Genomic DNA, 72089 nt, shown 5'->3' with positions numbered 1-72089 from the left:
ATAACTAGACCACACATCTTATCATCAGGAGGGATAGCAGCCAGCTGAATTGCATCAAATATCCTCTGTGCTCCTTCAGCCTTGCCAGTCATAGAGTAGGCTCTAAGCAATGCTTTGTAAATCTCGCTGCCTGCAGTTATTTCCTGAGCATCCATTTCTTGAAGTAATATCTCTCCCTGTTCAGGCATTCCAGCTCTGATATATGCCATGATCATCGAGCCATATGATCTTTTATCCACAGGTTCCCCGAGCAATTTGATCTCCTCAAAATATTCTTTAGACTTGTCAAGATGTCCAGCCTTGCTGTACATGTCAAGCATAGCAGTCAAGATCACTTGATCACAGATGAAGCCTCTTTCCTTGATTATTGTGAGAACATTTTCAGCATCTTCAAGTCGATTATCCTTGCCGTAGCCATGGATTATCTTTGTGTAGTCACGAAGGTTGGCTTCAAAGGATTCTTCTAGAAGAGCATATTCCGCCACCTACAAATTCATACATAGATGAAGCTTCGTTTCAAAATATAGAGAAATAGATATTTTTCATAATGGCAAAGCTATCACTACTTATATATAAAAAAAAAAATGAATAACTATTATGATGCTTAAATTAATTTATGTTGTTATTGAAAATAAAAAAGATCCCTTGCTTCAAAAAACTTATTAAACACATATATTGTCAGTTTGCCATAATGCTCAGATTGCTAAAGGCCATGGCAAAGTAATTAATAAATAACAATGGTAATGAAATTGACATTTAAACCAAAATATTCAATTTAAGAACCAGAAATGTTCAGACTCTTAAAGCAAGTAGATGTGGTCATCTGGATCAGATGTCCACAGCGCTGAATGACATTTTATGTTTTCATTTTTCAGAAAAATATCCGTGAGATCAAAGATACTAACTTGATATGTAAGTAATGTCACAGCTCAGAGAGAAAGAAAACATGTAAAATTTATGATAAACATAAATAGTAACTCTCTTTGAATGAAATTAGAAGTTGTGAGAATACCTCAAGGTACAGAGGATGGTCCAGAGTTTTCAATTCTTTGATAACTGCAAGCCAGTCTGCTCTGCAAGGCTTCATGATCTTCACCCAAGCCCCTAACAGCTCATATATGTTCCCCTTTTCGGCAGAAAAACATATAATCTGTCTCATCAGCGCTTTACAGCGTTTAGCCATCCTGAAAGGAAGGTTAGATATGGCCTGTTTTTGTTCATTTGTCATATTCTGATGGCATATCTCATTCCACCTAAACTTTCTGTGATTTTCTTCTTTCACCTCTTCTTTTACAGTTTCTTCCATACCAATAGCAACTAATACTGCACCAAAACGGTGTTTACGGAAATCATAATAACTGGGTTTTTGATATAATGAGTTTGCTCTAGTCCTAGCACGACATAATTTGGTAACATCATTGGTAGTGGAGTAAAATGGGTTGTAACAGTTGCATATTAGGTTATAGCAAGAGGCTGCCATCAATAGAGATCACAAGAGTGTGGTATGTCCCAAGAGGTTCATGCAAACCAAGTAAACTTAGCCATAGCAATATAAGTAGTTCAAGTTATGTAACCCATGAATAAGATCAACAAGATGACAATAAGCAACCACAAGCTAGCTGAAAATTAGCCATAGGAGCATATCTCCTTTGCTACACTTCATTATGAAACATCCCGCGTCAAAGACAATGTAAATAGTCTCTCAAATACAGGCCTCTGTTGTATCTCAATGCCTTAATGCACAAGCCTTAGAGATAGATACAGAATAGGCTCCCTACAATTAATATTGAAGCAAATGTTACTACTTCAGTACTTCATATAAAAGAAAAAGAAATAAATGGTAATTATTTTTGCGGATTGGAGATGCAACTTTTTGCCCAAGCAAGATCATTTTTAAAAAAAAATTAACAGACATAACAAAATAATTTAACAACTATAAACGCTAAGTCTTTATAGTCTATCATCTACAACATATATAACAGAATTCTCCTTTATTGGTGTCCAGTTTCTTTTTCTTCTAGAATACCCTTTTCATATATTAAAAACAACCATGCCAAGTGGACACAAAAAATAAACCACCAAATTAAACACTTATATAAAATACATGTTGAAATATAAAATGCAAAATACACATTAAAAATAAGTTAAACAACATATGTATTTATAGTTTTATACACAAATATATGATAACTGATTTGGTAACTGGTGTGCACATGCCATTTTTTATTAAAAAAATATAATAAATATATGTAGTTATCACAGTTGTTAGTTGTTACTATTGGGAATGAAAGAAAATCGTGAATTACTATGTACTCCACTAGTGTGGAAAAAATATTGGCTAGTGTTGACTTAAATAAATAAATAATTGTTGACGTATGCGGTGACTAGGAAGCACTCTGCTACAAAATGCAAATAAGTCAGAAAAACTAAGCTAGATGACCAATAAAAAAGTGCGACATTTCCTCAAACAGTTGGAGTGCACAAGAAAATGCTCCTAATTAACAATTAATGAAAAAAGAAAAAAAAAAAAAAGAAAGAGAGAGCAGAGAAAACGTCCGTCTTGCATGGCCACTGAAGCAACAAGGAAGCAACGCCGAAGCAAAATTTTGCCATTGAATTGCAAGAGTAGAAAGTTTTGAGAATAGAAGCTAAGAATTCATGTATGTAAATAGCACCGGAACTGCAAAGTGTGTCCTTATCAGTTTACACAGTTGTCACTTACCAATATCAGTCTGAATTGAAACTTGAATAAGAGACGACCAGAGGAGCTAACCGCAGAGGAGGATATATCAGGAATTAGGAAGGTTTTGAAAACAGGACCCATCATCGAACCGTTTTAGTTACTGGTTCACTGGTTTATTGGTCCAACCAGTTCAACCGTGATTCAACCGGAATAACCGTTTTATAATAACATAATAAATAAAATATAGATAAATACACTAAAACATACCTATAGTCTAATAGAAATCTTAAATTATCATCAAAATTTAAAACACTTCATTTCCACCATCTTCACTTACAAATCCTAATAAGTAATGAATTAACTATTTAGCGCTCGTTATATCACTATTGAAGTATTTAAATTCTTCCCTCATTAAATAATCAAGACAACATTTGATCCTTCATGCAGTCTAGTTCTAAAGTACTAAAATTGTGTCTTTGTAATAATAATAGAACCTCAATGAGAAGAAAGTATTATCTTTTATTAGAAGAGGGAATAAAATTAAAAAAGAAAAAAAATGAGATAGTCTCCTATGACAGAAATGGTATTGCTACAGCCGCATCTATAGTTCCAAAACTTTTAATAAGCTCAAAAATGGAGTGTGACAAAACAAATATTCTTGTAATGACGACAAAATGATGTGAAGATATAAGAGAAAAAATGTATCTTCTACAATAATCTATGCTGCTCTCTAATTATAACATGTCTCAGCTAGTACAGTTTGAGTGTAAACAAAGTTTATGCACCTTTCAGATCATGATCTTGAACTTGTTGGAGGCGATCAGCTTCTGCTTTTATTACAGCGTCATCTATCTTAAACAAAACTGCTTCATCACTGCATAACAATTAAGAATTAACTTTATCATGTTAGATGATGTTATATGTGTATCAACTAGAAACAGATCGAACATGGATAAATAGTAGTCATAAATCAATCATAATACATATTTGATTATTTCAGCTTTGTTGTTGGAATTAATATTGCCATTTACATATATCCCGTAAATTCCTAATCATGCCTTGGATGCATGCAACACTTTCTTAAGATCACAACAACAATAATTTGTAACTCAGCAACAACAACAACAATAATAGCCAATCTCAATATCAAAGATCACATCAACAACAATTTAGCAAATTAATAGTTTGAGAAGAACACAGCAACCCAATAATCTCAAAGACAACATTAGGTACACAACAACAATTTAGCAAATAAACAAGAAATGGACCTGAATAGAAAATCCAGCAAATTAAATCGCAACGACCTAACAATTTAGCAAATTAAAACAACAAATAATTTAACAAAGTATCAACTTAACAAATTCAAGAACAGAAAATCACAATAAAAACAAAAAGAATTAAAGGCAACAGAATAACATCATATCATAATCAAGAACATGATCAACAATCCTAAACCAAAGTAATAAATACAATAATTGAAGAAAAATCACAGATTAACAATCCTACACCAATTAAAACAACAATTACAGTTACGGAGGTGAGGGAGAACAGAGGGATGGACGCAGCAGAACTGGAGAAGAAGTGGCCTAGACCGCCACGGAACTGGAGAAGGGGTGGCTTGGGCCGCCGTAGAACTGGAGTTTCAGAGGGTAGAGCGCGGCGGAACTAGAGCAGAGGAAGGATGGAGCGCGGTGGAACAGAGCCAACGCGGTGGAACAGCGGCTGCGCAGCGGAGGAACGACGCGAGACAAGCTGCAGTGGTAACGGCGGCTTCGAGGGAGTGAGGGATGAGAAGTGGAGAGCTCGAGAAGAAGGAGATGCGACTCAGGGGAAATTTGGTTTAACGTAAACGAAAGAGACGGAGTGGGAGAAGCGCGACGGAGATGGAGGCGAGGAGACGAGCACGACGGTGGTGTGTTGGAAGAATCTGTGGCTGAGCAAACGAAGAGCAGACTCCACTCCTTGCGGCGGCGCTGCTGTAACCTAGGGTTATGTTTTGAGGAGTGAGAGTTGAAGAGTTGGAGAGTTGAAGAGTTGAAGAGTTGAAGAGAGACTGAGGAGTGAGGAATCAGGAATGGGAATGGCTCGAGGGAGAACTGAAGAACATGTTGTGAGAGTTGAAAGGAAGCACAGGATTGATGGTCCAAAATGTTTGGACCAATGTTCTGAAAACCGGACCAGTCATCAAACCGCTTTAGTCACTGGTTCACTGGTTTATTGGTTCAACCAGTCCAACCGATGGTTCAACCAAAAAAACCGTTTTAGAATAAAATAATAAATAAATTACAAAGGACCAAAGATGAGGGTACTCCAAGAACTCCTATTAGATGCAACAGCATTCAACATTATCACATGTTCTCACACACACATACAAAGCCTTAACTCAAAGAACAACCATAGCAAGTGACTCGGAAAGAAAATGTAAACACCGAAACAATCACAAGCATACACAACATGTGAATATTTTTATAGCAAACATAATAATAAAATAACTCTTATAATGCGTCTCCGAAAATATCCCAAATCAAGAAAACTACATAATCTGATCCACTTGATTCAGAAAGCTACATATATTAGAAAAATTAAGAATCAACTAAAAGAAAAAGAAAAGGAAGGCCTGGTTGATTCAATTCAATTGCCTGAGAAGAAGAATCAAACAGGGCTGAGAAGCTGAGAGTTTAAATGTTAAACCTCAATATTCAAATAACATGACTCTATTATTGTTATTATTACACCCTTCTAATGTCACAAACTCAATATATATTATAATCCGTTGACACTTGTGCATTCACAACTTGGCCTCATCATTCTGATTCATACCTTAAGTAGAAGAAAAAGTCCCAGTCAGCAAATTTAACAAATCCTAGTAAAGTCCCGATTTACAGCAAAAAGGTAAATTTATTGATTACCAATTCAGCAACACGCAGCAACACGCAAAAATACAGGAAGAAGGGAAATCTGAAAAAGAGAGAACACTAAACCAAAACATTAACCAATAATCACAAAACACTAAACCTTCACCCAGCAATTACAAACATTAGCACATTATAAAACATTCCAAAACACGAAACCTTCACCCAGCAAAACCAGCAACTACAACAAAGCCATCAGTAAATTTGAACAAAAAAATTAAGAGCCATCAGCAACTAACAGAGCCATCAGTAACAGCGCAAAGAATTGAAAGCAACAGACTAACAGAGCCAACAAGCCATCAATAAATTTGAAAAAAAAATTTTACAGTCATCAGCAACCAGCAAATACAAGACAGATCCATCAGCAGCAGGCAATTACAATTTACAAAACATTACAAGAAAAATGGAACAAAAAGTGAACAACAATTTCAGAACTTCAAACGAAGAAGAAGACCGAACATTCAGAAATTAAAAGGAAGAAGCGGAGGCGAAGAATGAAAGAAGGGCCACTAACCTGTGTTCCGTGCCGAGAAGCCAGCGAAGATGAAAACAACGTGCCGAGCTACCTGGGGAAGAGGAAGATGAAAACGACGTGCCAGCGAAGATGGAAACGACACGGGGAAGAGGAAGAGCGGCAGCGCTGAGGACCTGGGGACGGCAGCGGCGATGAAGGGCTAGGGTTTTGCCTTGCTTCAGAAGTCTCCAGGAATGATTTTGGGGGGGGGGGGTGGATATGTTCATGAATGGTTCTGCTTGTTTTGTTTCTTTTTTTTTTTCAGATAAACAAAACGACGTCGTTTTATTCGAACTGGTGGGCTTTCGATCCGGTCCGATCCTAAATTCTAAATCTTAAATCCTAGGTCTAACCGGTTTGACGGTTTTTAAGCGGTTTTTTCTCCTGCGATTATAAATAGCGGACCGGACTGTTTTTATTATTGGATCCCGGTCGAACTAGTTCGACCGGCCGGTCCGATTCAGTTTTCAGAACTATAGTTTGAACTATCCAATGGTTCTATAATAAAATGTTTTTTAATTTTTTTAATAACATGTAAATAGTTTTTGTTTAATTTTAATTATAAATTATTTTTTTATATATTATTTAATTATAAAATTTATTTTTTATTTTATAAATTATTATTTTAATATTTATCTTCATGTTTATTAATAATAAAAATAAAAATATTAACAAATTAGATCTTCTATTAATTATAATAAATATTTTAGCAATTCTAATCAATTAGAATTTTATCTTTGATTCGTTACATTCGTATAGGTTTGTGAAATTGTGTTTGTTAGAACAAATATCATCACTACCAGGCTCAAGATAAGAGAAAGAAGCAAAGAAAAAATATGAATTTAACCCCGATAAGTCTGAAAGGTATCACAACTACACCCTATACGAATTTTCCTTGTGGATATCTACAAAGTGATCTGCCATACCGAGACACTCTCACCTCCTCAGTCTATTGAAAACAAAAAAGGTAGAAGTCGAACAGAATACTGTGAATACCACAAGATATATGGACATTCCACCAATGATTTCTATGATTTAAAAAATGTAATTAGAAAAATTGGCTAGGAAAGGTCAGTTGGATAGATATTTGGCAACAAGATTGGATGATCAAGGGAAAAAAAAGAGAAGAAGAAGACAGGAGTCGACGAGATCGGCCACCCCGAACTTTTGATAGACACGTTCACATGGTAGTCAGAGGATTTGCAGGAGGTGGAATAACCAAGTCCTCCCGCAAAAGGCATTTAAAAGAATTCTATCAAGTCGTGGAAGAGGCTCAAGCTCCGGATCTACCTACCATTGTTTTGACCAAAGAAGATGCATAAGGAAAAACATCAAGACATGACGATCCCGTTGTGATTACAATGATACTTGCTAATACAGATCTCTACTGAACTTTGGTATATCAAGGAAGTTCAGCCGATATTCTATTCAAACTTGCTTTTGATAAACTGGGGTTATAAGAGAAAGAACTGAGGGCATATCCTAACATTCTTTTTGGAAAGGGAGATACACCAATCCGACCTCTACGCTTCATTCTATTACACACCATTTTTGGTAAAGGTACAAAATCAAGAACTTTTAAGTATAGACTACATAGTAGTCGATGTGGCATCGGCCTACAATACCCTGATAGATCGGACAACTCTAAACCGACTTGCTGTGGTAGTTTCCACCCCTCACTTATGCATGAAATTCCCAACCTCTAAGGGAATAGCTATTGTGAGAGGAGATATAAAGATTGGAAAGAAGGTACTATAATGAAAACTTGAACCTACGTGGATGCACAAAGGGAAAAGAAGTCAACACCATCGAGCTCGGTGGTGTTCGAATTCGAGAAAAGTTGAGACCACAACCTGATGGAAAGACTGAGAAGATTCAGATCATAGATCAAGTCGGAGAAACAACAAACATAGGAGCTAACTTGGACAAAGAGTTAAAAGCAGATCTCATCAAACTCCTACGAGAAAATTTTGACATCTTCACATGGAAGGCCTCTGACATGCTTGGAATACATTCTGATCTCATAAGTTACAAGCTTGTTGTCTACCCGGGCTCATGACCTGTCCAACAGAAATGGCAGAAGTTCGGTCCTGAAAGAGGACAAGTCATTGAAGAACAGGTCCAAGCCTTGTTAGAAGCCGGATTCATAAGGAAAGTAAAGTACCCTTTGTGGCTAGCCAATGTAGTACTTATGAAAAAATAGAACGGAAAATGGAGAATATGTATTAACTGCACCGACCTCAATAAAAGCTTGTCCAAAGAATCCATATCCTCTCTCCAGCATAGACGCTCTGGTAGATCTGGCTTCAGGCTACAAGTACTTATCCTTTATGGACGCATATTCGGGATATAATCAAATCTCGATGTATAAGCTGGATCAGAAAAAACCTCTTTTATTACTCTGAGAGCAAATTATTGTTATGTGGTAATATCTTTTGGATTAAAGAATGCTGGTGCCACATATCAACAACTAATGAACAAGGTATTTTCATCACATCTCAAAAGGTTGATGGAAGTCTACGTGGATGACATTCTTGTCAAAATAAAAGAATAAACCAATCTATTGTCCAACTTAGCAGATGTGTTCAAAACAATAAGGCAGCACAGGATGAGACTAAATCCCTCAAAGTGTACCTTTGCAGTAGAAGCCGGAAAGTTCTTGGAATTTATGCTTACCCAAAGAGGTATTAAAGCCAAATTGGATAAATGCAAGGTAATACTTGAGATGAAAAGTCCGACTTGTCTAAAGGAAGTTCAGCAACTAAATGGGAGGTTGGCAGCCTTATCCAGATTCCTAGCAAGATCAACTTTAAAATCTTTACCTCTATTTTCAATACTTATAAAGGGATGCCAATTTGAGTGGACTCAGGAACGTGAACAAGCTTTTCAAAACTTCAAAAAAAATTTGAGTTAGCCACCGATCCTTACCTAGCCTGAAAAAAGAGTGGAGCTTATATTATACTTGGCAGTATCAAGCAAGGCCATAGCCTCTGCTCTCATCCGAGAAGACAAGAACGAACAATAACATGTCTACTTCACCAGCAAGACCTTACAGGGGACAGAACCAAACTAACTAACCCATGAAGCGTATCCCCTAAAAGATGGATATCACAGGTCGGATGCTACAATGGGCCATGGAGTTGTTTGAGTTCGATCTGAAATACAAAACTCGTACAACAATCAAATCACAATACCTGGCCGATTTTTTGGCCGAGTACACAGGAGCCCAAAGAGATGCTACAGCCTGGCATCTATATGTAGACAGATCATCAAACAAAGCTGAAAGTAGAGCAGGAATCATTCTAGAGAATGAAGAAGAAACTCGAATAGAGCTCTCGCTAAAATTCGAGTTTTCAGCCTCTAGCAATCAAGCAAAATATGAGGCCATGCTTGTTGGTTTGTTGCTAGCCAAAGAAGTCAGAGCAGCAAAATTAATAGTATTTAATGACTCTCAAGTAGTAACTTCTCAAATAAATGGGACCTACCAAGTCAAAGATCCCAACATGAAGAAGTAGTTGCAGGAAACACTTGAATAATTAGCTCAATTTCAGGAAATAGAGGTCAGACATATAACTCGAGAATTGAACTACCGGGCTAATGTCCTTTCTAAATTGACCACCACCAAGCCAGGGGACAACAACAAAAGTCTAATTCAGGAAACTCTCCATACCCCATCAGTGATCAAAGAAGTCAACCGGTCGGACGTACGGACAGTCACAAACCTGAATTTGGGGTGGATGACTCCCATCATCGAATACCTGAAATTTGACGTCCTACCTAAAAAGGAAAAAGAGGCGAGGAGACTCATAAGGGATGCACAAAACTATACTTTGGTGCATAATGTACTTTATAAAAGAGAAATCTCTACACCCTTATTGAAGTGTGTCACGACCTCGTTGATAGAAGAAGTCTTAGAAGAAGTCCATAGTGCCATTTGTGAAAATCACTTAGGAGTTAGATCACTAGCTAAAAAAGTCTTGCGAGTAGGTTTCTATTGGCCGACCTTATAAAAGGAAATAGCCAACTTTGTTAAGAGATGACAGTTCTACCAAAAACATGCCAATTTCCGTGTGGCACCACCAGAAGAACTTATTAGTATCATCTCACCTTGACCATTTGTAAAATGGGGCATGGATCTACTTGAACCATTTCCTCAAGCGCCTAGATAGGTGACGGAAGAAAAATGTCGGTAAAGATTTCATAAAAATTCGTGTTGCAAGTATAGTTCTAAACTAACAAATTATCCTCAATCAAAATTTAATTTGTTTGTCACTAAAGCAAACCTAATAAAATTAACCGAAGTATTAAACCTCGGGTCGTCTCTCAAAGAATTGCAGGAAAGTATGTTACTATTGGTTACGGGAAAGTATTTTTGGAGTTTTGGAATAAGAGACAAAAAAAGTAAATAACAAGGAAGTAAACTAACAATTAAGAAAAGTCCTACCAAGGATTGATAATTGGAATTCCTATTGCCATTATCATAGTCACTTGTGATGGTAATTGCCTTTTGCTTTCACTTAGTCAACCTCTAACAATTGAAGGTAAGTCAAGTGAGCAATTCAACTAGAGTTCACAAGTTCTAATCAAAGACTAGAGTTAGTGAAGCTCAAGCCAACTAGAAAGTCTCAATCACCAATCAACAAATGAATTTTGGTAATTCAAGAGTCTCTAATTGATCAATCAAAATTAAGAATGCCAAAAATCTAATTTAAAATCCTACCAAGCATTTTATCGAACACTTAGAAGGCATAACATAAAAACATAAAAAATTAATAAGAGATAATAAAATCTAAACAACCAATTGCAAGGGATGAATAACAACAAACGAAGAAAGAAGCCATAAACATGAAACATAAAATTGCATTAAAAGGGAATTGAAAGTAACATAAGAGTTCATAAACTAAATGGGCAAAATAAAGGAATCAATAAGATAAGTAGATAACTAAAGTGCTAAAACAAGTAAGAGTAGAAGAAAACTAATTAAACTAAGATAGAAATTTGAAATCGAGAAGAACTAAAAGAAACCCTAAAACCTAGAGAGAGGAGAGAGCATCTCTCTCTAGAAAACTACATCTAAAACCTAAAGTTGTGTCAATGAAGTGTGAATGAATGATTCCCTTTTCAGCTCCACTCTGCAACCTCTAATCAATATTTTCGGGCCTGAAACTGGGTCCAAAGTAGCTCAAAAATCACCCCTAGCGTTTTCTGCAAATTGCAGCACGTGATGCTCTGTCACGCATATGTGTCGCTTGACAAAATCCTGGTCACTCGTACGCGTCGTCCACACGTGCGCGTCGCTGTCAGCTTCTCCAAACTTCAATTTCTTGTGTTCCTTCCACTTTTGCATGCTTCCTTTCCATCATCTAAGCCATTCCTGCCCTGGAAAATCTCAAAACACTGAACACACATATCACGACATTGAATGGTAATAAGAGAGGATTAAAAATTAGTAATTTAAGGCCAAAGAAGTATGTTTTCAATGATAGTACAAAATTGGGAAGGAAAATGTAAAACATGCAATTTGTATGCATAAGTGTGAGAATGATGGATAAAATCTACTCAATTTAGCATAAAATGTACCACGAAATAATGGTGCATCAAATCTTTCCACACTTAAACATTAACATGTCCTCATTCTAAACTCAAGAGAAGCTATAAAGGAGTGAAGAGGAATGGTATAACTTATGAAATGCAACATATCTATATGAATGCAACTAAATGCAAAATGCTTTTACCTACTTGGTTAAAAGTAAACAAATTCTCCAAGAACAAATATGAACTGGATTCCACTAATTCAAATAATAAAATATAGTACAAATAGACCTGCAAGAAGAAAGCTCGTGAAAGCCGAGAACAAAGAATCGAGCATCGAACCCTTACCGGAAGTGTATACACTTTAATCACTCACGTGTTTAAGGTTCGATTCTCTCAATTCTCTACTAACCTTGCTTTCTAAGGCTTGCTCTTCTTCTACCAATCAACAAACATTTAATACACAAATACACATATCAAGAGGTCTTTTAAGGTTTATAATGGGGTTAGGGTCAAGGTAGGATTGTATTTGGTCAAGTGGACTAACATCTGAATCCTTAATTAACCTAAACTTCCCACCTAACCTAAGACAATCCATGTAATCAAAATATAAAACCTAACTACCCATTAACTATGTTTTGCCACATATTCATGCATTTCAATTTTGAGTACAACTCAATGCATTGCTACCCACTATTTACTTTGGGGCATTTTGTCCCCTTATTATTATTTTTTTTTCTTTTTCTCTCCTTTTTTTTCTTATTTTTTCTTATTTTTCTTTTCTTTTGTTTTTTTTTCTTCTCAATGCATATAATTAAGGTATTGAATGTATAAACATATCCTCAACATTTTTTCACATTTTCATAAAAATACACAACACCCAATTCTCAAACCAAATGTTTCCAAACCCAATTTTTCTACACTTAAATCATGAGCACTTTCACTAGTCTAAGCTAACCAAGGATTCAAATTAAGGACATTATTATTTTCTGCTTAGAGTTAATGATGTGCTAAAGTAAATAACAAAATGGGTGAAATAGGCTCAACATTGGTTTGCAAAGGATGATGAAAGGGTAAGGCGATATGGGTATGTGAGCTATTGTGAAACAAAGGCCTCAATCACATAAGTGCATGCATACATCAAACAATGAAAATATAGAATCAAGCAAGACAAAGATTATAATTTTAGAGAGAACAACACACATCAAAACAAAGTATATTGGTTGATAAAATGCAACAATCAAATAGGCTCAAAATCTCACTAGTTTTGTGTGTTCGAGCTCTAAACCATGATAAAATCCTTCAAGCAAGTTTAATAAAAGTTTCAATTCAAATTAGTAAAATGCTATAAAATAGTTTCTTAGAAAAGAATTCATCACTTCAACCAAGTAGTGGTAAAATATGCACAAAATCGAACAAACATGCAATCAATCATGCAAATGCAACAATGAACTAACAAAGAAAATTAAACATTGGTGTTGAGAAGAAAATAACTAACCCACAGAAGTCGGTATCGACCTCCCACACTTAAAGATTGCACCATCCTCGGTGCATGCTAAGATATGCAAGTGGATGGGTGGTTACAATTGATGCTTTTCTCTAAAGGTTATGCAGATGGACTTATCTGTTGTCCCATTGAGAAGCTTTTCCTTTTCCTTCTCGGTGGCCATCCTGAAAGAAGAGAAAAAGGAAGAAAAGTAACCCAGGAACAAAGATAAGAAAACAAATAAAATATGGGTGGGTTAATGCCAAATAATGAGGGTCTCAACTACATGGTAGCTACAACATGCAAGTGAGAAAATAGTAGAAGCAAATGGCATATCAATAGTGCAAAAATTGCAACAATGAGGGAGAGAGTGGGTCATGAAAGACAATATAAGTTCATATCAATGCACAAGGAATACAAGTGTCAGACAAAATTAGCATTGACCTATAAATAATAGCACCCAACAATATAAAACAAGTAACTAAGCACCAAAACAATGCAAGAATATGCAACATGTGAGTAAGAAAATTTAACACCAATGGAAAAATAGCAAACATAGGAAAGGAAATAAATACATGTACAAAATTAAAATGCAATGAATGAAAGTATGCAAATGCAATAAGTAAAAGAAATTGAAAGAAAATAAAGATGAGAATTTAAAGAAATGAAGAAGAAGAAAGTAAGAAAGGAAGAAGAAAAGGAAGAAGAAAGGAAAGAGGAAAGAATAAGAGAGGAGAGAAGAAAGGGAAAAAATGGAAAACAGGAAGCGACGCGTACGCGTGGGTTGCAGTATGAAGAAGTGACGCGTAAGCGTCGTCCATGCGTGCGCGTGGATGCCCCAAAAATAAAAAATGACGCGTGAGCCTCGGTCACGTGTACGCGTCGTCCACGGGTGCACGTCGCTGCCAGGTTCTCCAAACTTTAATTCCTTCTGTTCCTTCCACTTTTGCATGCTTCCTTTCCATTCTCTAAGCCATTCCTGCCCTGGAAAACTTCAAAACACTGAACACACATATCACGGCATCGAATTGTAATAAGAGAGGATTAAAAATTAGTAATTTAAGGCAAAAGAAGCATGTTTTCAATCATAGTACAAAATTGGGAAGGAAAATGTAAAACATGCAATTTGTATGCATAAGTGTGAGAATGATGGATAAAATCTACTCAATTTAGCGTAAAATGTACTATGAAATAGTGGTGTATCAACAGGTAAAATATCTTATAGTCAGGATCGATTATTTTACTAAGTGAATTGAGGCAAAACATCTGGCAACTATCACGGCCCAAAGAAGTCGAAAATTCCTCTACAAGAACATTGTTATCCAGTTTGAAGTCCCATACTCCATCACTACTGACAATGGTACTCAATTTACCAACTCGGCCTTTCAAAGCTTGGTGGTAAGCCTCAAGATTAAGCATCAACTCATGTCGGTAGAGCACCCTCAGGCCAATAGGCAAGTAGAAGCTGCGAAAAAAATAAAGTCATATTGGCCGGGCTCAAGTGAAGATCATAGGATGCAAAAGGAGCATGGGCTGGAGAGCTCCCCCAAGTCCTGTGGACATACCCAACAACTTCGTATACTACAACCGGGGAATCTCCTTTCCGACTTGCTTATGGCATAGAAGCCATGATTCCCATAGAGGTTAACAAAGAAAGTCCAAGAGTTAGATTCTACAATTAAGTTGGAAATATCTGTGATCAAAAGGAAGAACTCGACCTCCTTCTAGAAGTCTAAGATCAAGCTCAGATAAGGGAAGAAGCCTTGAAACAAAGGCTGTCGGCAAGATACAAGAAAAAAGTCATCAGAAGAAACTTTGCCATGTACAAATTCACATTAATCAGGAATGATATCGGGATTCAAAGGTCGGGCAATAGGAAGTTGACTGCAAACTAGAAAATACCTTACATGACCATTGAAATTTTGGAAAAGGGTTACTACAAAGTGTCTGATCTACAAGAGAACAAGCTCCCAAGGTCGTGGCACGCATGCAGCATGAAGAGATACTATAGCTAGGAAGCGAACCTTATTCCCTGATGTACTCTTTTTCCCAACTTCACAGTTTTTTTTTTTCGAAAAGGATTTTTTTCTAAGGGGGATTTTAACAAGGCATTACAACGAGGACTATGAGCTACATGTAGAAAAGCTCTTAGTAGCAAATAGTATTTGTAAATGATTCCTTCAGTAAATTCATCATTTATTCCTTTGATTACTCTACTAAAACACACTAATTTAAGCTCGAAAAAGTGTGAAAATCATTGCTTGACCTAATATAATCGGCAAGATAAAGCGACGTGGTCAAAATTAGTGTAAAAAGTTATATACGCAGATCGTGGCCAAAACTCGATAAACCACTCGTACCAAACAAGTCGGTAAAAGAAATGGTCGCAAAACAAATTGCAAAAGTAACTTAATAACAAATACGATCAACCTTAAAAGGTCGGCACCAAGTCTTCAGGAATGGAAAAAAGAATTATCATAACCTCATGAAAAGGGGATTCTAGAAGTTATTTGATCTTAAAAAAACTCACTTGACATGAGTTAAGGAAAGAGTCGATAACTTAGAAAAATATTCACAAATTTGAAGATGAATGTTATTTCATAAAACATTTGCCACATGCAAGTCAAGCATAAGCTATGAATGATAATAAGTATAGCAAAAGCTAAGACGTTTCAAAAAACCCTCAAAAGAGCAAAATCCATCAGCAAGAGTATTTCAAAACTCAAAGTATTTAAACTAAACTATTATAAAACAAAGTATTCATAAAGTCCACAAACCAGGCCATCAAATATCAAGAAATAAAATTAAGAGGGAGGATCCTGTTAACCAGAATCCATGTTGGAAGCTTCTTCGGGGTGAGCTGAGGAAGGGAGAGTCTCTTCAGTTCGGGTTGGAGAGAAGGAGGGTTCTTCATCTATCCAAGTTGGAAAGCTTTGAGAAGCTCCCTCAATCCGGGAATCTGATGTCTTAAGGTCTTTAGAAGGAATGTCATCATTAGGGAGAGGAATGATTTTCCCATCAATCATGACCATGTCAGGATCAATAAGAGAAAGGTCCACCTTGGGAGCAATAACCCGAACTTGAGCTTTCAGGTTCTCGGTTATTTCATCCATACCACGGGCAATCGACTCCTTCATATTTGTATACTCTTCCTTTAATATGGTGACCTCATCTTGCAAATCTAGCTTTTCCCCAAAAACCCGAGTATAACTTTCCTCAGCCTTCTTTTTTAGACCTTTCGCCATTACACACGTAGCTTCAGCTTGCTTCGCCTTCTTTCGGAACTTCGCAAGGTCAAAAATGAAAGCCTCCTTCTCCTTCTCCAGCTCCTGCTTGGCCTCTCTCAAAGATTCCAATCAGCTTTTAGGCCAGTCAAAGTTCATTAAGTAGCACCAAGGGGAGTCTCCTCAAGTTGTTTCAGTAAAGCAGAGCAAACCCTGGCTATCCTAATCCCACATTGAGCCAATACTTGAAGATGATTTTTTATGAAAATGTTATGTATACTTATAAAGCTATGAGGGAGGATGTGTTTTTCACAAAAGGCCACATCATCAAAGCCTTAGTCATTTACACTGCCAGACTTGAAAGTCTTACGCTTTTTCAAACTCGGCTCAAGAAAAGAGCGCACAGGAGGAGTAGTCTAAACGTTGGACCCAGCAAGGGGAGTAAGACGAGGAAGAGGGTCAGAAAGAACCTTAATTGATTAAGAAGGTCCCGATTCTGACTTGGAAGAGGAGCAGAAGTCACTCGACTTTATTGGCCTTCTTTAATTGAATAGCTCGAGCAGAAACATTCTTTTTTTCTTGGCGAAGACCTTTCAAAGCATCCAACCCACTAGTCATCCTTGCTACAAAATAAAAAATGAAATACAGGTTAGACAAACTTAATAAATACAAGAAGATATCTACAGGATGCAAAGGATTACTATCTAGCTCGATACGAACGTGTTCGACTTTTCTAGCAGAAATTTCTTGGTGTCAAGGTTAGGAGCTCGACCCCAACACTCTTGGAATAGGGCAACTACACACTCATCTACCTCATATAAGTCTTCAAGATTGTACTTAATGATATTAGGGAACTCCTCCCAGTACAGACTAAAAACTGATTCATCTTTTTCACTCAGAAAGAAAAGCCAGAGACCCTCTACAGATTGGATCTTGAAAAAATTTTTGAAATCATGAAAATAATCCTGAAAAATGGAGAAAACTTTCCTTCCCTAAACAGCTCGAAAAGAAATCCAGCCTTGTTTTTTGGAACTAAAAGGCTTGGTGAGTTGAAATAGGTAAAAGAAGACCTTGGAAAATAAAAGAAGATCAAGCTCCTGACTTATTAGCTGATAATTTTCATAAAACCCCAAGAATTGGGATGAAGTTAAGAAGGGAAAACTTTGCAGAAATGGAGAATTTCATATTCAAAATCAGAAAAAGGGAGACTTACCCCAGCTTAGTAAAAAAACACTCATACACACATACATGAAATGACGCTCCGACTTGTTAGGTCGGGAAAAACAAACTGTTGAGTTAAGAAATTAACTAAATTAATTAATGATGACAAACATTAATTTATTGGGCAAATTAACTAATTAGTTTTGATTATTTTGGTTAAAGTGATGCAGGCAAAAAATTCAATATTCAGCTGCAGCCCAAACTAAATGAAAACAAAAACAAAGCTGGTAGGCTACAAACCAATAAAAGCCCAAAAGAAACAAAGAATACAAGGCAACGGGATGAATAAAAAAGATCAAATCCAAGCCCGGTTGCCTCTCTCATTCAAACCTTTCCAATTTGCTCTCACCCAAAAGCAACGTTCATCTCTGTGTTTTGGTCAAAAAATCAGAAAAGTAAGAGAGAGCTTCTTCCCTAAGCTATTCACCAAAGACGCAAGAAAGAGAAGGTTAAGCAAATGGTAGAGGTCTAATCACCCACATCAATCTGTATCAAGAAGAGGTAGAAGCTAAAGGTGATTTTTATTTCCTTCTACATGCATCTCATTTTTCTTCTCTTCATCTTCAACTCTCTGCTACTCCATATTGGGATAAATGGGAAAGATAAAGTCTGTTCTTCCCTGCTGTGCATCTACGGTCACAAATATAACTTGGGGACCTGATAAATAATCTCAATTTTGTGGTTTGTCTTGTACTTAATTTAGGAAATTTTATCACCTCTTTCTCATATTTATTCAATGAAATAGCATGGTTTTGCAATTCTCCCTGAATTTGTGCTTAAGTGTGAAAACATACTTTTTAGGCCTTAAAATAGCTAAATTTAACTCACTTTAATTCAATTCGATGCCTTGATATATTTGTTGAGTGATTTCAGGTTCATAAGGCAAGTATTGGATGGAAGAAGTAAGGAGAAAAGCATGCAAAGTGAGAGAACTCATGAAGAAATGAAGGAACTGCAAAGCTGTCAAGCCTGACCTCTTCGCACTCAATCCATCATAACATGAGCTACAAAGGTCCAAATGAGGCGGTTCTAGTTGCGTTGGAAAGCTAACATCTGGAGCTTCAAAATGATATAAAATTTGCTATAATTGCTTCGCGTTTAGAGGTGCGCACGCGTACTGTACGTGTGCACACTGGTGGATCAGCGTGATTCACTAAAGTGAAATCGTGGCCAGCGATTTGTAGCTCATTTTGGGCCCAATCTAACTCATTTCTGATGCTATTGAACCTAAGGATTGAAGGGAGAATGAACCAAGTAGTCATAGTTTAGTTTTCATCATGTTTTAGATTAAAATTCTAGAGAGAGAAGCTATCCCTTCTCTCTAGAATTTAGGGTAGTTTAGGTTAATCTCTCTCAATTTTCTCTTTCAATTCTTGTTTTGATTTCAATTCTCTTTATGTTTTAGTGTTCTATTGTCTTAACCTTCTTAGTTTCTCTTGTTAATTTCTTATTTTACTCTCTTTTATGTTGATGAACATTGTTGGATCTTGATTTCTTTGAATGCAATCTTATGTTTCCATGCTCTTTTATGTTTATCTTAGTTGTTATTGTTGATTTCTTGCTTGTGGTAGTCATGGGTTTCACTAATTCTAGCATTTTGTGATGTTTACTTTCATTGCACTCTAGGTATTTGGTAAAATGTTTACACTAGTTTTTGAGTAGTTTTCTTGACTCTTGGCCTAGGCTAAAGGAATTGAGTGACCTTGAGTCATTGGGTCTCATTGAATTGGTGATTTGAGAACTCTTGGTGATCAATTTGATACCCATTGACACTAACCCACTACTAATCTAATTAGTAGATAGGTTGGGACTTATGGGTTGATGTTGATTCAGCCATTTGATATACTTCAAGTATAGAAGTACACTTAATGAGCTTAGTTCCTCATAACTATCAATATTTGGTTTGTAGACAAGGATGGTGATCTCAATTTTCTATGTCTAGCCAAGAGTACTTTTTCTTTATTTTATTAGTTCTTATCATTTTACTTTCTTGCCATTTAATTTTTCTTGCCATTTATTTTCTTGCAAAAATATAAAATCAAACCCCCTTGCATCTTCATAGCCAATAATTAAACACTTCATTGCAATTTCTTATGAGACGACCCGAGGTTTAAATACTTCGGTTAATTCTTATTTGGGGTTTGTACTTGTGACAACTCAAATTTTTGATGTGGAAATTGTTTGTTGGTTTAGAACTATACTTGCAATGAGAATTCATTTGAGGAATTTCTATACCATCAAAGAATTCACTCATCAAAATGGCGCCATTGCCGGGGAGTTACAATGGTGTTATGTTATTGGCTATTGTATATATGTGAATATGCTTCTTTGCTAGTTTTTGCTTGCTTTAGGAGTTAGTTTTTATTAGTTCTTATTAGTATTAGTTTTTATTCTCTTTTGCTATTATGAATTCTCACCGTTTTGGCTATGAGTTTGGCTCAAATTATGTTGTAGAAAATGGGAACTACAATGGTAACATGCATCAAGGATGGAACAATCAAAGGTGGAGGGAGCCTCAAAGGATTGGTTACCCTTCTTGGCAACAACCTCCTCCAGTCTCTAATAGGTATAATTCCACTCCTAATGCATACCAATCTAATGGATGTGATGACCCTTATTGTGATTGTCAACAACCACCACCATATGCCTATGAGCCACCCCCTCAACATGACTTTGAACCACCTTACTCACAAGCCCTTTACCACCAAACACCTCATTATGACCCTAATCCTTATCCACCATACCAACCACCTTATGAACCATATGAACCATACATGGAACCACCACCATTCCAACACAATTACTCTCAAGAACCACCTCAATATACGCCATCTTCATACTCTAGCCAAGAGTACTTTTCCTTTATTTTATTAGTTCTTATCATTTTACTTTCTTGCCATTTAATTTTTTTTTTGCCATTTATTTTCTTGCAAAAATATAAAATCAAACCCCCTTGCATCTTCATAGCCAATAACTAAACACTTCATTGCAATTCCTTGTGAGACGACCCGAGGTTTAAATACTTCGATTAATTCTTATTTGGGGTTTGTACTTGTGACAACTCAAATTTTTGATGTGGAAATTGTTTGTTGGTTTAGAACTATACTTGCAACGAGAATTTATTTGAGGAATTTCTATACCATCAAAGAATTCACTCATCAGGACCAAGCTATTTTTCAAGGGCCAAGATCTGGCTAACCATTGAAGGATTTGTTGTGTTTACTGTCTTGAGGCTTTCGGTCAACCAAGGAGGTCAGAATCAAAGTCCCTAATTTGAGTAAAAATGGAAGAAAGGGAATGGCAGAGTTGGTAAAGTACAAAGCTCAATGTTTGACCTAGGAAAGAGCAACATGCAAGGAGATAAAAGAAGATTTTTCTTCATTCAGAAAACAAGGAGAGATAACTAGTGTTCTTGAGGTGTATATTCTGAGAAGAATTTTCTGAAGAAGTTCATCTAGCTACTTGGATAGTGCTTCCTAGTCAAAGGAGCATTCCACCAAAATGAAGAACTGAATCAGAGGCTAGCAAATCTTGTTTATCACATAGCAAACAGGCTGTTGTAGAGTCAATCTCCTTCATGTTTTACAGATTGTAATTTACTTTTCAATATTTATCTTTCTGTAATTTCTTGAATGAAAATGCATATTGAGAGAGCTCAAGTAAAAGCCAAAGAGTGGAAAGAGGCTGAGTGATACACTTGAGAGAAAAGCCTAGAGTTATTTTCAGATTTCTTTAGGTAAGTTTGTGTCTTGTATCTAGTACCAGTGAGGTACCCCTTTCTTAGTTAGGTGAGCACTAAGAGTGAAGAGTTAGGTATTAGCATAGCCAATGTCAAGTTAGGTTAGAATTTGAGTGTGAAAGGATTGTGTCAATCCTGTGGAATTGGTGTATGTAATACTTTAACTATAGTGGAACTTCCACCACTGTTGTGGTGGAGACTGGACGTAGGTTGCATAGCACAAGGCAACCGAACCAGGATACATGATGGTGTTAGCTTTTCTCTTCTCTGCTCTATCATGTTTTTTGATATTCATGAGACAAAATGAAATTGTCTCATAAATCTTCCGTTGCTGAGTTCAAACAGACTTAAAGTGCAAATCAGTATTAAAGAGTTAAGTTTATTAACACAAAAGAAGGTCATAGATTCAAACCCCCTTCTCTAAGCCTTCTACAACCTTCACAAACTCTTTCCTCAGGATCAACAATCACAATCTCATATCCTCATCCCCCCGATCTTTACACAACCTATGTTGTCTATGATGTCTCAACATATTCGTTATCAAATACAGGGACATCAGAAAGAACAATAATATCTATCTAGTCTAAGTCAGATGGAATCTTAGAAGACATGTTGAGTATTATTGAATGAGACATAGAAAGCTATATCTACAAAACAGTAAAAGAAAATTGTCACTACAAGCTAGAACACTGGGCCAGGAAATACAAACATTCAAATAAATTCACAAGAAATCGGGTCATTTTCAACAAAAATAATTCCATAGTTCCTAAACCTTTTGCGAACACATCAATCAAACCACATTACTAGAGCTTGAAATGGCACCAATTTCAGAAGAAAAAATGTCACCATTTGGGGACATAAATCAAATGCCCACATTCAACACACAAATTTAGGACATACGAATGACTTTTCAAAAACAGAAAGGATACCACTAACAGAACAACTAGGAAATATTACTATAAGAAAATATTCTCATATACTACCAAGAAATCATTTTTCAACTAGCATCAGAGGCACAAACACATCATCTAGTAAGAAACATAGTTGCAGAAAATAAAATAAAAAAGGAAGAACCAACCTTGATTGGAGGAGGAACGAAGGAATGCATGTAACAGCAAGAATACGAATGTTCCAAGCTTCTCAAAGAAAGTATGAGTGAAGATTCAAAACAGAGCTCCAAGATAGAGAAATCTTCAAAGAGAAATGGGGTTACAATGAGAAAAACAAAAAATCTTGAAAAGCAAAAATTCCAGAAAGAAGAAACAAAAAGGTGAAAGAGAAAAAGGATTTGAGTTTATATAAGACTCTAGGGGTAAAATAGTACATTTATCCCTTATTTAATGACATGCACAGCTACCAAGGTAACTGAAAAGACACGCGAACGGTTACAAAAAGACATAACATTCAGGTTCGAAACAACACGTTGAGTACTCGACCTAGCTCCAAAAAGGAGGTATACCCGACGTGGTAGGATAAAGACAGCTCGAGATCACGACCGACTTAAGAATGCTTGAGTCCTATCTAATGAAGTTCAGTCTCAAGCAGGGGGCGTTGTTCATACCCTGACCTACTGCTTAGCCAGGCTCAAAATGAATAAAGCCCAACCTACGAACATTGATCAGATCAATACATACCTGACCTCATATAAGTCAGACACAGCGGTATGAGTTCGGTCCTGCTTATCCAAATAAGTAACCAACTCCTACTATCTCTCATGTTTATCTAGAAAGGAGATCTCAATAAACTCCCTACCAAAAGGGAGTAACCAACCCACCACTAAAGGTGGAACAACCAAAAAGGTGGTTATTGTCTCTACATCTACTCCTATAAAATATCTTGACACTCTCAGATATACTTCAAACCAAATCTACCAAAAATCTACTTAAAATCGTTGCTAACTTAAGCATCGGAGTCTCTTATAGGTACCACCCCCACCTCCTTATGAGGAATTTGGACGGCGGCACCTCGATACCAGTAGACGGCGAACATTACCCCAAAAGGAGTTTGGACCTCGTGTTTAGGTTCAAAGCAACCCAGTTTCAATTAACATTCAGAATACTAACTATACTTAAGTAAATCATAGTAGAATTAATTTGTAATTAAGTTATTGTTTAAAATAGATCATTGTATAATTCTTAAAAATATTAATAAATAAAACTCTTCTTTTCTCGCATCTTCTTTCCTTAACACTAAGAGAAGAAAAATTTATGTGATCTTCTTTCTAATCTAATGGTTAAAGTATACTAATTTTCTTTTCAATGGCTTTCACTCCATTGTAAGAGTAATGTCAAATAATCATCCATTTAAATAATAACTTAAATAATAACAAAAGATTTTAGAAGTCTAACTCATTATTATAAATAAAGCCATTGATAAATAAGATCCAGGTCACTCATTTATTTGTTTATCCCACATTTTAAATAATAACATTGTAAAAAATAGGAAATTATGAAAATGACAGAGGAGTTTTTCTTTTAAAAAGAATGATTTGGAAAAAAAAAGAAATTTGTTATTAATATTTTTAAAAAATAATTTTATTATGCTTAAGATATTAACTTAATTAAATTATTGAAGTAACTCAAGTTACTAGTATAGTTAATAATCAAATTAAGATATTATTTAATTAGAAGTTAACACATCATCGAGGATAAGTTACATGTTATTTTAGAGAGAGTGAGATAAAATTTACTTTTTAAAAAAATTATCATTGAGTTGAATTTGTTCTTGAATGATGGAGCGATAGTACAATGGTATAGAAGATATAAATGCAAATCAAAATGAAAAAAATGTTGGTCAAACTTTAAATTTGTCCTATACAAATATAAATGTCGGTTTTGAGATCACCTTTTAAATTTGATTTACGGATTGTGTTATCTTTTGTTATCACTTATTTATTTAATTTAAAAAAAATACTTTATATTAGTGACTAATTTATTATTATCTCTTTTTGCATTATTAGTTATGTATAAGAATTAATACTTAATTTTTATTAATATATTTGTTAAGATATATATTTTAATTTTTAATTTTATTTTTATAATTTTATATTTTTATTTAATGATAAATGGGTCAATCGAATAAAGCAGTGATCCACTAGTTAACTCAGTAACTCGGAACGATAAGGTCAATTTTCAGTTAAAATCAAGGTTCAGAAAACCGGACCGATCATCAAACCGCTCTAATCGCAGGTTTACTGGTCTAACCGGTCCAACTGGTGGTTCAACCGAAAAAACCGTTTTAAAATAGAATAATAAATAAATTATAAATAAACACCCTAAAATCTAATTATAGTCTAATATAAATCTTAAAATATCTTCGAAATTTAAAACACTACATAAAATATCATCAACCAAATACATATGATCTTATCAAAATCCAAACTCAAAAGTTAAATAGTAATAAAAGCATATCTAAATATTAAATCCCAACATCATTGTTTATCAATCATCAAAATCCGCAAGAACTTGTTGCAAATCTACTTCGGTGGGATGATCTTCACCTTCATTTCCACTCTGTTGAGCAGAAGAATCAAGAGATGCAGCATAAAGACCACTACTACCACCGCCACTTTGATATAAATCAGCATCAATTTCACCTAATAAAATACACTTGTTATCATTATATTATAAACTAACAACATTCTAATAAATCATTAGAAACTAAATAAACTATACTCACACAATAAGTCATCCACATTACTAGGAAGATCAGGCTCTTTCTCTACAACCTCTTCAGTCACCCAAAAGTCAACTTGACTGATGCTTTCATAATCAATTGGATCATATTGTGTCTTTTGCTTTCTTTTTTTCTTTTTCCCTCCTAAAAAGTTAAATACAATATATGAAGATTTAATAATTTACAAATTTGTTATGATAAAGATTACAAATGAAACAATATGATAATTCATGAAACATATATTACCTGGATTTAAGATGCAAATTATAGGTAACATAAACAATGTCATTCAGTCTATCATGCTCCAATTTATTTCTTCTTTTTGTATGAATCTGGTAAAAAGACTCCAACAACTGAAATTAATAACACCCACAACACAATGAAATTAAAAACAGCCACAACACAATGAAAATTAACAGCATAAAAATTAATCATGTTCTTAACCTAAAGCAGGAGCCAAACACAATGAAAATTAACAGCATGTTCTTAACCACAACACAAGACCATATCTGCCTACAGCATTCAGCCATTCAACACAACACAATTATGCCTACAGCATTCAGCCATTCAAGTATTCAACACAACACAATTCTGCCTACTGCATTCAACCATTCAACAATATTGCAAAACAGAACCATACATTCTAACAAATTAACAAATACAAAGCATTTAGCCATTCAACAAATTAACAAATACAAAGCAGCAAAACACAAAAACATCAACATTAGGTGTTTTGGAATCAGAACCATACATTCTAACATAGAAGATGAAACAGAGGAGTCACTCACCTGGGTGCTGACGAAGCGAAGACCAGCGAAGATGAAGCGAGAGGCCAACGAAGACAAAGCGGCGGTGCTGAGGACCAGGCGACGGTGGTGGCGCTGACGACCTGAGGACCGCGTGTAAACTTATTTTAGCGGAAGCATTAATTAGGATCTTAAAAGTTATGATTTTCATACCTGGATTGGTTGCCATAACAAGTCCTGATTACGGTAGAGTTGAACTTTAAGACTGATTTTGTTGAGTTTTAGTTATGGTAGAGTTGATCTCCAACACTGGTTTCTCTCCCCTTCCTTTCCTACAGACGTTCATCAGGATGGCAGTTTCACGCTCTTTTCAGTGAGTGGAAACTGTAAAACATCGTGTGTGTTGAGGCAGAGAGAGGACCATTTTTATATGTGTTATAATCTTTAAATCTAATGCGTCCATCAAACATTAGCATTAACAGATGAGATTAAGCCATTAATGATTTATAAATAATTACAATTAGACCACAATAGAAGTTTAAATTACAATAAACTTCCAACATTCTCCCACTTGGCCTAAGTGTAATCATATTCTCACACATTACATAATTGCTTTAATATGGTAAAATACTTTGTGTGAGTTATGGCAGTCATGCATTTAATATGAAACACATTTCTTTCCATATACTACAACCACTATCATCTTACTACACAAGCTATATAAATAACACAATTTTATATCGGTCCCATAAAGTTTCTAGATCATTATGTTATAACTCATACAATAATATTACTTTAACTAGAAACAACAAACTATCAATGTTCAGAAAACACATAAATAAACATAGTGAGCTCAGAGTGTTAGCATCATTCAGAAGAACCAAGACCCATTCTATGTACATGTTCCTTAAATGTCTTTGGTTGCAATCCTTTAGTCAATGGATCAGCAATCATAAGTTCTGTTCTAACATGTTCTATGGACACTCTTTGTTTTCGAACTTCCTCCTTAACGCCAAAGTACTTTATTTCCATATGCTTAGCACCTTTAGAATATCTATCATTTTTTGAGAAAAATACTACCGCAGAATTATCACAATAAATTTTCAATGGCCTAGCAATTGAGTCAACAATGCCAAGTCCTGAAATGAAATTTCGCAGCCATAAAGCTTGATTTGTAGCTTCAAAACATGCTACAAATTCTGCCTCCATAGTAGATGTTGCTACAACGCTTTGTTTGGAACTTTTCCATGATATGGCAGCTTCTCCAAATAAGAATAAGTAGCCAAATGTAGACTTTCTTGTGTCAGCACATCCACCAAAATCTGAATCTGAGTAACCAATTACTTCTAATTGGCTAGACCTTTTGTACATGAGCATATAATTCTTTGTACCTTGAAGATATCTTAAAACCTTCTTTGCAGCTTTCCAATGATCCATTCCAGGATTACTTTGATACCTTCCAAGCATTCCTACTGCAAAGCTAATGTCCGGTCTTGTGCAAGTTTGCACATACATAAGACTTCCCACTACATAACTATATGGAATTCCTTCCATTCGCTTCCGTTCTATGTCATTTTTTGGGCATTGCATAAGACTAAATTTGTCCCCTTTTTGAATTGGTGCAATTCCTGCGGAACACTTTTCCATGTTGAACCTCTCTAGAACTTTATTTATATAGGCCTTCTGAGACAATCCTAACAATCCTTGTGATTTATCACGAAAAATTTCAATTCCTATCACATAGGATGCCTCTCCCATATCTTTCATTTCAAAGTTTCTAGAAAGATATTCTTTAGTCTCACGCAACATTCCCAAATTATTTGTTGCAAGCAAAATATCATCAACATATAAGACTAGAAAAATAAACTTACTCCCACTGACCTTTCGGTATATGCATACATCAACAACATTTTCTTCAAAACCGAAAGAAAGAATGGTATTATTAAACTTAATATACCATTGTCGTGAGGCTTGTTTTAGTCCATATATTGATTTCTTAAGTTTACACACCATACGACCTTTTCCTTCAGTTGGAAAACCTTCAGGTTGATCCATATAAACTTCTTCATCAAGATTATCATTCAGAAAGGCAGTTTTTACATCTATTTGATGTAACTCTAAGTCATAATGAGCCACAAGTGCCATAATGATACGCAATGAATCTTTCTTAGAAACAGGTGAAAATGTTTCTTTATAATCAATACCATTCTTTTGAGTAAATCCTTTAGCAACAAGTCTAGCTTTATATCGTTCAACATTGCCCTTTGAGTCTCGCTTAACTTTGAAGACCCATTTACAACCAATACATTTAGCACCTTCTGGCAATGCAACAATATCCCAAACTTTGTTATCTTCCATGGATTTTAACTCTTCTTTCATGGCATCAATCCATTTTTCTGAATCATCACTATTTATGGCTTGTGTAAATGAAACTGGATCTTTAGATATTCCAATATCTTCTTCTTGTAAATAAGTCTCATAATAGCTTGGAATAGCTGACTTTCTTTCCCTTTGAGATCTCCTCAATGGTATTTCTTGAGACTCATTTCTTTCTGATATTTGTGAGTTAGTTTCTTCATTGGGAGCATTATCATGCAAATCTTGTTCATCACTATTAATGTGTTCAACAATAGTTGGAACAAATCCTTGAGTAGGTGTGGATAAAGGAACACTAACATGTATAGGAACATTAACTTTAATTTCCTTTATTTCTACATTTTGATGATTTTCACTCCCACTAACTTCACCATTTTCAAAGAATTTTGCATTACCAATTTCTACAATTCTTGGACTATGGTTTGGACAATAAAAATATACCCTTTAGACTTCTCTGGATAGCCAATAAAATAGCCACTCACTGTTCGAGAATCTAATTTCTTTTCTTGTGGATTAAATATTCTTGCTTCTGCTGGGCAACCCCAAACATGTAAATGCCGTAAACTGGGTTTCCTATTAGTCCATAACTCAAAAGGAGTTTTTGGAACAGCTTTACTAGGAATTCTATTTAGCAAATACATGGCAGTCTTTAATGCATACATCCACAAGAATTTGGGTAAAGAAGAATTGCTCATCATACTTCTAACCATATCCATTAACGTTCGATTACGCCTTTCTGCCACACCATTTTGTTGTGGTGTGTATGGCATTGTATATTGTGCACATATGCCATGTCTTTCTAGAAGTTTTGCAAATGGACCTGGACATTGTCCTGTTTCATTATGTTTTCCATAATATTCACCACCTCTATCTGACCTAACAACTTTTATCTTTTTGTCTAATTGCCTTTCAACTTCTTTAATATAAATCTCAATAGCATCAACTGCTTGAGACTTTTCTTTAAGCAAATAGACATATCCATAACGTGAAAAGTCATCAATAAAAGTGATGAAATATTTTTCTCCACCAATAGATGGAGCATCAAAAGGTCCGCATACATCAGTGTGTCTAATTTCAAGAAGCTCACTACTTCTTGTGGCACCTTTCTTATTTTGTTTGGTTTGTTTTCCCTTAATACAATCCACACATAAACCAAGATCAGTAAAATTTAGATTTTGTAAAATCTCATTCTTTACTAATCTTTCTATTCTTTCCTTGGATATGTGACCCAAGCGTTTATGCCACAAGAATGCAGAACTTTCTCTAGGCGTATTTGGCCTAGCTACATTATTCTGGTACTCAATAAGCAAGAATTCAGAAAATTGATCAAGAAGTTTTAATCTATACAAGCCATCAATTAAAACACCATAACCAACAATATTAGAATTTTTAAATAAATTAAAACAACCATGTCCACCATTAAAAGAAAAACCACAATTGTCTAACTTTGAAACAGAAATTAAATTCCTAGACATTGAAGGTACATAAAGAGTCTTAGGTAAATCTAAATGAAAGCTTGTATCCAACACCAAACGATAAGTTCCTATTCCTTCAATTGGCGCTTTCACACGGTTTCCCATGTAGAGGAACATCTTACTTTGGCTTGTGGTTTGGATCGTAAGGAATCCCTGCATTACATTAGATACATGAGTTGTAGCACCAGAATCAAGCCACCAAGAATTATGAGGAATATCAATTAAATTTGATTCATAAGTACATACATATGTTTCAAATATACCTTTCTTTTCGAACCATGCCTTACATTTAGGACAATCCTTTTGGAAATGTCCTTCCTTCTTACAGAAATGACACTGTTTTGTATTGGCATGTCCTTTCTTCTTAAAATTCTTGGGCTTTGTCTTTAATTTCTTTTCTGATTTGCCAGCTCCTTGAACCAAGTTGACAGAATGACCACCATAATTCTTAAGTCTATTTTCTTCCTGTATGAGCTTTCCAATTAATTCATTAACGTCCCATTTTTCCTTCATGACATTATAATTAATTTGAAAAGCTCCATACTCAAAAGGTAATGAGTTCAGAATGAATTGCATCATAAAGGAGTCATCAACTGTCATACCCAGTGACTTTAATTTTGCAGCAATATTAGTCATCTCAATAGTATGCTCTTGCATGCTCTTAGACCCATCAAACTTCATGGCCGTGAGCTGTGACATTAATGTACTAGCAAGTGACTTATCAGCAGAACGGAAGCGGTCTTCCACAAACGCAAGATATTCTTTAGCACTTTCTGTTTGTGGAAGGGTAGTCTTAATATTGCTTACAGTAGTCATTCGCATAAACATAAGGCTTAATCTGTTAGAACGTTCCCATGTCTTAAGTGCATACTTTTCATCCTCATCATTGTCATCAGTGACAATGGGTTTCTCTTCTAAAAGTGACAAGTCAAGATCCAAAAGACCTAAATGGAACTTCACTTGTTCACTCCATTCAGAAAAGTTTAAGCCATTAAACATGGTAACAGATGAAGCTTGCGAATGAATTGAAATACCTGTCATTTAATCATACAATGCTCATATTAATTTTAATTTTATCATCTATTCAGATTACAGAACATAACAAGCATATTACAGTTCACCTTTGAGTAAAATTCTATAATATACTAACACATTAACATACAAATAAATGCCATATTTATCATACTTGAAGATTAAAATTCTCTGCCAAATACATATACCATCTTTGGACAATACATATATCTGACCCAAGAATAATAATTTTTTCTCGTTCAAGTCTATTAATAATAGAAGAGATTTCCTTTGGGTAAATCTAATTCTAAAATTAATTAACACATTATTAAATATACTGGCATTTTACGTTATAACTTGGTCACTTTGGTGTACACAAGCAGTAAATAATCTAAATAAATTTAATGCTATAAATAAAATATTTATAGACTTTTCATAAATTTAGAGTACATTACGTACTCAAAATAATTTCATAATTGTCATCAATACTACACTTAAACTCAAGATTAAATTCATACATGAGTATAATTTATGATCAAATTAAAATATTCAGAAGAAAACATATAGAACATATACAACTACAAATATGCAGTTTTGATGGCATGAAATTTGAAACCCACTTAATTAAAATCCAATTATAAATAATTAATCAGAAACATGCAACACCAACACCGTGGATATCATAATTAGATCAGAGAAAATCACATACTTTCAAAACACAAGCTCTGATACCACATGTAAACTTATTTTAGCGGAAGCATTAATTAGGATCTTAAAAGTTATGATTTTCATACCTGGATTGGTTGCCATAACAAGTCCTGATTACGGTAGAGTTGAACTTTAAGACTGATTTTGTTGAGTTTTAGTTACGATAGAGTTGATCTCCAACACTGGTTTCTCTCCCCTTCCTTTCCTTCAGACGTTCATCAGGATGGCAGTTTCACGCTCTTTTCAGTGAGTGGAAACTGTAAAACGTCGTGTGTGTTGAGGCAGAGAGAGGACCATTTTTATATGTGTTATAATCTTTAAATCTAATGCGTCCATCAAACATTAGCATTAATGGATGAGATTAAGCCATTAATGATTTATAAATAATTACAATTAGGCCACAATAGAAGTTTAAATTACAATAAACTTCCAACACCGCGGGGACGATAGAGGGCTACTGGGCTGGGAATGCTTCAGAGGGCTAGGGTTCAGTGGTTCACCGTTCACGTGTGGAGTGAGACTGAGATGAATGAATGGGGGAAGAGACCAGGCGACGGCGATGGCGCTGACGACCTGAGAACCCCGGCGACGACGGTGGCTACTGGGCTGGGATTTGGGATTGCTAGGGTTCACCGTTAGTGAGAGTGTGAGACTGAGATGAATGAATGGGGGAAGAAAGGGGGGTGGTTCTTGAGTGGTAACCGGGTCGGGTTTCATTTATTATTTTTTTTAAACAATTAAAAACGGCGTCGTTTTACTGTTTTAGAAGACCGGTCCGGCCCAATCGGCCGGTTTTCAGCCGCTTCATCGGTTTTCTCGTGGTTTTCTCTCCAGCGGTTATTAAAGGAGGACCGGACCGTTTGCATCGCCGATTTGCGGTTAAACTGGTCGAACCGATCGGTTCGGTCCGCTTTTTAGAACCTTGGTTAAAACTATAGTACAATGAATCAGGGTTTATAATTTCTGAAAACCGGATTGGACCGGCCGGTTCGACTGGTCTAATTATGAACCGGCCGGTTTTTGGCTGGTTGAACCGGACAGGGAACCGACCGGTTTAAAACGGCGTCGTTTTTGCTAAATTTGCTTACTTTCACTCTTGGTTCTGAAGCTCCTTCGTTTCTTTCTCCCTTTCTCCCTTCCTCCCTTTCTTTCATTCACAGAAGCTCAGCCAAAAAACCCTAGCACTGTAAGCCTACACCACCGCCGCCGCAAGGAGTGGCATACTGCCGCCGTCCGTCCGTCTATCTAGCTTCCCTCGTGCTCCAAGTCTTCAACCCCCCGTTTGCTGTCACCGATCGCAGCTGCTTCCTCGAGCTCGGCGTCCGTCGTCTTTGTCTGCTCAGCCGCGCTTCCGCCGCCGTTGGTTGCCGTTAACGTTCGCGTCTTCGTTCAGCCGTCGTCTTCGTTTCTTCGCCGTTCAAGTTTGCTCGGGGTTCGCCGTTCGCGTTCACTCGCCGTTCACCGTTCGGGTTCGCGTTCGTCTGGAAGCCACGTTGCCCTGCTTCAAACTCTGCGACCAACCCGCGCGCTCCACCTAGCCGTCGAAGTGATCTCTTTTGTCGCCGCTGTGAGTTCCCTAAACCCACCACCAGACAATACACTCAAACAACACCAATACTCTGCTTCAAACTCTGCAACTTCTTATTTCTATTACAATAAGTAACTATTTGATTTGGCAGTGGTTTAGATTTTTTTTATAGACTGAATTAAAAGTATACAATAGTTATGTTCTCTTCTCTATCACATTGATACTAAGTTTTGAATTCTCTTATTTAGTTTCAAGTTTACCGCACTCAACATGTTTGATGAAATGCTTTAACCATATTTCGGGTTGGTTTTGTCATTTCTAGCTTTTAGAAACTTAGTAAGTTGATTGCATGTGAAATTAGAATAATTGGATCTTAGTAATTAGGAAATTTTAGCTGCACAAATAGCATCTTTGTAGAAAACATATTAGCATGATGATTCCACTTGCATTAGTGTTCTTCTGGTAAATTTTAACTGTTAGTGTGAACTTGTTAATTTGCTAATTGTTCTTGTGTTGTTGTTCTGTTGTTCTTCTGTTATTTTTATTTTTTTTTTGTTGTGATTTTCTCTTCTTGAACTTTTTAAGTTGATAATTTGCTAAATTGTTGGGCTGCTGTTGTTTTAATTTGCTAAATTGTTAGGTTTCTGTGATTTAATTTGTTGGATTTTCTATTTAGGTCTTGTTCTTGTTTATTTGCTAAATTGTTGTTGTGTATTTATTGTTGTCTTTGAGATTCTTGCTGGATATTGGTGATCATTGATTTATTATGTGCTTCATGTTTTCATTGTTTTCTTCTTCTGAAGGAAAAAAAATTCCGTTTTCATTGTTTTGTTGATTGTTTGTTTTTGTTTCAGAAATTAATTTTCTGTGATCAATGCTCAAACTCTAAATGCTGTTCTGTTGGTTTTGCAGTGTTTGTTTTGTTTCAGAAATCAATTTTTTGTTATCAATGCTCAAACTCTGAATGTTGTTCTTCTGTTTTTGTTTTGTTTCATAAATCAATATTTTGTGATCAATGCTCAAACTCTGAATGTTGTTCTTCTGTTTTTGTTGTTTCAGAAATCAATTTTTTGTGATTAATGCTCATACTCTGAATGTTGTTCTGTTTTGTTTTAAGGCTGTGTTTAGAAGAGGTGATTGATTTCTGAGTGTTGTTTTGTTTTTGTTTTAAAGCTGTGTGTTGTGTTCAATTTTCATTTTGTTGGAAATTCTGAGGTATATAAGAATTAAGAAGGAAGACTATTTTAACGGTATTATTCTATTGATTCTGGTATGCTACAAGCTTGAACATAGAATTGAAGAGAGAAACCCTTTATTATTTTATCATTGGCCTATTTTTGGCATTGCATATCATTGTAGTTTGTTTATTCATAGAACTAGTTTTTATGATCCCCTTTTGAAGTAAAAAAATGCAGTAGAAGAGTGTTTAGAACCAGTAGCTTTATTCATTGAATTTTTATAGAATCAGGTGTTTATTATAAAACGGTTTTTCTGGTTGAACTAGTTGAACCAATAAACTAGTGAACCAATAACTAGAGCAGTTCGATGACCGGTCCGGTTTTCTGAACCTTGGTTTATATACATAAAATGATAAAATGACCCCGACAAACCCATTTCGTACCGCTTCGTTAAAAGCACTTGTGCACTCGAGAGAGTGATCCCTTTCTAGTTTCTGCCCTTTCAGACAGTCTCACTCCACTTCCTGTTTTGACGTGCCCATTTATGGCGACGGAGAAGTCACAAGTCTACCACGAAAGGCAGAGGCTTCAGTTTTGTCTATTGCACTCTCTCAACTCCCTCTTTCAGGTGCTCCTCTAAACCCTACTCTCTCAATTTTATTAATTTATTCATAATTTAGGTTTGCAAATCCATTTTACGAATTTATAGTAGAGCTTTACTGTTCAAGTTAATCTGAGCTTCGCTAGTTTAGGTGAATTCTAGAGATTGATAACTGTGAGTTCAATCATTGAATCTTCAGTTTCAACCCAATCTGATTCATATCGATCACTTGAAATTGATAGATTGGTTGTTCTTTCAATAAAAATGTGATTTTTATTTCAACTCATTATTCATAGTTGTTTTTGTTTTCCCTTAATCTTTTATATAATAATCAGCAAAAGGATGCTTTTAGTAGAGCAAGCTTGAATGCAATTTCTGAAAGGCTTGCACTTGATGGTTCCAATAGTGGAACAACAACATGGACACCACTTTCTGTGCTTTTCAAGCCCCATCACAATTCACTTACTGGAAACTATGACATAAATGTTCTGATTGGTGCATTGGAAGAGAAAGGAAAGAGTGTCGTGTGGCATGACCGTCGAAACACCGCATCCTCCATTGATCTTGACGTACCTGAAGATATCTTGATGGGGATTGTGATCAATGTCTCAGTGAGAAGGTTTGCAGGGATTTGGAAAAGTAGGCACTGGATTGCTTTGAGGAAGATTGATGGGGTTTGGTACAACTTGGACAGTGACCTTGCTGCCCCTCAACGTTTTCGAGACGCACAAGAAGTAAGGGAGTTCTTGGATTTTACCATTGGTCATGGTGGGGAGGTTTTGCTTGTCATGAATGGAAAACAGTCTTGACACTTTTTAGAATTTTTCTTTTTTTCTTAATTTTTTAAAAATGTGTTCTTGTTAGTTGAGTTGAATTTTTGTGTATATCCATGTATAGTACAAGATTTATGCAATTTTGAGAGAATGGAGCTTATACTTGGACCTGTGATGTCTCCTTGTGTCTTTGTTTTGTGTATAACAGTAGAATACTGATTTTGAAGGATGTTAATAATGTGAAATAATGTGCTCTGTATGTGGTTCACTTATGAAATCCATGCTTCATTTGGATCTGTAAAGCATCCTTTGAACTGTTAGGGTTGGGTACTGCATGCCCTGAATTTTGATTCTTGATTGACTTATAGAATATAAGGTATTGACTGATTAATTATGTTTTGTTATATATAAAATGTATTTTCGTTATGACTTTGTATCTTACAATACAATTCACAAACCAATTGCTGTAACCTGTAGGATACGGATTCAAATTCAAGAAACAGTCAAACTCTGCTGGCAGAAATAAGGTTTCGTTTACTAGATAGGAGTTTAAGTACTGACTTAACTGCTTAAGCCCTTAACCATTGTGTACATCAGCATTAGGTAGAGATTATAATGGAAACTGACTATAAACATTTGTTGGAATGGTTTTCTGAATGATACATGAATCGTTCTTTGCAGTTTCAGTATTATGTGCTAAGGATTTTCGGTAATGTTGTAGCTTTGTGGTTGTGGAGACCACTTAAAATGTTGTTCTTACAAAACATACCATGCACATTTTATTATTTGATTAATTTTATCCTCTTAGGAAGATCTTAACAGCTACATATGCTGCAATATGTATATGTGACTCCAATCCATCCTTGCGGATACAACCCGTAAAATAAGAGAAATGACTTGTGTAAACAGCTTGAATCGGCCGCACTGTGTAGACACTCGTGAGATGTGTTAGAAGTAATCATAGTTTTAAAAACTGAACCGAATTGGAATCGAAGGGCAAGTTGGTTTGGTTCTTAAGCAAAACCGCCTTGTTCCAAAAGGAAATAAAAGTTTGGAAGTTGGTGAGTTGAACTGAATCGAGAATAGACCTTTTTTAGTTAAGTCGTTTCAGTAAAAAAAAAAAAGAAGGGGGGAGACCTTTTTTAGTTAAGTCGTTTCAGTAAAAAAAAAAAAGAAAGGGGGGGGGGGGGGGGGATGTTAGGAAACCAACAAAATATGAGCAATTCTTTGTTATTGTTGCTTCATTGCCATTTTTTGAACGATTCTGATCCCTCTCTCGTTCCAAACTGTTGTTGAGTTTTTTGAAGTTAATGTTGTGTTGGTTTAGATATTTAGCCGTTAATTAGTTATTGTTGTTGCATGTTGGATTTACCTTGTTGCTGCTCCTGTAATAAATTTACTAAATTGTAATGGTTAATATCGTGATTGTGAATAGAATAAATTGTTAATTTATTTAATTTTGTTGTTGTGCTATCTGTTTGTATATTTGTATGGGATTTTGAGATTCTAGTTGGTGTTTTTTTTTTGAAAGCAAAGAGTTAAACACAACATGGTGGGCCAACAGAAATTATAAAGAAAACAAAAAATAACAATATAATCTGCAGTTATTTCCGGCATTGCCATCAATAATCATAAGAGTCAATACCTTTCCATTTTTTGTAACTTATAACCGTTCTATTGATAATTGCCATCAATAATCATAAGAGTCAATACCTTTCCATTTTTTGTAACTTATAACCGTTCTATTGATAACATCTTCTATCTCTGAGTGCTTGTTCTTGAATATCCTATTATTTCTTTTAAACCAAATATTTTAAATAACAGCAAAGAAACTAATCAACTATTGGTTTCACTTTTCTTTCTCTCCACCAAACTAACAACCAAGGAACATGTGAAATATATTTTCAACCTCTTTTTTACATAGTACACAGACAGTATCATTATGACCAACAACATCTAGTCGACACAATCTTTCTTTAGTGTTAACCCGTCCAACCAAGACAAACCAAGCAAATAATTCTACTCTCGGTGGGACAATGCCTCTCCATATAGTGCTAGTGAAACTATAACTTGTTATATTCTTCAGAAGTAGTTCTGTCTGCATAACCTGCACAAAAGAGTTAGTAGAATAAACGCCTCTTTTTTTTTTTTTTTTTAATTTAATCAAATTTCCATACAACTCGATCCTTTCTCTCAAAAGATAACGTGACCGACTGTAAGGTTCCATGGAGTTGGTTAAGTAGCCCCAACTCCCATTGGAACAACTTTCTTCTGCATTGGAAGTTCCATATTCATTCTAACGCAATCCAGAATCTACAATACCTTATAAAGGAACCTCTTTGGTTTGAAACTGTGAAAAGTTTTGGAAAAGTATATTTCAAACCCCCGCTTTGTAACCATATGTCCTCCTAAAAACACACCTTTCTTCCATTTCCTATCCCCCATTTGCAAGCCTCGAATCAATTTCTCCCTTACATGTGGGTTTATAATCTGTAATTGATAAATATCTTTCTATGGATCTCCCATTTAGGTACAGGCTGACTAGCAAGCATCACTAAAGGATTCAAGTCATTACACAAACACACAATCTTTTTTCATAACGGACAATCTTTTTTAAAAACTACCACTACCACTTAAACAAGAGACCTGTATTTCGAACCACTGCATTTCTAGCTCTCAATCCACCTAGTTTTTTCGGAGCCTGCACTAGTTTCCATTTTATTAATGGCATCCCATTTTTTTCATCCTCCTTGCTCCACAAGAATCTCCTTTATAGTGAAATCAACTTCTCCGCCACAGACTTAGGCATCTTATAGTTGCCACCTTGATTGTACCCTTGGTTGGGGCGGTCATAGAAGTTATGTGTGACTGCCACGGTGTTGTCTTCCTCCTGGAGTTGCGAACATTCATCAGTATAGTGGCTATAATCAGCACAGATTCTGCAAACTCTCTGTGGGACTAACTGTTGGTTTTGCTGTGCTGGAGAAGGTTGAGCTTGCTGAACTTGTTGTTGATTCAATTGCATCTGCTTCAGCAAGTTGGTCATTTCACAGATACTCTGAGTTAAAGCAGCAGTCTCTCTGCTAGAGGATACTTCTGCAACGGCTTTTGAACGGCCTTGTTTCTGCCTGTGATTCCTAGTAGATTCAGCTAAGTCGCTGATCAATTGCCATGCCTCATCAGTGGTCTTGTACTTTTTCATAGACCCATTGCTAGCACTTTCCAATGTGGTCTTATCTTGGGGCCTCATTCCCTGTGTGACATAACCGAGTAACACTATCTTGTCAATCATATGGTGGGGGCATGCTTCCAGAAGATTATTGAAGCGCTCCCAGTATTCATAAAGCGTCTTGGATTCATCCTAAACAATCATGGAAATATCTTTCCTCAGTTTATCAGTAACTTCAACTGGAAAGAACTTTTCCAAGAATTCTCTTCTCAGTGTATCCCAGTTGGATACAATTGCTGCTGGTTGAGTGTAGTACCACTCTCTTGCCTTTCCCTCAAGAGAAAATGGGAAAGCTTTCAGCAAAATCGAAGTTTCATCTGCACCATCACGCCTGACAGTAGAACAGGCTGCTTGAAAATCTCTCAGGTGCCTGATAGGCTCTTGAGCAGGTAAGCCATGAAACTTGGGCATCAAATTGAGCAGTGCGGTCTTTATTTCAAAGTCTGTAGCCACCGCTGGGTGATGCGCTTGAAATGGTTGCATTGTAAAATCAGGGGCTCCAGCCTCCTGGATAGTAACTCTCCTGGCTGCTGCCATGTTACCTGCACGTAAAACAACCAAATCAGTAGAACGGGGGCTGGTTTCTTTCTCAAGTGACGTTTCAGATCCGCCCTCAGGGAGGACTAACCGACGCCGAGCTTGCCTTATTCGTGAAATAGTTCTTTCAATCTCAGGATCGAATACTAGCAAGCTTGGGTCAGGAAGCGAACGTGTCATCTAACGAAAGAAACAAGCAGCTCATAGTAGCAAAATAAAACAAAATGCAAATAAATAAATTCCAATTAATAACTTTAGCACTCTATTGCAACTCCCCGGCAACGGCGCCAAAAATTGATGGCAGCGGAAATTGGCAAGTTAAGAATGATCATAAAATATGCGTTGCAAGTATAGTTCTCAACCAACCAGAAATCCGCTTATCAATTTAGAAGGGTATCACAGAAATTAAAATTAAAATACTGGGAGTATGGATCCCAGGTCGTCTCCCAACGAGTTGCAGAAAAGTGTGCTATTTTATTAATCAGATGTTTTCAAAAAGGTTTGAGTTGAATGGCAGAAAATTAAATTAGAGAATTTATATAAATTTAAATAAAAGCCTTGACTGGGAGTTGATTAGCTGGAAGCCCTATTCTTGTTGGGGTACTCTCAAGATCACTTGACAATTGGGGGTTATTATGTTTAGTTGTCCCTCAATAAGTAAGGGAAAGTCAAACAAGTTGGAATGCTGTTTCTATCCACAGGTTCCAATCAGCTCTTGGGAGGATTGGTGTTTGTGACTAGAGAGCAGTCCAACAATAAACCCAATTACAATCTTTCTCTTGAGCATCCTAACTCAAGGGTTCCTTTCAATCAACTCCCCATCAAGTTAGGGAAGTACTCGCTCATTGTAAATATAAAATTCATAACATAAGAAAGGGAATTAAAGAAAGGCATGATAAATAAATGAATGAATGAGTAAGAACATGTAAAATGATAAATAAACCTCATGCTTAGTTGAAGGAGATAAAATGAATGAGTAAGAACACGTAAAACCTATGCAATGCAATGCAACCTATATGATTTTTGTCCACTTGATCAAAAGTAAGTAAGCTCTTCAAAACAATTACAAATCAAATTCCACTAACTCAATTCTTATACAATAAGAACGGATAAAAATGCAAGAAGATAGCTCATGAAAGCAGGGAACATAGAAATTCAAGTATGGAACCCTCACTGATGATGTATGTACACTCTAGTCTCTCTAGTGTATAGGGTCATCACTCTATCCTTCTCTAATCATGCTCTCTAATTTTTTTTCTTCTCCTAACCAATCAACAACATTTAATATACCAATGCAAACATCATGAGGTCTTTTCAAGGTTGTAATAGGGCCAAGGTAAGGGTGAGGATATATATATGGCTAAGTAAGCTTATAAATTGAATCTTTAATTAACCCAAGCTTTAACATAACCTATATATTCTATATAACTTTAGAATTCATACCTAGCTACCCAGAAATCTCTTTCACATCCATACTCATGTTTCAACCTTTTGTTTTAATTTTATCATACATGCATTGATCTTTGAATGCTTGACTCAGCATTGGGGTAATTTTGTCCCCTTATTTATTTATTTATTGAGTATTTTTGGATTTTTTTTCATAAACATAGAAACATAAAAATAACATAGCTTATCAATGCACATAGATTTTTAATTCTTACAGTTTCACATGAGTAGGTATCCAAATTCCCATTATATTATCATGATTCATTCCCTTATTATCCTTTGTTCCCACAATTTCCCATACTTAAATAACACACACAATTCTATCTTAAGCTAACTAAAGATTCAATTTGGGATATATAATTATTTTTTCGCTTAAGGCTAGTAATGTGGTAAAATATAGAACAAATGGGATTTAAAAGCTCAAAGTGGCTAACAAAGGTAATTGGAAGGGTAGGCTTTATTTGGATAAGTGAGCTAAACAAATAATGGCCTCAATCATATGCAAACATATAAATATAATAAACATTGGACATATAGGATGAAACAAAATACAGATTACAATCATAGAGAAGTAAACACACAAGAATAAAATAATTATGGTTAAATAATATAACCATTCATAAAGGCTCAACTCTCACAGGTTGTGTGTTCTTTAGCTCAAAAATCATGTTCCAAATACAACTTCAAGCAAATTTAACATAAAAGCTTTAATTAAAATTAGTGAAAATTTGTTCCAAAGATAGGGTCTTAGAAGAAATTTATTGTCTTTTTAATCAAGCAGAACATGCATGCAACTAATCTATTACTATGCAATTTATCCTATTCTACAAAAGAAAAATCTAACTAAATATCCTAATTTATTGGTGCTAGGAAAGAGAAATTACCTCCGAAAGTCAGGTACTGACCGACTTCCCCACACTTAAGGCTGTGCACCGTCCTCGGTGCCATCTGTCAAGAACAAAGGTGGGCTGGTAGCAGTATCTCCACAGTCGGGACCATCATGGCTCCCTGTGCTGGTAAAGGAAGTGGAGTCCGGGGTGTCTGAGTCCTTGAATTTTCCCATGATCAGCTCCTTGAGGTATGTGAATCGGCGCTTGTTACGGCGCTCTCTTATCTTAGCTTTCTGTTCCTGCCGATCCAACTTTTCAAGTATCTGATGGAGCAGTTGGGCTGTTGTAGGTGCTTGTGGTGTTGAAGAAGGAATATCTTCAACTGGTTTAGTAGACTGGCTAAAAGTGGCTGCTAGAAGTCTAAGGTACTTCCCGTTGGGGACATACTGATCATCCCGTGGAAGCATGGCTTTGGTGTCCCCAGCTCTGTAGGAGACTCCGGCGGCTGAGACAAGATCTGAAACCAGGGCGGGGAAAGGTAAGTTGCCTGCAATTTGTACGTGTCCCATGGCATTCCGGATATGTCTTGGTAGATTCAGAGGTTGGTCTGTAAGGATGCACCATAGTAGAACGGCCATATTCGCAGTGAAGGAGGACTCGTGAGTGCTCGGAGAGACGTAATGGGACATAATTTGTGCCCATACGCGAGCCTCCAAGGTAAGTGCTGAAGCCGAAATTCCCTTAGGGCGGGTACGATGGTATCCGTAGATCCATTGGCTGCCAGGTAGTGCGATAATTCTGAGAACGGCGTCCCAGTCAAATTGGTATAGCTGGCGCTTGAGTGCAGCTTCTTGAAAGGCGTCCATTCCTTCTGGAACAGGGGGAAGACCTAGAGCTTTTTGAATAGCTTCTTCAGTAATGGGGACTTGCTTCTGACGGACATAGACAGACTGCAGGGTTGGCAGGTGGAAGTTGGAGTAGAATTCGACTACCCAAGAAAGATTGACCTGCCTTGGCTTTTGACGTTGGGATTTTTGCCAGTAAAGAATGTCATAAAAACATTCGCGTTGTAGATATAGTCTCTAAACCGTCAGAAATCCCTTCGTACAAACGTTTTGGTTGTCACAAGTAACAAACCCCTTAAAAATTGATAACCGAAGTATTCAAACCTTGGGTCTTCTTCTCAAGGAACTGCAGAGAAGTATGTTCTTATTATTGGTTATGGAGATTGTAGAATTGGGGGTTTTAAGACAGAGGGACAATTATGACAATTGATTTAAATAGCAATTAAAATAAATAAACAAATACTGTAAAGCAAACTTTTGACAAGGTATGAGAAATTGGAAGTCCAGGCTTAGTTATTCTTATCAACAACAATGAAAGTCGAATCTTAATTCCTCTTAGTTAATCTTTGCTAAAGCAAAGGAAAGTCAAGGGACAAATTGGTTTGATCTTCGAACCCTATTTATTTCCTAAGAAAAGATTGGGATTATTGAAGTTCAATTCAATTGGCAAAGATAACAGTTATCAATTATGTTGAGATAAGATAACTCCTGAGTTATTGCTTTCTTAACCAAGACCAAAAGAGGAAAAAGTAAATTTGCTGGAATAAAAATGCCTTCAGATGTAAAGCAACAATAACATAAATTAAAGAAAGCAATCATGAATTGAAATACCTCAAATAACATTAATAAGTGAAATTGTAATCTAACATGAAGAGTTCATAAACTAAATTGGAAGAATAAATAAAAATAAAGAACCTGGGATTGAGAGTTACTCCTAAAACTAAGAGTAGTCCTAAATCCTAAGAGAGAGAGAGAGAGAGAGGAGAGAACCTCTCTCAAAACTAGATCTAAAACATGAGAAGTGGAAATTGGCGAGCTCTTTCTAAATGGATGCATTCCTTCACTTCATAACCTCTGGTCTATGCCTTCTGGACTTGGATTTGGGCCAAAAAGGGCTTCAGAATTTGCTATGAGCATTTTCTGCAATTTCTGGTGCGTGGCCTCTGTCACGCGTCCACGTGGGTCACGCGGTCACGTCGTTCGGAGCTTTTCCTTACCACGCGGTCGCGTTAGTCATGCGACCGCGTCATGTGCGTTCTGCTTAAGGCGCACGGTCGTGTCAGTCATGCGGCCGCGTCGCTGCTTCTTCGCGCTTGGCACGCGATCGCGTCATCCATGCGATCGCGTGGATGCCAGTTTCTTCAAGGACTCCGTTTTGTGCTTTCCTTCCATTTTTGTATGTTTCCTTTCCATCCTTTGAATCATTCCTGCCTTATAAGATCTGAAACTACTCAACACACTGATCATGGCATCGAATGGAATTAAAGGTGATTAAAATAATTAATTTAAAAGTATAGGAAACATGTTTTTCACATACATCACATAATAAGGAAAGGAAAGTAAAACCATGCAATTAACATGACTAAGTGGGTGAAGGATTGAATAAATCACTCAAACTAAGCACAAAATACATCATAAAATATGGGTTTATCAACCTCCCCACACTTAAACAATAGCATGTCCTCATGCTAAATCCAAGGTAATAAGTAAGGTTAAAGTGATGGAATGTCATGCAATGCAATCTAATCTAAATGCAACTACCTAAATGAATGATGCATCATGCAATTCTAATTTATTCACTCATATATAAAGCTTACGGGTAGTTAAATTAATTCACATTCTCAAGGAGTCATATATGTATATATAGCCAAGCTTTAGATAATCAATAAGCATTTTTTTACAATTGAGATGGGAGAAAAAGCATTTTGTGAAATTGTAAGACAATTAGATAATTCAAACAGAGATAAATGTTTAATGAGCTATTGAACCCTCACTGGATTTGTGTTTACTCTCTAGTCACTCAGTGTTTATTGGGTTAATCACTCTATTCCTCTTTTTATTCTTCCTTTCTATAACTTTGTTCTTCATCTAACCAATCAACAATTATAGAATACAGTCATACCAAAAATCATGAGGTCTTTAATTAAGGTTGTAATGGGGCCAAGGTAAAGGTAAGGATATATGTGTAAGGTTAAGTGAGCTAATAAGTGAATCCTTAATTAGACTAAGATCTCACCTAACATACATACTTAGTAAAACAAAGTTACTCTACCTATTTTCCCATATTTTCCCACTTTTGGATGTTACATGCTCATGTTTCAATTTTTATTATCCCATGTGCATTGCTTTTAATTTGCATTTGGGGAATCCTTTTTGTATCCCCTTTATTAAATACTGAAAAATGACTTTTTTTAATGCACATGGTAATTTAATCACTTTGATTTCTCATGAGCATGCTTCCCAAAAATTTCTTAGTTTGAGTTATTTTATTCTTTTCAACTCTTCTACCTTTTGTTTTTATCATCCATGTTCCCAATAGGTTTTCCGTATTTAAACTATTTATATTTTTCTATCTTAAGCTAACCAAAGATTCAACTTGGGATTTTATTTTGTTTTCCTGCTTAAGGCTAGTAGTGTGGCTAATAGAATAATAAAGGGATTTAAAGGCTCAAGGGGGCTAACAAGGGTGATGTGAAAAGGTAGGTTATTTTGGGATAAGTGAGCTAAAATCAAATGATGGCCTCAATCATTCTTTTGGTATGTATCTATATTCTATATTCTATATTCTATAATTGGACATATAGATTAAAACAAAGTAAAGAATACCAGAATATAAAAGAAGGGCGGAACACACAGGAATAAAAATTATGGTTTGAATGTAACCATACAATTAAGCTCAAAACTCACAGGCTATGTGTTCTCTAGCTCAAAAATCATTTATCACTTATGTATGTCATGCAGGTTTAGTTAAAAATTCTCATTATTCTCAATGTAAAAATTATATTGAATGGCTTTAAAGTTCTAGTGTTTCTCCTTGATGAAGTGTTGTTAACTTAACTACATGATGTAATGCTATATATACAAGGTTTATGGATTTAAATCTGTTATGTTCAAGTTCCTAGCTTACTTCCTTTTTATATTTTCAATTTAAACTAAGCTATCTTATGATAAAAAGGGTAAACTATACTGAATAATCCACTAATAAGTTAGAATTGCAAACTAAACTAAATAACTAAGATATGAACTAAAGTGCAAGATGCAAAAATAGAGTAAAAATACATAAAAGCAATGTATAAGTACTCAGAAAATAAAAATAAAAATAAAGAGAAAAATACAGAAAAATATCCAAAATAAAAGAAAAAGAGTCTGTAGTGGTTCACCAAGATAATACGCTAGAGATGGCGACCTCCCCACACTTAAAATGAAGCATCGTCCCTGATGCTCACTCAAGCAGGGTGTGAAGGGGTGTCATCACTGGGAGGGATGGTAGCTGGTGTCTCTGTGGTGGCTAGCTGAATGTCTGGCTGCTGGAGAGGAGGGACTGTCTGAATGGGGATCTCAGGATCTACAGCTTGGATCTGCTGGGGTGCTGCCTGCTGGGTGTCAGCCTGCTCCGCCTCTCCCTGGGGATGGGTCTCTGCCTCGGGCTCATCCGCCTCCTCCTCAGATGCCTCAGAAGGTGTGTCAGATTCGAAGGGGATGTCACCGGATCGTATCATCAGCTTCAGGTGCTCGTAGCGTCGCTTGTTACGATGCTCCATCTGGTCAAGTCGTCGAAACAAGCGGTGCACCAGATGATAGATAGGCTCTGTGGCAGGTGGAGGTGCAGTGGTGGTGGCAGGGGTAGATGGTGCAGCAGTGGAGGAAGAGGGACCGGCAGATGGTGTAGCAGTATCATCAGCAGTAGCAGTCAGGAATGGAGGTCTGTAGCCCAAGGCCAGGAAGTTCCTGCTGTGCGGGATAAGCTTCTTGCACTCTGCAGCAGGTGGCCTCTCATCAGCATCCTCCCATGGCACGTCAGCTCGACGGCCCAGCTGTGTAACCAGATAGGGAAAGGGGAGAGTGCCACAGACGTGGACCCTGGCCATGTAGTGCCAGATAAAGCGTGGCAGGTACAGGTCCTTGCCCTCCATCACACACCAAAGGAGGGTAATCATAGCGGCTAGTATCTCAGTCTCGTGAGTACTCGGCATAATATAGTTGCTGAAGATCTGATGCCATAGCCGAGCCTCATCGTTCAGGTAAATCCGCTTGATCCCTTTGGGCATGGTGGTGTTCTGACCCATGATCCAAGGAACTGACGGGTCAAGGGCAATCCGGGCCTTGACTGCATCCCAGTCAAACTTCATGAAGCGCATATCCTCCTCAGCTTTCTGATAGCCATCTGTCTGATCAGTCTTAGGCAGAAGTTTCAGAACCTCTTCTATTGCCTCCTCAGTAACCAATATCTGCTTCCCTCTGAGGTTTACTACATCTAGGGAAGTTTTGAAGTAGTTGTAGTAGAATTCCCTAACCCAAGATGCATTAACCTCAGTTAGAGGTCTCTCCAGAAAGAACCAGCCTCGTTGTTTGATCTGATCAGAGGTGTATTGTTGGAGTTCTTCTGGGATCTTCAAAGTCCGCTCCAGGTATAGGTTCCTGGAGTTTGCAAACACCGGATACTTCAGCTCACAGTATCGGTTTGCAAACTTTACTGGGTCAGTGGCGGGAAGTAGCTGGTCGGCCTTTTCCTGCGGGGTAAAGGCTTTCTCCCGCAAGGAGGCATCATGCATGAGGTCGATGATAGACACGGAGGCTTCGCCTTGTTTCTTTTTGCCAGAAGTGGCCTTGCCTTTTCCCCGTCTCTGGGAATCTGACATCCTGAAAAATAGAAAACCAGGATATAGTAAAAATAGGAAAGCAAATAGGCAAATAGTCAAAGAAAACACAAAGCGGCAAAGGAGCAATAGGATAATGAATATGAGTGAAGTAGAATGTGCATTTAGGATTGTATATCAGTGAAAAGTCTGAAAAGAAGAAATCACAATCCAAAATGTAATTGAATGCAAGTTAAATAGAAAAAAATTAACATCATGCCTGGGTTAGAATGTTAAAAGAAAGTGAAAGAAAAGCAAGAAAAGAAGTTTTGAAAAAGTTAGGTTGGTTAGAGTTAAAATTAGTGAGTTAGTGAAAAATGGGTTAAAGTAGGAGGCATAAGGAAAATAGTCCAAGTAACAAGTAATCACAGGTAGAAGCTATAGGTAACTCATATTTAAACAAGTAAAACAGTTTGATGATGATTCAAATAGAGATAAAGAAGGCAAAAATAGGAATCAAACATCAAAAGTGCAATTTATGAACCAGGAGATCAAAGAAAATAAGAATGCATGCCTAAGCATTCATGAATTGGTTTGGTGAAATTATAGGAAAGCTCAGTTGAAAATGCCAAAACCAAGACATGAATAGAAATATTTCACAGAAATTTGGGCAGCATTCCGGCTAAAATAGGACTTTCCCGGAAAATAAACAACAAACAAGCAGTTCATATGAATCCAAATTAAAGCTTGCAATTACATATACAGAATATAAACAAGAAAGTTCAATGTAAAGAGTAGCAAATACAGGAAAGTACAGCATATGAACAAGATCACAGCAGCAACAGATTTGCAAATTTGATAAAACAGAAACAAGAACAATGCAAAAAAACAGACCTAAATCCACTAACCACATCTTAGGCTACCTAACAACCTAAAATCCACTATAACATGCATATCTAACTATCCTAACATGAACAAAAATGGAAAAATAAGAATAAACTACGAATGGATAAAAGGGATTGCGTGTTGCGGAACCTGGAAGGCGAAAGAAGGAGGTTTGGGTGCAGAGGTGGCTGGGGTGGTGGCGGTGACGTCCGGCGCGGCGGTTGCTGCTGTTAGGGGGGGGTAGGGGCTTTGGGAAGGGTAATGGGGGAAGTAGGGGAGAGGGTTGGGGGTTGCGGGTGGTGGTGGGAGCGGCGGGTACGGATGGCGGCGGTGGGTGGTGGTTCGCGGAGGGCAGTGGCGGAGAGGGGGGAAAGGGAGGAAGAAAGAAGAAGAAAGAAGGGGAGGGAGGAAGGGGGGTAGGTGGCGGCGGCGTCTGGGTGGTGGCGTGGTGGTGGCTGGGTGGTGGTGGTTGAGGGTTAGGGAAGAAGAGAGGGAGAAGAGGAATTGGGGGGGCTGCGCGAATGTAGGGTTTCACGTGACTGGGGGGGTTATATTTTTGAATCCACGCGGCCACGTGGGGAACGCGGTCGCGTGGTTGGGGTGAAAATGGGGTTGACGCGATCGCGTGGGGTGCGCGATCACATGGAGGGGGTAGAAGAAGGGATGACGCGATCGCATGGGGCATGCGATCGCATCGCTGGAAATTGTGCTAAACGCACGAATCCAGCGTCGTTCCAGCGCAACTCTCTGTCTCCTATTGGGAATTCTGCAATCCATGCGACACGATCGCATCGCTCATGCGGTCGCGTGGGATTGGTTGTGTGCATGTGACACGATCGCATGGGGCATGCGTTCGCGTGGGCCATTTTGTGCTAGACGCACAACGGCTGCACGATTCCAGCCTAACTTTCTGGACGTTGGATGTTGACGCCGATCTCCAGGTCACGCGGCCGCGTGGATGACGCGGTTGCGTGGAAAGTGTAGTTCGCCATTCGACGCGATCGCATGGGGCATGCGGTCGCGTCGCGCACCCCTTTTTTTTATATATGCAGAATGCGGAATGCAATATGCAGAATGCAGTGCTTGATGTAAATGCTGTGCATGATTCCAGATTCAATAAAATAAAATAAAATAAAATTCAAAAACAAACAAAACTAAATAAAATTAAAATTGCAAAAGGAACGATCATACCACGGTGGGTTGTCTCCCACCTAGCACTTTTAGTTAAAGTCCTTAAGTTGGACATTTGAAGAGCTTCCTGTTATGGTGGCTTGTGTTTAAATTCATTCAGAAATCTCCACCAGTGCTTGGAATGCCAATAGCCTCCGGGGTCCCAAACTAGGCATGTAAAGCTTCTGAGCAGCTTCAAACAGATTTGTAGGCTTCCGGGGTGACGAATGTCAGAAGAGATTCCAGGATCCCAAGCCTTGGATCTAAATTCGCCTCCGTCTTGATCTATATTTTTCCATTCGGGTGATTTAGAAAGTAGATTCTCACCATAGTGACCAAACATTTTCCGAGATCCATTCAATTGAGCTTGATACCAATCCGTGCACTTCAAGTTGAAGCGTGGAACCTTATTGAACCTTGTACACCAGCTCTGAACACGAGCCATTTCCCTCTTACTCTTAAAGCCGCATAGAGCTCTAAGCTGGCCATCTGTTTCAAGTAAACCATATTCAAGTGAATAAGTAAATTTAAAGGTTAAGGATTGTACCCACTTGAAGCTTGTATTAGGCGGTAATGGCCTTGGGATAGGTGATTCCAATGGTTCTGTGAGTTCTACTCCCTTGTGTTCTTCTGTGATTTCCTCCACTTCCTTGTAAGGTTCTTCAAATGCATCTGAGTCCTGGTCAAAGTCTTCTATGTCTTCCTCATCACTTGAGTCATAGATGGGAGGTTGAGAGAAATCTACCTCTGCATCATCTTCGTATTCATTTGGGGAAGATTCTTCGATCTCAGAGAATTCACTTGTGGATGCAAGTTCATTACTAAGAGAGCTTGACTTGCGACTATCATTATCAAGGGAATTTGTGTCCTGGGTTATTCCGTCTAGTTTTTCATAAACGACTTGCCTTGGGGATTGTGCAATATCCTCCTTAGCATTAACTGTAAGGTCCTTGACAAAGTTCTCCTCAGCTCTGGATTCCCATGGAGGTTCAGCGTCTCCTAGATCTTCAACCAACTCTTCTTCTTGTACACTGACAGCGTCTTCTACTTGTTCTAGTACGAATTCATGCTCTGTATTGTCCACTGGAGTTTCTAGTGTTTCCTTCATGCTACGCTCTTCATTAGATTGTCCACATGGAGTTGTGGTTGGTCCTTGAATGTTCGCGCGTCTAGAAACTAATTGAATTACTGCTTGCTCCAGTTGTCGAATAGTTGCTTGAAGTTTATTTACTGTTGCCTTGAGGCGAACCTCTGATTCTCGGGGTGGTGGATTTGGACATGATACATAGGAAAGTGGTGGTGCTTGGGAGTGATTGGATTGGAACTGGGGTAAGGAAGGATTATACGGTGGCGAATGGCGAAAATAAACTTGTGAGTGTGGTGGTTCGAGGTTATGTTGAGAGGATGGTCTATAGGCGCGGGGTGGGGCTTGTTGGTGATTACAAGGTTGTCCACCATATCTATCAGCTGGGTATGCATTGTAGAATGGTCGTTGTCCATGATATCTTGGAGAGTGTTGTTGCCTAAAGGGTTGATTAGATCCTCTTGGCTCCATCCATCCTTGATTGGTCTGACCTTGATGCATATTCCTGCTGTAACTTCTATTTCCTTCAACAAAGTTAGAGCCAAACTCAAAGCGAGAGGGGTGAGAGTTCATAGTGGCAAATAAAATTAAAAAGGAAAAACAGAAATAAATAAACAAGTAAAAGAAAAATATTTACAATAACTAATAATAAGGCACACGTTAGCAGTTCCCCGGCAACGGCGCCATTTTTGACGTTGGGATTTTTGCCAGTAAAAAATGTCATAAAAACATTCGCATTGTAGATATAGTCTCTAAACCGATAGAAATCCCTTCGTACAAACGTTTTGGTTGTCACAAGTAACAAACTCCTTAAAAATTGATAACCGAAGTATTCAAACCTCGGGTCGTCTTCTCAAGGAACTGCAGAGAAGTATGTTCTTATTATTGGTTATGGAGATTGTAGAATTGGGGGTTTTAAGACTGAGGGACAATTATGACAATTGATTTAAATAACAATTAAAATAAATAAACAAATACTGTAAAGCAAACTTTTGACAAGGTATGAGAAATTGGAAGTCCAGGCTTAGTTATTCTTATCAACAACAATGAAAGTCGAATCTTAATTCCTCTTAGTTAATCTTTGCTAAAGCAAAGGAAAGTCAAGGGACAAATTGGTTTGATCTTCGAATCCTATTTATTTCCTAAGAAAAGATTGGGATTATTGAAGTTCAATTCAATTGGCAAAGATAACAGTTATCAATTATGTTGAGATAAGATAACTCCTGAGTTACTGCTTTCTTAACGAAGACCAAAAGAGGAAAAAGTAAATTTGCTGGAATAAAAATGCCTTCAGATGTAAAGCAACAATAACATAAATTAAAGAAAGCAATCATGAATTAAAATACCTCAGATAACATTAATAAGTGAAATTGTAATCTAACATGAAGAGTTCATAAACTAAATTGGAAGAATAAATAAAAATAAAGAACCTGGGATTGAGAGTTACTCCTAAAACTAAGAGCAGTCCTAAATCCTAAGAGAGAGAGAGAGAGAGAGAGGAGAGAACCTCTCTCAAAACTAGATCTAAAACATGAGAAGTGGAAATTGGCGAGCTCTTTCTAAATGGATGCATTCCTTCACTTCATAACCTCTGGTCTATGCCTTCTGGACTTGGATTTGGGCCAAAAAGGGCTTCAGAATTCGCTATGAGCGTTTTCTGCAATTTCTGGTGCATGGCCTCTGTCACGCGTCCGCGTGGGTCACGCAGTCGCGTCGTTCGGAGCTTTTCCTTGCCACGCAGTCGCGTCAGTCATGCGGCCGCATCGCTGCTTCTTCGCGCTTGGCACGCGATCGCGTCCATGCGATCGCGTGGATACCAGTTTCTTCAAGGACTCCATTTTGTGCTTTCCTTCTATTTTTGTATGTTTCCTTTCCATCCTTTGAATCATTCCTGTCTTAGAAGATCTGAAACTACTCAACACACTGATCATGGCATCGAATGGAATTAAAGGTGATTAAAATAATTAATTTAAAAGCATAGGAAACATGTTTTTCACATACATCACATAATAAGGAAGGGAAAGTAAAACCATGCAATTAACATGACTAAGTGGGTGAAGGATTGAATAAATCACTCAAACTAAGCACAAAATACATCATAAAATATGGGTTTATCAGCTGTCTCTGTAGGAAACCCCATTGTCTTCGGGCAATTTGCGGCTCAACAAAGGTAGCAATATTGGGCGGGAGGAGAAGAAGGTATTCGTTGTTGTAACTCCTTTCAGCCAGGGTGGAGAACATCTGCTCACAGTAGCGATTGGGGAATCGTGCAGTGTCCTTTGATGGGAAGGCTTTTTCTTTATCATCAACCTTTATGATCCTCTTAATTTTCTTTGTTGAGGGCTTTACCGCAGTTGAAGAGGGTTCTGCCACTAATGCTCTCTTTGTACCTCTTCTTGCTGGTTGTTTGGGAGTAGCTTTCTCTTTTCCTTTCTTGGTGGCCATCCTGAAAAAGGGAAGAGAAAGTAAATTAAATTTAAAGGGGTAGAGCAAGGAAGAGGGTGATGTAAGTGATAATCAATGCACAATAAAGAAGAATGACGTTACCACATGGTCCGGATTACATGTGAAAAGTTCATCAATGGAAATATAGCAAGTGCATGTAGGACAATGAAATGCAAGAGGTTTATTGGCATGCAGGCAAAGGCATGAGTAGCAAATATCAAGCATTCAATGTCCAATTGAAATATGTTATCACTCGTAACTAACTATCACGTTTGTATTGACAATTAAATTCAATGAATAAAATAGTAAAGGGAATTTGTGAAAAGCAAGCATTGAATATTAGAGTAGAAAAAATGTAGAGAAGTTCATAATGCCATATGGGCTTTTTCACAAACACATAGCATGCATGTAGAAGAAGCTCTTGAAAATAAGAATTTGAACATGCAAGTAATCCCTTAAAAAGTAATATATAATTGTCAAACAAATTTATGACAATCCACAAGCATATAATGAAAAACAATGACTCAAATAAATTTATAACACCAAGTAAAAAGGAAAAAGAAAGAAAAAAAATATGAATAATGAAGGTAAAAAGAAAAGAAAAGAGGATGGCATATAAAAATAAGAGAAATAATAGAAAAGTAAGGAGGGAAGGAGAAAGAAAAAAAAAGAAAAACCTTGTTAATGGGGGTGAGAGAGAGTAAAAAGTGAGAAAGAGGGAAGAAGGGAGGAAGGGAGGGAGAAGAAATAAGGAGGGAAAAGAGAAAATAGGATTTGGGGAGAAAAAGATAAGATAATTTGGCAAATCAGGAAAACTGTGCGGCGCAAGCAACGCGGTCGCACGACTTGCGCTTAAACTGATTGATGCGGTCGCGTCGGTCACATGGTCGCGTGACCCGTTTTAGGCTAATGGCGCGAGGGTAGCCTCGCACTCGCACAACTCTCTGTTCAAAATCATATTAGTGCCAAATTTTGGGTGACGCGATCGCATGGGGCATGCGATCGCGTGAGTGGTCGATTATTGGGATACGACGCGGTCGCATGGGGCACACGATCGTGTGAAAAGGACTGCTCGTCCAGCGCCAGTCCAGCACCACTCTAGCACAACTTTCGGGTGTGCACCACTTTGACGTCGAAATCCTGGTCACGCGGCCGCGTGGGGGACGCGGTCGCGTGGGAGGCCATTATTCCCATATGACGCGGTCGCGTCGGCGACGCGATCGCGTGGGGTGATTTATGCCATTGGCACGCCTCCAGCCCTGCTCCTGCGTAACTCTCTGTTCATATTATTATTGTCTCCCATCTCCTTGCGACGTGGACGCGTCAATGAGGCGGTCGCATTATTTTTTTAAATAAAAGTGTGGAAATGTAGATGCATGAAATGTACTGATGAAGAGAAGAGTTATTGAATAAAAAGACTAAAAATAAAGAAAAGAACGATCATACCATGGTGGGTTGTCTCCCACCTAGAACTTTGCTTTAACGTCCGTAAGTTGGACGCTCCACTAGCTCAGTCTTCGGCTATGTGGGGATCTTCCAAGAGGAAGATCTCAAGCTCCTTGTTTTTCTTCAGGTTCTCGCCATGGTATAGCTTTAAACGATGTCCATTCACTTTGATAAGTTCAGAGTTTGAAGGATGGCTTAGGTGATAAACTCCGTACGGTTCGGCCTTCTCTACTCTGTATGGACCTTCCCATCTTGATCTCAACTTGCCTGGCATGAGCCTTAGTCGAGATTTATAAAGGAGGACTAAGTCCCCAGGTTGGAACTCTTTCCTTTTGATGTGCTGATCATATACAGCCTTCATCTTCTCCTTGTATAGTCTTGAGTTCTCATAAGCTTATAGGTGAAGGCTTTCCAGTTCCTGCAGTTGCAACTTCCTTTCAACTCCGGCTCTCTCAATTCCCATGTTGCATTCCTTTACTGCCCAGAAGGCTTTGTGCTCTACTTCAACAGGGAGATGACAAGCTTTTCCATAAACTAAGCGGAAAGGACTCATCCCAATGGGTGTTTTGTATGCTGTTTTGTATGCCCAGAGTGCATCTTGTAGCCTGGTGCTCCAGTCTCTTCTATGAGGTTTGACTATCTTCTGCAAGATACGCTTTATTTCTCTATTTGACACCTCGACTTGCCCATTAGTCTGAGGATGGTAAGCTGTTGCAACCTTATGAATTATCCCATGTTTCTTCATTAGTCCTGTTAGTCTCCTGTTACAAAAATGGGTGCCTTGATCGCTCACGATTGCTCGTGGTGATCCAAAGCGACAAATAATATGGTTTCTCACAAAGAAAACAACAGTGTTAGCATCATCAGTGCAGGTAGGAATTGCTTCTACCCATTTGGAAACGTAATCCACAGCTAACAATATATAGAAATAACCATTAGAATTTGGAAATGGACCCATGAAGTCAATGCCCCAAACATCAAAAATTTCACAGAAAAGTATAATCTGTTGAGGCATCTCATCCCTCCTGGATATATTACCAAATTTCTGGCATGGAAAACAAGATTTATAAAATTCAGCAGCGTCCCTAAAAAGAGTAGGCCACCAGAATCTACAGTCTAAGATTTTTCTAGCAGTTCTTTGAGGGCCAAAATGTCCTCCACTCTCAGATGAGTGACAGGCCTCTAAGATGGACTGGAATTCTGATTGAGGCACACACCGTCTAATTATCTGGTCAGCGCCACATTTCCATAAATATGGGTCATCCATATATAATATTTAGACTCGCTTTTCAGCTTGTCTCTTTGATGCTTAGAAAAGTTTGGAGGAAAAGTGCGGCTAATTAGATAATTAGCTACAGGTGCATACCAAGGGACTATCTCAGATACTGCTTGCAGGTTATCAAATGAAAAATTATCAGCTATAGGAGTGGGGTCATCTGTAATATGTTCAAGGCGACTCAAGTGGTCTGCCACTAAATTTTGGTTACCACTCTTGTCCTTAATTTCCAAATCAAATTCTTGTAATAGCAGTATCCAACGTATAAGTCTTGGTTTGGACTCCTTTTTAGCTAATAAATACTTTAGAGCTGCGTGGTCTGAATACACTACTACTTTAGTACCAAGTAAATAGGCTCGAAATTTATCCAGAGCAAAAATAATAGCAAGAAGCTCTTTCTCAGTAGTAGTGTAATTCGACTGAGCGGCATCTAAGGTTTTAGACGCGTAAGCAATAACAAAAGGATCCTTACCTTCACGCTGAGCCAGTGCTGCTCCTACGGCATGGTTGGAAGCATCGCACATTATTTCAAATGGTTGGCTCCAGTTTGGTCCTCTTACAATTGGAGCTTGAGTCAGTGCGGTCTTCAGCTTATCAAACGCTTGTTTGCAATTTTCACTGAACTCGAACTCAATATCTTTCTGCAGTAGCCTGGATAAGGGAAGTGCTACCTTACTGAAGTCCTTAATAAACCTCCTGTAAAAACCTGCATGGCCAAGGAAAGAACGGACCTCCCTCACAGAAGAGGGGTAAGGTAAACTAGAAATAACATCCACCTTTGCTGGATCTACAGAAATGCCAGTGTTAGACACAACATGTCCTAGTACAATTCCTTGTTTAACCATAAAGTGACATTTTTCAAAATTTAATACCAGGTTTGTACTGACACATCTATCTAATACTCTAGATAATCCATCTAAGCAAAGGCTAAAGGAATCGCCATAAACACTAAAATCATCCATAAAAACCTTCATATAGTCCTCAATAAGATCAGAGAAAAGACTTATCATGCACCTTTGGAAAGTAGCTGGTGCATTGCACAAGCCAAAGGGCATTCTCTTGTAAGCATAAGTCCCAAAAGGACATGTAAAAGTGGTCTTTTCCTGATCCTCAGGAGCTATATGAATCTGGAAATAACCTGTGTAACCATCTAAAAAACAATAATGTGATTTACCTGACAGGCGATCCAGCATTTGATCAATGAATGGAAGAGGATAGTGATCCTTACGGGTTGCTTGGTTGAGGCGTCTGTAGTCAATGCAGACCCTCCAGGCGTTCTGAACTCTGGTTGTCAGGAGCTCTCCATGCTCATTCTTCACTGCAGTGACTCCAAACTTCTTTGGCACCACTTTGGTGTGCGAAATCGTGATATTTGCTTCCTTTGGTAACGGCGCTAAAAACTCAATACGCACGTTCATGATATTATATCTGTTTTACAACTTCGTACAACTAACCAACAAGTGCACTGGGTCGTCCAAGTAATAAACCTTACGTGAGTAAGGGTCGATCCTACAGAGATTGTCGGCTTGAAGCAAGCTATGGTCACTTTATAAATCTCAGTCAGGCGGATTCAAATGTATAAAGAGATTATAGTGAACGAAAATTAAAATAGGATAGGGATACTTATGTAATTCATTGGTGAGAATTTCAGATAAGCGTATAGAGATGCTTTCGTTCCTCTGATCTCTGATTTCCTGCTGTCTTCATCCAATCAATCCTACTCCTTTCCATGGCAAGCTTTATGTAGGGCATCACCGTTGTCAATGGCTACATACCATCCTCCTGTGAAAATGGTCCAATGCGCTGTCACTGCATGGCTAATCATCTGTCGGTTCTCGATCATACTAGAATAGGATTTACTATCCTTTTGCGTTTGTCACTACGCCCAGCACTCGTGAGTTTGAAGCTCGTCACAGCCATCCCTTCCCAGATCCTACTCGGAATACCACAGACAAGGTTTAGACTTTCCGGATCTCATGAATGGCCATCCATGGGTTCTAACTTATACCACAAAGACACTAATATCTCGGACTCGGTCCCCTGTATTAGATATCCAAGAGATATCCATTCAATCTAAGGTAGAACGGAAGTGGTTGTCAGGCACGCGTTCATAAGTTGAGAATGATGATGACTGTCACGATCATCACATCCATCATATTGAAGTGCGAATGAATATCTTAGAAGCGGAATAAGTTGAATTGAATAGAAAAACAGTAGTACTTTGCATTAATCTTTGAGGAACAGCAGAGCTCCACACCTTAATCTATGGTGTGTAGAAACTCTACCGTTGAAAAATACATAAGTGAAAAGTTTAGGCATGGCCGAATGGCCAGCCCCCATGATCTAAGAACTAAACGTCCCAAGATGATCCGAAGATGTAAATACAATAGTAAAAAGTCCTATTTATACTAAACTAGTTACTAGGGTTTACAGAAATGAGTAAATGATGCAGAAATCTACTTCCGGGACCCACTTGGTGTGTGCTTGGGCTGAGCTTGAAGTTTACACGTGGAGAGGTCATTCTTGGAGTTGAATGCTAGTTTGTAACGTGTTTCTGGCATTGAACTCTACTTTGCAACTTATTTCTGGCGCTGAACGCCAGACTGCAACATGGAACTGGCGTTCAACGCCAGTTTGCGTCATCTAAACTCGGGCAAAGTATGGACTATTATATATTGCTGGATATCCCTGGATGTCTACTTTTCAACGCAATTAGAAGCGCGCCATTTGGAGTTCTGTAGCTCCAGAAAATCCACTTTGAGTGTAGAGCGGTCAGAATCCAACAGCATCTGGAGTCCTTCTTCAACCTCTGAATCTGATTTTTGCTCAGGTCCCTCAATTTCAGCCAGAAAATACCTGAAATCACAGAAAAACACACAAACTCATAGTAAAGTCCAGAAATGTGAATTTTAATTAAAAACTAATAAAAATATACTAAAAACTAACTAAATCATACTGAAAACTATGTAAAAACAATGCCAAAAAGCGTATAAATTATCCACTCATCACAACACCAAACTTAAATTGTTGCTTGTCCCCAAGCAACTGAAAATCAAATAGGATAAAAAGAAGAGAATATACTATAAATTCCAAAATATCAATGAAACTTAGCTCCAATCAGATGAGCGAGACTTGTAGCTTTTTGCCTCTTGAATAGTTTTGGCATCTCACTTTATCCATTGAGGTTCAGAATGATTGGCATCTATAGGAACTTAGAATTCAGATAGTGTTATTGATTCTCCTAGTTCAGTATGTTGATTCTTGAACACAGCTACTTTATGAGTCTTGGCCGTGGCCCTAAGCACTTTGTTTTCCAGTATTACCACCGGATACATAAATGCCACAGACACATAACTGGGTGAACCTTTTCAGATTGTGACTCATCTTTGCTAAAGTCCCCAATTAGAGGTGTCCAGGGTTCTTAAGCACACTCTTTCTTTTGCTTTGGACCTTGACTTTAACCGCTCAGTCTCAAGTTTTCACCTGACACCTTCACGCCACAAGCACATGGTTAGGGACAGCTTGGTTTAGCCGCTTAGGCCAGGATTTTATTCCTTTAGGCCCTCCTATCCACTGATGCTCAAAGCCTTGGATCCTTTTTATTACCCTTGCCTTTTGGTTTTAAGGGCTATTGGCTTTTTGCTCTTGCCTTTTGGTTTTAAGAGCTTTTGGCTTTTTCTGCTTGCTTTTTCTTTTTCTCTCTCTTTTTTTTCGCCATTTTTTTTTCTTTTTTTTTCTGCAAGCTTTTGTATTCACTGCTTTTTCTTGCTTCAAGAATCATTTTTATGATTTTTCAGATTATCAAATAACATGTCTCCTTTTTCCTTATTCTTCAAGGGCCAACATATTTAACATTCATAAACAACAACTTCAGAAGACATATGCACTGTTCAAGCATTCATTCAGAAAACAAAAAGTATTGTCACCACATCAAAATAATTAAACTAGTTTCAAGGATGAATTCGAAACCATGTACTTCTTGTTCTTTTGTTTTTAGAATAGTTTTCATTTAAGAAAGGTGATGGATTCATATTCACTACTTTAAGGCATAGACACTTAAATACTAATGATCATGTAATAAGACACAAACATAAATAAACATAAAGCTCAAAAATCGAAAAACAGTAATTTTAAGAACAAGGAATGAGTCCACCTTAGTGATGGTGCCATTTTCTTCTTGAGGAACCAATGATGTCCTTGAGCTCTTCTATGTCTCTTCCTTGTCTTTATTGCTCCTCCCTCATAGCTCTTTGATCTTCTCTAATTTCATGGAGGATGATGGAATGCTCTTGGTGCTCCTATCTTTAGTTGCTCCCAATAATTGTGTGGAGGAAAATGTATCCCCTGAGGTATCTCAGGGATCTCTTGATTTGCAGTCAAATGTTCTACCACTGAGCTATAAACCCTTGAGATGAATCTTTCCATCTCCTATGATTCGGAGGTGGAAGCTTTTGTCTTTCCTTTCCTCTTTCTAGAGGTTTCTCTGGCCTTAGGTGCCATCAATGGTTATGGAAAAACAAAAAAAAGCTATGCTTTTACCACACCAAACTTAGAATGTTGCTCGCCCTCGAGCAAAAGAAGAAAGAATTGTAGAAGAAGAAGAAGATATGGAGGAGATGGAGGGATGTGTGTAGTGAATGGAAAACAGAAGGGATGACTGTGAATGGAGAGAGAGAGGGTGATATAGGATTATGAGGAGGGAAGGTGAGTGGAGGTATGTGGGGATCCTGTGGGGTCCACAGATCCTGAGGTGATCCTGTGGGGTCCACAGATCCTGAGGTGTCAAGAATTTATATCCCTGCACCAATTAGGTATGTAAAATGCCTTTGCATGCATTTCTGGCGTTTAGACGCCGAAGTGATGCTTGTTCTGGGCGTCCAACGCCCATATGCAGCATATTTCTAGCGTTGAACGCCAGCTTCATGCTTGTTTCTGGCGTTCAGTGCCAGCTCCATGCTCTGTTCTGGCGTTAAACGCCAGCCAGATGCTCCTTACTGGCGTTTAAACGCCAGTAAGTCCTTCCTCCAGGGTGTGATTTTTCTTCTGCTATTTTTTATTCTGTTTTTAATTTTTGGATTTATTTTGTGACTCCACATGATCATGAACCTAATAAAACATGAAAGAACAATAAAAATAAAAATAAAATTAGATAAATAAAAATTGGGTTGCCTCCCAACAAGCGCTTCTTTAATGTCAATAGCTTGATAGTGGGCTCTCATGGAGCCACACAGGTGATTAGGTCAATTTTATAGACTCCCAACACCAAACTTAGAGTTTGGATATGGGAGTTCAACACCAAACTTAGAGTTTGGTTGTGGCCTCCCAACACCAAACTTAGAGTTTGACTGTGGGGGCTTTAGTTGACTCTGTAGTGAGAGAAACTTTTCATGCTTCCTCTCCATAGTTACAGAAGGAGATACTTGAGTTTCAAACACAAGATTGTCCTCATTAAGCTGAAGGATCAATTCTCCTCTGTCCACATCAATCACAGCTTTTGCTATGGCTAGGAAGGGTCTTCCAAGGATGATGGATTCATCCTCATCCTTCCCAGTGTCTAGGATTATGAAATCAGCAGGGATGTAAAGGCCTTCAACCTTTACTATCATGTCCTCTACTAGTCCATAAGCCTATTTTCTTGAGTTGTCTGCCATCTCTAGTGAGATTCTGGCAGCTTGCACCTCAAAAATTCTCAATTTCTCCATTACAGAGAGGGGCATGAGGTTTATCCCCGACCCAAGGTCACATAGAGCCTTCTCAAAGGTCATGGTACCTATGGTACAAGGTATTAAGAACTTTCCAGGATCCTGTTTCTTCTGAGGCAATCTCAGTTGATCCAGATCACTCAGTTTATTGGTGAGCAAGGGAGGTTCATCTTCCCAAGTCTCATTACCAAATAATTTGGCATTCAGCTTCATGATAGCACCAAGGTACTTGGCAACTTGCTCTTCAGTAAAATCTTCATTCTCTTCAGAAGAAGAATACTCATCAGAGCTCATGAATGGCATAAGTAGGTTCAATGGAATCTCTATGGTCTCTAGATGAGCCTCAGATTCCTTTGGTTCCTCAGAGGAAAACTCCTTATTGATCTCTGGACGTCCCAGGAGGTCTTCCTCACTGGGATTCACGTTCTCCTCCTCTTTTGTGGTTTCGGCCATGATGGTCATTTCAATGGCCTTGCACTCTCCTTTTGGATTTTCTTTTGTATTGCTTGGGAGAGTACTAGGAGGGATTTCAGTGATCCTTTTACTCAGCTGGCCCACTTGTGCTTCCAAATTTCTAATGGAGGACCTTGTTTCATTCATGAAACTTAGAGTGGCCTTAGATAGATTAGAGACTATATTTGCCAAGCTAGATGGATTCTGCTCAGAACTCTCTGTCTTTTGCTGAGTGGATGATGGAAAAGGCTTGCTATTGCTAAACCTGTTTCTTCCACCATTATTAAAGCCTTCTTGAGGCTTTTGTTGATCCTTCCATGAGAAATTTGGGTGATTTCTCCATGAGAGATTATAGGTGTTTCCATAGGGTTCACCCATGTAATTCACCTCTGCTATTGCAGGGTTCTCAGGATCATAAGCTTCTTCCTCAAAAGATGCCTTTTGAGTACTGTTGGATGCAGCTTGCATTCCATTCAGACTCTGAGAAATTATATTGACTTGCTGAGTCAATATTTTGTTTTGAGCCAATATGGCATTCAGAGTATCAATTTCAAGAACTCCCTTCTTCTGAGGCATCCCATTATTCACAGGATTCCTCTCAGAAGTGTACATGAACTGGTTATTAGCAACCATATCAATGAGTTCTTGAGCTTCTGCAGGCGTTTTCTTTAGGTGAATGGATCCACCTCAGAAGTATCCAATGACATCTTAGCTAATTCAGACAGACCATCATAGAATATATCCAGGATGGTCCATTCTGAAAGCATGTCAGAAGGACACTTTTTGGTCAGTTGCTTATATCTCTCCCAAGCTTCATAGAGGGATTCACCTTCTTTCTGTTTGAAGGTTTGAACATCCACTCTAAGCTTACTCAGCTTTTGAGGAGGAAAGAACTTGGCTAAGAAAGCCGTGACCAGCTTATCCCAAGAGTTCAGGCTATCTTTGGGTTGAGAGTCTAACCACACTCTAGCTCTGTCTCTTACAGCAAATGGGAAAAGCATAAGCTTGTAGACCTCAAGGTCAACCCCATTGGTTTTAACAGTATCACAGATCTGCAAGAATTCAGTTAAGAACTGAAAAGGATCTTCAGATGGAAGTCCATGAAACTTGCAGTTCTGCTGCATCAGAGAAACTAATTGAGGTTTCAGCTCAAAATTGTTTGCTCCAATGGCAGGAATGGAGATGCTTCTTCCATGTAAATTGGAATTAGGTGCAGTAAAGTCACCAAGCATCCTCCTTGCATTATTATTATTTTCAGCTGCCATCTCCTCTTCTTGTTTGAAAATTCCTGTAAGGTTGTCTCTGGATTGTTGTATTTTAACTTCTCTTAGTTTTCTTTTCAGAGTCCTTTCAGGTTCAGGATCTGCTTCAACAAGAATATTCTTGTCCTTGCTCCTGCTCATATGACAAAGAAGGGAATAACAAAGAAAATATGGAATCCTCTATGTCACAGTATAAAGATTCCTTTGTGTGAGTAGAAGAAAAGAATGTAATGTAAAGAAGAAAAGAGGGAAAACTCGAACACAGAGAGGGAGGTGGTGTTCGAATTTTTTTGGATGGAAGAGAAGTGTTAGTAGATGAATAAATAGAAAGAGATGAGAGGTGAGAGAATTCGAAAAATAAAAATTAAAATTTAAAGTTAAATTTCGAAAATAGAAATAAAAAATTTTTTAAAATTAAACCTAGAATTCGAAAATTAAAAATTAAAATTAAATTAAATTTAAAATAATTAGTTAATTAAAAAGAAATTTTGAAAAAGGAGAGAGGGAATTTTCGAAAATAAGAGAGAGAGGATTAGTTAGGTAGTTTTGAAAAAGATATGATTAAAACAAAAAGATAAGATTGATTGAAAAAGTTTTAAAATTTATTTTTGAAAAAGATATGATTGAAATTTAAAAAGAGATATGATTGAAACAAAAAGATAAGATTTGAAAATCAATTTTAAAAAGATAAGAAGTTAGAAAAGATTTTTGAAATTGAATTTGAAAAAGATATGATTGAAATTTTAATTTGAAAAAGATTTGAAAAGAAAATTAAAAAGATTTGATTTTGAAAACTAAAGTTGATTACTTGACTAACAAGAAACTAAAAAGATACGATTCTTGAGTTTAAAGATTGAACCTTTCTTACTAGGCAAGTAACAACTTAATATTTTTGAATCAATCACATTAAATGTTAGTAACTAATTCGAAAATCATGAACTAAAATTAAGAAAAAGATTTTTGAAAATTAATTTGAAAAATTTTCGAAAATATTAGAAAGAAATTTTGAAAAAGATTTGATTTTTGAAAAAGATTTGCAAAAGATAGAATTTTTAAATTAAAAATTTGATTTGACTCATAAGAAACAACTTGATTTTAAAAATTTTTGAAAAAGTCAATCCAAATTTTCGAAATTTTAAGAGAGAAACAGGAAAAGATATTTTTTTTATTTTTGAATTTTTTTAATGAAGAAAAAGAAAAACATGAAAAAGACTCGTAACATAAAAATTATGAATCAAAACACACAATGCATGCAAGAACACTATGAATGTCAAGATGAACACCAAGAACACTTTGAAGATCAAGATGAACATCAAGACTTATTTTTGAAAATTTTTAAGAAAAGAAAAACATGCAAGACACCAAATTTAGAAATTTTCAATAATTAGACACTAACAAATTAAAAATGCATATAAAAAACAAGAAAAGACACAAAACAAGAAAATATGAAGATCAAACAAGAAGACTGGCCAGGAACAACTTGAAGATCATGAAGAATGCAATGCATGAGATTTTCGAAAATAATTTTTGGAAAATTAAAAAGATGCATTTGACACCAAACTTAAAACTGACTCTAGACTCAAACAAGAAACACAAAAATTATTTTTTGATTTTATGATTTTTAAAATTTTTTTGTGATTTTCGAAAATTAATTGAGAAAAATGAAAACAAAAGGAATTTTTTTTAAAAAATAAAACGAAAAAGAAAATTACCTAATCTGAGCAACAAGATGAACCGTCAGTTGTCCAAACTCGAACAATCCCCGGCAACGGCGCCAAAAACTTGGTGTGCGAAATCGTGATCTTTGCTTCCTTTGGTAACGGCGCTAAAAACTCAATATGCACGTTCATGATCTTATATCTGTTTCACAACTTTGTACAACTAACCAGCAAGTGCACTGGGTCGTCCAAGTAATAAACCTTACGTGAGTAAGGGTCGATCCCACGGAGATTGTCGGCTTGAAGCAAGCTATGGTCACTTTGTAAATCTCAGTTAGGCGGATTCAAATGTATAAAGAGATTATAGTGAACGAAAATTAAAATAGGATAGGGATACTTATGTAATTCATTGGTGAGAATTTCAGATAAGCGTATAGAGATGCTTTCGTTCCTCTGATCTCTGCTTTCCTGCTGTCTTCATCCAATCAATCCTACTCCTTTCCATGGCAAGCTTTATGTAGGGCATCACCGTTGTCAATGGCTACATCCCATCCTCCTGTGAAAATGGTCCAATGCGCTGTCACTGCATGGCTAATCATCTGTCGGTTCTCGATCATACTGGAATAGGATTTACTATCCTTTTGCATTTGTCACTATGCCCAGCACTCGCGAGTTTGAAGCTCGTCACAGCCATCCCTTCCCAGATCCTACTCGAAATACCATAGACAAGGTTTAGACTTTCCGGATCTCAGGAATGGCCATCCATGGGTTCTAACTTATACCACGAAGACACTAATATCTCGGACTCGGTCCCCTGTATTAGATATCCAAGAGATATCCATTCAATCTAAGGTAGAACGGAAGTGGTTGTCAGGCACGCGTTCATAAGTTGAGAATGATGATGACTGTCATGATCATCACGTCCATCATATTGAAGTGCGAATGAATATCTTAGAAGCGAAATAAGTTGAATTGAATAGAAAAATAGTAATACTTTGCATTAATCTTTGAGGAACAGCAGAGCTCCACACCTTAATCTATAGTGTGTAGAAACTCTACCGTTGAAAAATACATAAGTGAAAGGTTCAGGCATGGCCGAATAGCCAGCCCCCATGATCTAAGAACTAAACATCCCAAGATGATCCAAAGATGTAAATACAATAGTAAAAAGTCCTATTTATACTAAACTAGTTACTAGGGTTTACAAAAATGAGTAAATGATGCAAAAATCCACTTCCGGGGCCCACTTGGTGTGTGCTTGGGCTGAGCTTGAAGTTTACACGTGGAGAGGTCATTCTTGGAGTTGAATGCCAGTTTGTAATGTGTTTCTGGCGTTGAACTCCACTTTGCAACTTGTTTCTGGCGCTGAACGCCAGACTGTAACATAGAACTGGCGTTCAACGCCAGTTTGCGTCATCTAAAATCGGTCAAAGTATGGACTATTATATATTGCTGGAAAGCTCTGGATGTCTAATTTCCAACGCAATTGGAAGCGCGCCATTTGGAGTTCTGTAGCTCCAGAAAATCCACTTTGAGTGCAGGGAGGTTAGAATCCAACAGCATCTGCAGTCCTTCTTCAACCTCTGAATCTGATTTTTGCTCAGGTCCCTCAATTTCAGCCAGAAAATACCTAAAATCACAGAAAAACACACAAACTCATAGTAAAGTCCAGAAATATGAATTTTAATTAAAAACTAATAAAAATATACTAAAAACTAACTAAATCATACTGTAAACTATGTAAAAACAATGCCAAAAAGCGTATAAATTATCCGCTCATCATACTTGTACTGGGCTTACCCATTCACTGTCTGAGATGGGATAGATGATAACTGCCTCTAGTAGTCAGGTCACTTCCTTTTTGACAACCCCTAGGATAGTGGGGTTCAGTCTTCTCTAGGGTTGACGGACAGGTCTTGCTCCCTCTTTTAAAAATATTCTATGCTCATAGACTTGAGGGTTGATGCCTACTATGTCTGCCAAACTCCACCCAATTGCCTTCTTGTGCTTCCTCAGCACGCCAAGTAGCTGTTCTTCCTGTTGAGAAGTGAGTTCCCTTGCAATGATAACCGGAAACTCCTGCCCGTCTTCAAGGTAAGCATATTTGAGGTGTGGAGGAAGGGGTTTTAATTCTAACTTCTGATCATGTCCAGGCTCTGGGTTGTTTGGAGCTGGTAACAGTGGTAAGGCACTGTCATTGTCCTCTGAGAATGTCCCCACACTTGGACCTTGTCCTGTGTGCTTCTCTTCAAATTCCTCCTGATGGACTTCAGCCACGGTTTCATCTATAATGTCACACTTGAGGATAGAGTAATCCTTTGGTGGGTGCTTCATAACTCCATTCAGATTGAAGATCACTACTCGGCCATCTATTTCAAAAGAGTATGTTCCTGAGAAAGCATCTAATTTAAACTTTGAGGTCTTCAGGGAATGGCCTTCCGAGTAGAATTGATGATGGCTTGTCTGAGTCATTTTGGGGCATTTCTAGGATATAAAAATCAGTGGGGAACGTGAGTCCCTTAATGCCTACTAGTACATCTTCAGCAACTCCAACCACTGTAATAATGCTTTTATCTGCTAACACAAAACGAGCTACCGACCTTTTTAAGGGAAGGAGCCTCAAAACATCATATATAGACAAAGGCATTATACTTACACATGCTCCTAAATCACACATGCATTCAGAAATTATCACACCACCAATAGTACAATTAATTATACAAGGACCTGGGTCACTACACTTTTCAGGTAAACCTCCCATTAAAGCAGATATGGAACTTCCTAAAGGAATAGTTTCTAATTCATTAATTTTGTCTTTATTTATACATAAATCTTTTAGAAACTTAGCATATTTAGGTACCTGTTGAATAACATCAAAAAGGGGAACAGTTACCTCAACCTTTTTGAATATCTCTACCATTTTTGGATCAGGTTCCAGCTGCTTCCTGGGCTTCCTTGCAAGTTGTAGAAATGGAATAGGAGTGGTGTCTTTTGCAGTGTCTGCGCCTTTTGATGCTTCCTCTTGTGGTTGCACTTCTTCTTCTTCAGCCACGTCCTGTATGTCCTCTTCTTCTTCAACATCTTCTATTTCCACTACCTCTTCAGTTGAGGTGTGTTCTGGTGATCTTGGCTCCTCCTGGTTCCTCTCCTGCAGTGTGGTTCCGGACCTTAGGGTGATGGCATTAATACCACTCTTGGGATTGGGTAATGGTTGAGAGGGAATTCCACTGGAGCTCAAAGGTTGGTTATTGGAGTTATTCATTGATCCTATCTGGGAGACAAGAGCCTGCAAAGTCAGACCATTTAGAGTGGCATTAATGTTATTTTCCATGGTCTGCTATCTCCGATCAATAGATTGTAGTAAGTCATCATTGGCAGATGAAGAAGGATAGGTAATTTGAGAGGTCTGCTGTAGGGTATTCTGTGGTCCTTGGGATTGCCTTAGGTGAGGTGCTCTGTAAGGCTGATTCTGATTCTGCTGCCTGTTGTTGTTATTATTCCACCTCTGATTTCTCTGATTATCTCTGCCTCCTCTATTGTTGTTGTTATTGTCCCTCCAATTCTGGTTAGAATTGTCTTGCTATCCATGGCTGTAGTTGCCACCTTGATTGTACCCTTGGTTGGGGCGGTCATAGAAGTTATGTGTGGCTGCCACGGTGTTGTCTTCCTGCTGGAGCTGCGGACATTCATCAGTATAGTGGCTATAATCAGCACAGATTCCGCAAACTCTCTGTGGGACTAACTGTTGGTTTTGCTATGCTGGAGAAGGTTGAGCTTGCTGAACTTGTTGTTGATTCAATTGCATCTGCTTCAGCAAGTTGGTCATTTCACAGATACTCTGAGTTAAAGCAGCAGTCTCTCTGCTAGAGGATACTTCTGCAACGGCTTTTGAACGGCCTTGTTTCTGCCTGTGATTCCTAGTAGATTCAGCTAAGTCGCTGATCAATTGCCATGCCTCATCAGTGGTCTTGTACTTTTTCATAGACCCATTACTAGCACTTTCCAATGTGGTCTTATCTTGGGGCCTCATTCCCTGTGTGACATAACCGAGTAACACTATCTTGTCAATCATATGGTGGGGGCATGCTTCCAGAAGATTATTGAAGTGCTCCCAGTATTCATAAAGCGTCTCGGATTCATCCTGAACAATCATGAAAATATCTTTCCTCAGTTTATCAGTAACTTCAGCTGGAAAGAACTTTTCCAAGAATTCTCTTCTCAGTGTATCCCAGTTGGATACAATTGCTGCTGATTGAGTGTAGTACCACTCTCTTGCCTTCCCCTCAAGAGAAAATGGGAAAGCTTTCAGCAAAATCAAAGTTTCATCTGCACCATCACGCCTGACAGTAGAACAGGCTGCCTGAAAATCTCTCAGGTGCTTGATAGGCTCTTGAGCAGGTAAGCCATGAAACTTGGGCATCAAATTGAGCAGTGCGGTCTTTATTTCAAAGTCTGTAGCCACCGCTGGATGATGCGCTTGAAATGGTTGCATTGTAAAATTAGGGGCTCCAGCCTCCTGGATAGTAACTCTCCTGGCTGCTGCCATGTTACCTGCACGTAAAACAACCAAATCAGTAGAACGGGGGCTGGTTTCTTTCTCAAGTGACGTTTCAGATCCACCCTCAGGGAGGACTAACCGACGCCGAGCTTGCCTTATTCGTGAAATAGTTCTTTCAATCTCAGGATCGAATACTAGCAAGCTTGGGTTAGGAAGCGAACGTGTCATCTAACGAAAGAAACAAGCAGCTCATAGTAGCAAAATAAAACAAAATGCAAATAAATAAATTCCAATTAATAACTTTAGCACTCTATTGCAACTCCCCGGCAACGGTGCCAAAAATTGATGGCAGCAGAAATTGGCAAGTTAAGAATGATCATAAAATATGTGTTACAAGTATAGTTCTCAACCAACCAGAAATCCACTTATCAAATTTAGAAGGGTGTCACAGAAATTAAAATTAAAATACTGGGAGTATGGATCCCAGGTCGTCTCCCAACGAGTTGCAGAAAAGTGTGCTATTTTATTAATCAGATGTTTTCAAAAAGGTTTGAGTTGAATGGCAGAAAATTAAATTAGAGAATTTATATAAATTTAAATAAAAGCCTTGACTAGGAGTTGATTAGCTGAAAGCCCTATTCTTGTTGGGGTACTCTCAAGATCAATTGACAATTGGGGGTTATTATGTTTAGTTGTCCCTCACTAAGTAAGGAAAAGTCAAACAAGTTGGAATGCTGTTTCTATCCACAAGTTCCAATCCGCTCTTGGGAGGATTGGTGTTAGTGACTAGAGAGCAGTCCAACAATAAACCCAATTTCAATCTTTCTCTTGAGCATCCTAACTCAAGGGTTCCTTTCAATCAACTCCCCCATCAAGTTAGGGAACTACTCACTCATTGTAAATGTAAAATTCATAACATAAGAAAGGGAATTAAAGAAAGACATGATAAATAATAATCAAAAGATTAATTAAAAAATAAAAGTGATTCTTGTATTAATAAATGCTAAAATAACCCAATAGTAAAATTAAGTAAATTAAGGAACATGGAAGAGTAAGAGACAAGTAAAGAGAACGAACTAGAATGTCGAAGTCTTGATGAGGCAATAACTTTTCTCAATATCCCAATGCAAAATCAATGAAAAATAACGAATCCTAAAAACTATGAATGTGTAGAGAGAAAACCTAGAGGAGAGAAAAACTAGATCTAAAAACAAAAATTATGCAGAATGAATGTTGTTGGTTTCTGCATGTTCTCTGGCTCTAGTCTGCTTTTCTAGGCCGAAAATTGGGTCAAAATAAGGCTCGAAATCGCCCCCAGCGATTCTGCAGATTATACAGATCGCGCATGTCACGCGGACACGTCATCCATGCGGCCGCGTCACTCGTGCTATTCCATGCCGCGCGGTCGCGTCATCCATGCGGCCGCGTCGCTTCTCGCTGGTCATCTCTTCAATTTCTTGTGTTCCTTCCATTTTTGCAAGCTTCCTTTCCAATCTCTGACTCATTCATGCCCTATAAAGTCTGAAACACTTAACACACAGATCACGGCATCGAATGGAATAAAAGAGAAATAAAATACATAATTAAAAGTCTCTAGGAAGCAAGTTTTCAATCATGCAATAACTTTAGGAAGGAATTATAAATGCATGCTTATTTAATGAATAAGTGGGTAAAGATCATGATAAAACCATATAATTAAACATAATATAAACCATAAAATAATAGTTTATCAGACGCGTACGCGTGGGAAGTAAAATGCCAAACGACGCGTGCGCGTGACCCACGCGTACGCATCGCAGCTTGCATGTAATCTCATTAAAGTGAAAACGCTGGGGGCAATTTCTGAGCTTCCCAGGCCCAGATCCAACTCATTTTTTGAGCCTATTACATGCAGAATTCAAGAGGAGTCAAAGGGGGAGCACATAGTTTAGTTTTGATGATGCTTTAGTTAGTTTCTAGAGAGAGAAGCTCTCTCTTTTCTCTAGAATTAGGTTAGATATAGATTAGGATTTCTTAGATCTAGGTTTAATTCATGCTTTGATTTACTTTTTCTTTCTAATTTCTTGTTCCTTTACCTTTGCTTTCCTAGTTTAGTATTTTAATCCTTGTATTTATTTACTTTGTTGTTGATGCACTCTTGTTCCTTTTATTTTCCTTTAATGAAATTTATGTTTCATGTTTCTTTTATTGTTGATTTGCTTTGTTGTTGTTAATTCCTTGTTTTTGGTAGTTATAGATTTAAATTTCTAGCAATCTTATTTTGTTTTCCTTTTATGCCTTCCAAGTGTTTGACAAAATGCTTGGAAGGATGTTAGAGTAGATTTTTTTCCTCTTGGCTTGAGTTGAGTAATTGGATACTCTTGAGTTATTAAACTCTTTTGTTGATTGATAATTGGAAGTTGCTAGTTGACTAGAATGTCACTAAAGCTAGTCTTTCCTTAGGATTTGACTAGGACTTGTGGATTCAAGTTGATTATATCCACCTGATTTTCCTTCATAGTTAGAGGTTAACTAAGTGGAGCAATGGATAATTCTTGTCACAATTGATGATGATAACGAGGATAGAACTTCTAATTCTCATTCCTTGCCAAGAGCTTTCGTAGTTATTAGTTTATTTCTTTTGCTATTTACATTTCTTGTCCCTTATCCGAAACCCCAAAATATACTTTGCCATAACCAATAACATGAACACTTCCCTGCAATTCCTTGAGAGACGACCCGAGGTTTAAATACTTCAGTTATTTTTATTGGGGTTTGTACTTGTGACAAACAAATTTTTTATTGAGGATTGTTTGTTGGTTTAGAACTATACTTGCAACGAGAATTTATTTGTGAAATTCTATACCGACAAAATTCCGTTTATCAACCATTTGATGTAAAACATTCACAATCAGAACAAAAAGAAACAGAGAGATAGGATCACCTTGCCTCAAATCCCGTTCCATCTTAAAAAGCTTGAACGGAGACCCATTTATCAGAATCGACATAGATGCTGTACCAACACATTCTTTAACCCACTCCCTCCATCTATGGCTAAACCCCATCTCATGTAAAATAATATCCATAAAGTTCCACTTGACCCTGTCATAAGCTTTCTGAAAATCCAACTTAATCATTGCGGAACTCATCTTTTGCAACTTAAGCC

General features: G+C 37.5%; 2 protein-coding genes, 1 non-coding gene and 1 pseudogene across 7 annotated transcripts in view; 2 read left to right on the top strand and 2 right to left on the bottom strand.

The window, feature by feature from the left end:
- The window catches only part of LOC107608951 (Tetratricopeptide repeat (TPR)-like superfamily protein), a 10353-nt gene extending 4018 nt beyond the window's left edge, over nt 1-6335 (bottom strand). The window contains exons 1-4 of one of the 2 annotated variants that reach the window (XR_015892179.1): nt 6110-6330; nt 3469-3557; nt 1013-1774; nt 1-485 (exon numbers count right to left, since the gene is read on the bottom strand). The exon at nt 1-485 is cut by the window's left edge and continues 1069 nt beyond it. Coding sequence is in view for 1 of the 2 variants with exons in the window: in XM_016310742.3 (XP_016166228.1) it covers nt 1-485; nt 1013-1480 (953 nt within the window). In the remaining variant the exon portion in view is untranslated. Of the gene's footprint in view, nt 486-1012; nt 1775-3468; nt 3558-6109 lie in introns of both variants that reach the window. The other variant, XM_016310742.3, reaches the window with a different exon arrangement.
- Nucleotides 6336-26599: 20264 nt separating this feature from the next.
- On the bottom strand, nt 26600-27379 carry LOC148550685 (secreted RxLR effector protein 161 pseudogene; annotated as a pseudogene).
- Nucleotides 27380-32407: 5028 nt separating this feature from the next.
- JOSL (JOSEPHIN-like protein) lies at nt 32408-35657 on the top strand. 4 transcript variants are annotated; one of them, XM_088494101.1, is made up of 3 exons: nt 32408-32869; nt 34519-34636; nt 34945-35657. In XM_088494101.1, exons 2-3 carry the CDS (start codon nt 34553-34555, stop codon nt 35416-35418), a joined length of 558 nt encoding a protein of 185 aa, XP_088350227.1. In that variant the 5' UTR covers nt 32408-32869; nt 34519-34552; the 3' UTR covers nt 35419-35657. The 4 variants fall into 4 exon arrangements, with proteins under 4 accessions (XP_088350227.1, XP_016166662.1, XP_088350226.1 ...); XM_016311176.3 differs by having other exon boundaries at nt 34515-34636; XM_088494100.1 differs by having other exon boundaries at nt 34500-34636.
- A 26630-nt stretch (nt 35658-62287) lies between these two features.
- LOC148550684 (small nucleolar RNA R71) lies at nt 62288-62395 on the top strand. The gene has a single exon (XR_015893102.1). It is a non-coding gene; the product is annotated as a small nucleolar RNA R71 (small nucleolar RNA).
- Nucleotides 62396-72089: the final 9694 nt, after the last annotated feature.

This window comes from Arachis ipaensis, chromosome B7 (genome assembly GCF_059453495.1).
Source record: "Arachis ipaensis isolate K30076 ecotype BB chromosome B7, ASM5945349v1, whole genome shotgun sequence".
Lineage (NCBI taxonomy): Eukaryota > Viridiplantae > Streptophyta > Magnoliopsida > Fabales > Fabaceae > Arachis > Arachis ipaensis.
Note: the sequence above shows the minus strand (reverse complement) of the source record. Positions and strands in the feature narration are given on the sequence as shown.

Excerpts from the sequence above, each read along its gene's own strand:
- JOSL (XM_088494101.1), top strand. The coding sequence starts at position 34,553 with ATGGCGACGGAGAAGTCACAAGTCTACCACGAAAGGCAGAGGCTTCAG. Across the intron at positions 34,637-34,944 it reads CTCTCAACTCCCTCTTTCAG|CAAAAGGATGCTTTTAGTAG; the intron begins GTGCTCCTCTAA and ends TATAATAATCAG.